The 72,089-nt window shown below is 43.1% G+C and overlaps 2 protein-coding genes and 1 pseudogene across 2 annotated transcripts; all 3 read left to right on the top strand.

Annotated features, from left to right (window-relative positions):
- Positions 1–28,225: 28,225 nt before the first annotated feature.
- Positions 28,226–63,577, top strand: LOC147452513 (ADP-ribosylation factor-like protein 8c). Its single transcript, XM_086518168.1, has 6 exons — positions 28,226–28,485; positions 61,467–61,548; positions 61,630–61,662; positions 61,924–62,045; positions 62,132–62,296; positions 63,285–63,577. The coding sequence occupies exons 1-6, from the start codon at positions 28,226–28,228 to the stop codon at positions 63,400–63,402; spliced, it is 780 nt and encodes a 259-aa protein (XP_086374294.1). The 3' UTR covers positions 63,403–63,577.
- Positions 55,567–55,875, top strand: LOC147452515 (secreted RxLR effector protein 78-like). The gene has a single exon (XM_086518959.1). The coding sequence runs from the start codon at positions 55,567–55,569 to the stop codon at positions 55,873–55,875; it is 309 nt and encodes a 102-aa protein (XP_086375085.1).
- On the top strand, positions 56,116–61,330 carry LOC147452514 (uncharacterized; annotated as a pseudogene).
- Positions 63,578–72,089: the final 8,512 nt, after the last annotated feature.

The following is a 72,089-nucleotide window of genomic DNA, read 5'->3' as shown; positions in this document are numbered from 1 at the left end:
GGATATATGAACATAAGAAACACATTTAATTCAAAATTTGTAGGCTTTTAATGGAATTCATGTGAGAACATCTTAAAATTTTGGTGAAATTTTCATCTTAAAACTTTTAATGGATCTCTTAATATAGTATTCACTTAGTCTTCTTCATGTCATAACCTAACTATTTATGAACTTTCCAATTTTACTTCTAGCTTCACAAAATAAATCTAAATTTTGGTGGAAAAATAGGACACGAGTGTGTTTCATGACACTTGAATGCCCAAATACAAAAGTAATATCCGTGCTTCAAATGCACCAAAGCAAATGCAAATAGTAATGCGAAAAGAAGTGCACATGATGAGGTGTAAATAGAAGGAGAGTCTGAGTTCCTAGTCAATGCTATTGACACCCTGTAAGTAAGCACCTACAAAATACATTACATGGAAGGATGGGTTGTTTAGAGGTGTGTCTTACAAATTTGGATAGAAAGTCACAAGATCAGCTATCACCAAGCTAAGAAGGTAAATGTAGATTGCCAAAGAGGGTCATTGCCATCAAGATGGGTACATTTCTTTCACTAATTGCAAGAAGCTACATAGGTGCTTGAAAAAGACAGTTGTAAAAAGTAGTGCAGCAAAAGAACCAGTAAGCATTCGCCCCTTTCTGGCAAAAGAGGAAATGAATTGGGTGGTAGGTGTTGTCCAACCCCAGCGTAGCTGATACCACAATTTTGGGATTTTCAATGCAAGATCCCTTTTTTAAACCTTGGGTAGACTTTTCAGCAAGAAGAGAATTGACATCACAGAAGGAAGCGTGTCAATTGCAGGGGAAACATGTCATGTTTATTCAGTGTCTGCTATCGTCGGGCCAAGCTAGTCGGCGGATATACAGTGAGCTTTGCAAAAGTCAGTATTCAAGAACACACATATTTAGGCAGCACATTGGTCAATGTGTATGCAAAATGTGGTGCACCAGGAAGTTAAAGTTCTTGATGCGCTCCGAGTTTACATTGTCCATGGAAGCCCGAGATCTATGGTGCTTAATCATCCCACCGTAGATCCCATCTCCTTCCATGCTCGTGTGAGATATAGATGAGGATCGCGATGTCTGTGAGATGATGTCCTCTTAAATGAAAATAGAAACTAGAAGGGCATGATGATGAAGAAAAAGCGAGGGCAAGCTACAGGCGCAAGCACATGTGATTGCATATGAGGCGCCTTGCTTCGTCGCCAAGCCAGTCGCGAAGAGAGAGAGAGAGAGAGAGAGAGAGAGAGAGAGAGAGAGAGAGAAGTGGGGGGGGGGGGGGGAGTTGCACCTTTATATATATATATATATATATATATATATGTATATGCAGTGGATGATGATTTGAGCAACAAATGCTCGTGTTCGGTTGGTTTGAGAAAACGTGAGTGATCTTTTGTTGATTGGAAGTGACTTGAAAACCCATGCCTTAATATACACAAGCTTTACCTTGGGAAAGAATCGTTGGAGATTCCTCCTAATATAATAACAAAGTTACCGGTATATGTCTATTCAATTTTTGATTCATTAATTTTGACGAGAATCTAATGAGATGTTGCTTTGCTGAGGGGGGGAAAAGAGGGAGTCGACACGTGCAGGGATGGAGAGAGATTGCACAAATCATAGAAGGCAGAGAGAAAGAGCGACGCGAGGCACTGGGAGGTGCAAGGTATGGGTGAAGGGAGAGAATATGTATGATGGTTTTCATGGTGGGATTCTAGAGTGTCACACTAGGGAGACAATTTTTTTGCTCAAGATGAATCGTGTGCTTTTGTCCCAAGAACAAATCTTTTTGAGGCTGAACATGCAAGGATGCGTGCTTCAATTGGGTATAAAACAAACATTGGCCTTTATGAAGTCACATGTGCAGATATGTGAGTAGCAGTTCTCCGAAGTGTGCATTACACTGCCTAGTTAAAGGGCATGCAATCCTCAGTGTGATCAATGATGGTAGACATGACAGCCAGATTTATGAGCAATCAATCAGTTTGTGCATCAAGTTGTTGATGCAACTCAAACAACAATTCTAGAAATGTAAATACCGAGTCTAGAGATGAATAGAAATACAATACGGGAAAAGAGTGTGCAAAAATCGCAGCCAGTCTTTATTGATTTTGACAAAATCCTTGAAGATGACTGCCATAGAGTAGAGTTTGTTATTGTCACTACACCAGTTTACAGTGTGCCACATAACAAGCACAATGCTTCCTTCTCTCCAAGTCTTTGGCTAGAGAAGTAGGTGCCTCAAACGGTTTGGGCAATTAGACGCACATAGCCTAGCAAAAAAAAGATGTGTTTTGGTACGTTGTGGTAGGTTCATAAACAGAAACTCAAATAATGTGCAAAATGGTGTTCTTGCACCTTGCCTTTTGGGAAGGAGAAAATATCATGCTGTGGGTGCCAAACCGGGAGGAATTGTGAAAGGGTTCGTATGGTTTTGCAATGATGGTAACAGTCTACCTGGAATATTCATGAGATGATTATTGGATACATGCAAGCCCTAATTCCTCTCAAGGAGTGGTGTCTCACACATGCTAGGGTTTAAGTTAACCATTCCTCATGATTGGATCTTGTTTGAAATTACCTCTAGAATAAGTGAAGTATGACTCACTCTACCTATAGTCTGTAGAATTACTCAAGTGCATTTCCTATGATTTGTAGCATGGGTTCTTGGAGTGTCTCATGCATGAAAGTATAGAGTTTTGATGGCAACCAATTCATTTGTTTACAATTGTGGATGCAAGATGCTAGGGGGTTGGCAATCTTTAACAAGTTTTGCATGGATTAATTGTAATCATGGTTGCAAATTTTTGTTGGAATCAACAATTTGTGCATTTTGGTGGCATGTGATGCCAAAAACCATATCTTTTTCAAGGTATTACTTGTTTGATGCACTTCAGGTGGTAGGGGATGCAAAAAAAAATTTATCTACATAGGTGGTGATTTTCATTTTTCCAAGTAATTTTATGATGCATGCATGTTATCTCATAAATAGAGTACAACTTGTGGTTTCATTTTCAAATTGGTTGAACATCATATGTTCTATTGAATAAACTCATAGTAACCTCTACAAGATGGTATGAAATATAGAGAAAGACCATGAAGTTTTATAACCTTAGCTTCATGTAACTTTCCCCACTAGTGACAAATCTTAAAAGGAGATGGCAATGCATCAAGAACTATCTACACCAGAAGAGAATTCTCAAAAATGATCTAACCAACTACAACTATCTTCTCCTTGAGATCTTTAATCTCCACAAGTAATATATGCATATCATCCTCCCCCATCACAATTCATCTTACTTTTTCACAAGTAAGCAACTTTTGCGTCCTTATGGCTTGCATAAAAAGAAGTTAGAATATCCATGCATGTTTTGCTATCTTTTTGAGGAGATGTTGGAGTCATGGAATGCTTAATAGACATGTGAAATCAATGCATGAGCATGTATCTCTACCATTCGCATGTGCCAATTCACATTCGGCAAAAAAATTCCAGCAATATGAGAACTTCTAGAAGCTACACCATCATCACCAATATAATTGTCCATCGAAGCTAGGCATACATCATGACATTATAAATCATTCCATACACCCATTGTAAGCAGATCATGTGGTACCACATATCTCATAGTGGGTAGTTATCCGTCGTCAATTTTTTTTGTAGTAGAAATCATGGAAAAAACACCATTATTGTTAGCCACGATCAATGGCTCCAAAAAATTCTTGAGATTGTCCCGCATGCACTAAGTTAGATGTGCTCTTTTAGAGTTTCTTTTTTACTTGAGAAAACTGAAACCGTTGAAAGATACAATGATTGATTAGATCTATTGCAAAACTTTTCTCAAAAGGTTTGATAATGGAATAAGGAGGCTTCGATAGTTGATCTAGGCTTTTACAAAGTTTTTCTTGAGCCGAATTCTTGGATCTTGTTGTCAATGAGGATAGACAACTCATTTTTGTTAAGAGAGGTAGATGCAGTTCAAAAGGGCCTCTTGCAATGGAAGCTTCAATTGTTCATTTACAACTTAACCACTTCACTTGACGCATACAAAACGTAGCTCATTTTTTCTTGAAAACTCTATGCAAGATGGTTTCCCACTTGCTTTAGTTTGCTCTTCTAGACTAGGTGTGGCACTTTTTAATCATGATTTTCAAGAATCCTTTCTAAGAGTCTAATCCAATGCCAAATCACACAAGCTAAAACCTTTGCAGAGCTAGGAAAGGAGGTTGGGAGTGGTCACACACTAGAATATGTGACCACTAGGAGTCTTTATAGACACAATGGTAGATTGAGCTTTTCAACATGTTGATGCATTCTCGAGCACAACTATAAATAAAATCACACAAAGTGTATGAATTTGAGAACTTTTTCACTTGGTACCATTTGGTATTTTTAAGCTATTTTATTCGCTTTAAATTTCCAAACGCTATCATTATGCATGAGAAAAGGCCTACATACCATGGGCAAGGAGTTGGCAAGGTTTAAGCTTAAGAATGATAAGGAGGTGACATGGCATGTAAGAATGATAAGGAGGTGACATGGCATGCTATGGGACCATCCACCATGTATACACAAAGGTTATCAAATATCTTTCCTCTAGGCATGTACTACCCCTGGGTACACTATAACCCAAAAGACACTTGAAGCTAAAATTCAAACCAAGCATAGAAATTTATGGTCTTGGAAAGAATAATGTTGAGAACTTATGAATTTTTTTACAAACAAGTGCAACACTTCTAGATTTTTTTACTCTCAACTATGTCTAATGTAAACTACAAATAACAACAAACAGTTGAAAAATACAAAAATACAAAGAGTTTTGGTTTTGGAGCAGGTTTTGGTTTGAATTATCTAAATATTTTGACAATGAATTTGCACTTTCAAAGAAACAAAAACGCTGGCTTTAAATGCACTAAAATACCTATTGGCCCTTGCCAAGTATTCCCAACTTCCTAGCTACCACAAACGCATGTGTTCTCTTGTCCACCTCTTCTACACTAACCTAAGCTCATAGGAATTATCAAGCTTGACTTTACCATGAACATGTGCATACGTAGAGTACCATCATCTATGAGGTGTTACATGGAAATATGATGGCCCAATTTTGATTGAAGCTAACATCTTGTGCACTAAGAGCATATTTAAATGCCCTTTCTTATGGCAATGATAGCACTCAACATTGTGCAAAGAACCTCTAGATTTGCAATGAGAATTTTTGCAATCCTTAATTTTGGCATGGTTATGAGTGCAACCTCTCTAACCTTTGTCAGTGGTAATATGTGCATCACCTTGGTTTGCAAGTTCCGTAGACTTCCTGACTTGAAACTACAACATTGTAAGCCAATTTTCCCTCAGGGGAAGAGTTGTTAATGGTGCAAACTTGCTGTGAAAAATATATCCCATGAAGATTGTAAAGAGCACAATAAAAAGATAGACCATACTTTGTTGTCAAAGTCGAGTCCCTACAATGTCAATTGATGGAAAAGTACATTGAAGGCATTTAAGTGCTCAAAAACTGTGTCACCTTGTAACATTTAATGGCCTAATAACTTGTGTGTAGCGGAAATGAGCATGAACATAGTGGGCATTTCATTAGAATAGATTCCTAATGAGAATTACAAGAGTGCTTGGGTGGAGAGAGAAACAAAAAGCATAACACCTAGTTAGATAGCATCGACAATACTTTCAAAAGAGAGAGAAATTAAGCTAATGACAACAGTTGAGGACCGGATTTGCATGGAGCCTGTCCCCCCTCCAAAAGGCTTTGTATTATGGTTTCTCCCATCAAGAGAGACATTGTACAATACAATTCTTTGTGTTCCTTCAAGACTAGCTAGTGCAATGAAGATGAAAGCTTCATGCACTAAGCAAACACTTAGCAAACACAACTTGAATTATCCCCGTTCTCAGACCCAAGACCTCACACACCTTCGAAGATGGTGAGAGTTAGCAGGGTATGAGAGTAGATTGAGAGGAAGAAGGAGTATCTTACGAGAAAGATGTACATCTCCTCACATAATCACTCATATTAGCATAGCTTAGCTTAGTAATTAGCTTGGTAGAGGAGATGAGCATGCATGGAAGCTTGGCTCTTGGTTGGATTTGCATCCACATGCCAAGAGAGTGTTGATGTAGGCTTCTATCTCACAAGCTTGGAGTAGGTGATGAGTTCTCCATTAAAGCTTGGGAAGAGATAGTCTTCTCTTTCTTCACCATGAGCTTGTGTGAGTGTGTGTGTGTGATAATGCCTTGCAAAAATCAGCCCCCTCTCTCTCTCTTGGGTGAGCCCTCTTGCTATTTGCTCTTGCTGAGCCCTCATTGGCTCTCCCCAAGTCAAGCCAATGACAATTAAGCAGCATAAGTGATAGCCTTCTGACATGTGTCCCCCTTTCCCCTTTTGTGAGAGCTTTAGGTAATTAAATAATTAAACTAAACTCTCATTGGACCCCTTTCCCTCCTGGCCAATAGGAATCAGGCAAGCCATTGGGCTCCTGAATGCTCATTGGACCCCTTGGGAGACTGCCCAATAGTCTTCTAGGAGACTTAATTCTCATTGGTCCACTTCAAGGGTCATCCAATAGAAACTGGGCACACCTTGTGGGCATCTGGCCTAGGGAGCTGACATGTGTCCCTCGTTCCCTTTGTGTAAAGGGAGCCTGTGTGTGTGTGTGTGGCTTTCTCTCTCATCCCCTAGAAGAAGGGATCGCCCCCTCCCATGTAGGGATATGCATTGACTTTGGAGAGCACACAAAGCATCCAATTCCCCCTAAGCTTTAACCCTTTGGACACAACCTTTGAATTTTGGAACCTTAGCATTTTGGAAGTCTTAATGGGCTGAACCTTAGGGTGTTTTTAGCCCATTGTTGCACATGGCTCTTTTGCAGATGGCCCCCCCTTTGGATCCCTATTTTCCCTCCTTTGGATCCCTACTGTGGCCGGTCTGCTAGCTTAACCAATATTCTAGCCTTTTCTCCCCTGGCACTTTCCCACATTAAATGATCAGTTTAATATGAGAAAATCATTTAGGAGAATTAGATATTGATTATTATGACATTACCTCTCTCTTGAAATCATAGTCGTCCTCGACTATGGTGTAGAGAAGATAAAGCATATTCATGAGTCCTTTTCTTAGCGGGTAGAGGATCCCTATGTTACCCTACGACATCATTCCACAATGGATGACTAGTGCATTTGGCGCTTGAGAGCCTCAGGCTGCCACAAGAATGTCTGCACATTAGTCCTATCAGTCTTCCATAATAGAGTGACAAGCTCTACTTGGTGTTTGGGAGACGTCGTCTCCGCAAACTTGATCTAAGCATGCATACTACTTCATTTTTGTGCACAATAAAGAAAAAGAAAGTCTTATAAGAAAAAAACTTTGTTCATTTTTAACATTTTGTACATTTGCTTACTCATTGGGAAGCATTGTAAGCATTGACAAGGTTTAGGTTATCCTTTAATTGTATGCCTTGCATCCATCTAGCATCTTCAAAAGGATAATTCTTAAACTTAATAAGATATCGTCGGATAGTCTTACCGCCTCTTAGTACCTTGTCTTCATGTCGGAGAATGGACTAGGGCTGCAGCACCTCCTCTTGGTCCTCGATCTCCGGTGGGTCTTCAATAGTTGGTTCTTGAGGTGGCTCTCCTTTGTAAAGCTTTAATAGGCTCACATGAAAAGCATTGTGTATGAGACAATGATTGGGCAACTTGAGTTGATAGGCCATCTCATTGATTGGCCTAAGAATCTGAAAGGGACCATAGTACCTTTTTGCTAGTTTAGCATAGTACTTTTGGTGGCCCGTAGGATTCTTGCCCGTCGTGTGCCTTAATCGAGCCTTGGGAAAGTTTAACAAGACCCAATCATTTTCTTTAAAGGCTTGGCTCTTCTGTGCTTGTGAGCAGTAGCCTTTTGCCTTTGCTGTGAGATAGAGATAGCATCCTTCATCTTTTGGAAAGATTCTTGTAGGTCTCGGCTATACTCATCTGTAGTGAAGATCTTCCCATGTACCTTAAGTAGCAAGGGACTTTTTGATCTTCCCTCAATTACCTCGAAAGGTGCTTTTCCCGTGGAAGTATGTACAGTGTTATTGTAAGCATACTCCACTAAGGGTAAGTACTTCTCCCATTGGGATCTTTGATCTACTTCCGTTACATAGGATTTTAGTAGATCGAGAATGGTTAGGTTAGCTATTTCACTTTGGCCATCCGTTTCTGGATGATAGGACGAAGAGAAGTTTAGCCTTGTCCCTAAATTCTCAAAGAGACCCTTCCAGAAATTACTGGTCATTCTAGGATCTCTCTCCGACACTATGGACATTGGCAAGCCATGGTACTTGAAAATTTGTGAAATGAAGAGGGTTGCCATTTGATGGGCTTTGATAGTCTTTTTGACAGGTATAAAATGAGCTTGTTTACTGAACCTGTCTACTATCGTCCATATTCCCGTATTCCCATGGATAGACTTAGGCAATCCAAAGATAAAATCCATGGATATGCTCTCCCATGGTGAATTAGGGATTGGCAAGGGTTGAAGCAATCCAAGTTGCTTCCCTCTATCAAATTTTGTCTTTTGGCATACCACACATTTAGAAACATACTCTTGTATGTTCACTTTCATGGTAGGCCAATAGAAATATATTTCAATTCCCTTTAAGGTAGACTGAATCCCTCTATGCCCCGCATAAGGTGGAGCATGAGATTCATACATTACTTTCTCACGTAGTGAGTTAGTAACGCATAGTCTATTGCCATAGAGAAGATAACCATCTTGTAAGGTAAATGGTTCTTCTTTCTTCCCTAATGCAAGGGCTGAAATCACATCTCTAAAATCGGGATCAATAGCGTACTCATCTATCATTGAAGATAGATCATTGTGAGTTGCTATGGAAACCGCATTCACTCTCGTCCATCTTGAGAGTGCATCAGCTACTTGATTATGCTTGCCAGCAATGTGAGCAATATGAAAATGAAATTGCGAAAGGAAATTTTCCCACCTCATTTGTTTGTCGGAGAGCTTGGTCTACGTCATGAAGTACTTAAGACTTTGATGATCCATTCGCAGAATGAAAGGAGTCCCCAATAAATAGTGCTTCCATGAGTCTAAGGCATGTAGAACTGCAAGGAATTCCTTTTCATATATGCCTAGAGCTTGCTCAACAGGGTCGAGCCTTCGACTCTCATAGCCTATGGCATGCCCTTCTTGGAGCAAAACAGCTCCAAGGCAATCACCACAAGCATCACATTAGACCTCAAATGGTTTTGAGAGATCCGGAAGTGTAAGCACAGGTTGAGAGATAAGATTTTCTTTAAGCTTTTCGAAAGCATTGTTCTCCTTAGCAGACCATGTATACCTAACGCTTTTCTTTGTTAGGTCATGTAATGGTCCCACAATTTGTGAGAACTTTTCTATGAAGCGTCTATAGTATGCACACATACCTATAAAGCTTCTTAGTTCATGAAGATTCCTTGGTTTAGGCCATCCTTTTATTACCTCTAACTTAGATGGATCCATTTGGATGCCATCTTGAGAGATAATATGACCTAAATACTGAATCTCTTGCAAGAAAAATTCACTTTTCTTTCGATTAACATAAAGTTTATTCTCTCTTAAAACTTGAAATATTACCTGGAGGTGTTGCTTGTGTTCCTCCAATGAATTAGAGTAGATGATAATATCATCAAAGAACACTCCAGTGAAGGTTCGATGAGGCCTGAACAGCTTCTCCATCAAGCGGTTGAATGTGGCTGGTGCATTGGTCAAGCCAAAAGGCATGACAATGTATTCCTAAAGACCAAATGTGGTGCGAAATGCGGTCTTTACAATGTCTTGATCAACTATCCTTATTTGATGATAGCCACGTTTTAGCTCAATCCTACTGAAGTAGGTCGATCCTTGTAGCTTATCAAATAGGTCTTCTACCCGTGGAATGGGAAACCTATTCTTGATAATGATCCTATTTAGTGCTCTATAGTCGACACACATACGACATGTGTCGTCTTTCTTTTGCACTAATAGCACAGGTGAGCAAAATGGAGATGAGCTTGGCCTAACCATACCCTTCTCAACTAACTCATGCACTTGCCGCATAATCTCCTCTTGTTGAGCTTGAGAAACTCTATAAGGAGCTTTGTTAGGCGGTGAACTTCCTGGAAGAAGTTCAATTGCATGGTCATCATTACCTCGTTTAGGAGGTAGCTCACAAGGGATGTCGTCAATAAAAACATCTTGAAACCCCTTGAGAAAATTGGATAACTCTAATTCCTTTTGGTTGCTTTGATTTTCTTTTGTTAAAGCATTAGGTTCATTTTGAGAATCTTTAACAAAAATCATGTACACGGAAATAGAGCTCTTTATTGACTTGTTGAAAGCTGGTGTATGTACAATGGGGATGGTGTTACCCATTTCCTTAGCATCTATATACATGTCTTTTTCCCTGAACTTAAAGGAGATTCTCCTTTCAGGAAATTTAACATCGGCAGCCAGGCGGTCAAACCATGGTGCCCCTAGGATTACATCCTCATGTTTGAGAGGAGAGATAAAGAAGTCCTCTTTGTCCACATAGCCTTGGACATGAAGCATCAATTTCCCAATTAAGGGAGTGACTGAAGCTTCTTGCCCCTTGAAGGCACTGTCTGCGGGTAGGACATCTCCCATCTCGTAGGATTGTATGCCTAGCTTGGTGGCTAACTCCATAGATATAAAATTGTGAGTAGAACCAGGGTCAAAGAGAATAAAAGCATCATGTTCTCTTACCTTTCCCCAAGCATGGCATAGAGGAGATCCTTTGTGGTGAGTTTGGTGAGTCTCCTCCTCTTGGATTTCAACCAAAGAAGCTCTAGGAGGATCTTGGCGGTTGTTCTTTTGGGGACAAGCACGGTACACATGCCCTTGTTCGCCGCACTTGAAACACCGGTTATCCTTACGATAACACTCAAGCTCTTCAGGAGAGAGTTTATTCTTACCTTTGTAAACTCCCTTCTCTTTAGCTTTGTTGGAGTTGCCCTTAGGAGACTTTTGGACATTGTCCTTCCCCTTAGGCTCATTGGAACCCTTGTTTTCCGGGGTCTTATTATTTCTTTTAGCCCCCATTTGGAAATTGATTCGAGAGGCCACCATAGTGTGGTGTATTACCGCCGATATGGTACGTGGCCTTTGGGAGTTGACATACTCCGCCATTTCTTCGGTTAAGCCCGCACAAAATTGTTGCTTTTGCTCTCCAAAATCCAACTTTTTGAAGACAATGGCTTTGAGTTGTAGGTCCCAAAACTTGTCTACATATTTGTGGATGGATTCATTGGGAGAGAGCTTTAAGCTTGGCCATTCGGTGAGTACTTTGTCTTTGGCATCGGTGGCCAAAAACTGCTTCATAATGGAAGCTCTTAAAGCTTTCCATGTTCGTGGAGCTTCATCGTTGGCTCGTAGGCTAGACCACCATTGTCTGGCGGACTTTTGAAAGTGCATAGCTACATGGCGTAGCTTAGAGGACTTCGTGAAGCCCTCATATCCAAACGCCGCATCGAATTGCTGGATAAAGGCCAAGACTTTGTCCGTAGCACCAAAGGTGCCATCATAAGTAAGGAAAGAGATGCTCTTCCCTCCCTCTTTGAATTTCTTCAGCTTGGACGACCTCTTCCATGCGGCATAGGATTTCCTATGGCCTCTTCTTTTTGATGGTTCAAAGGTTGCACCATCACTTTCTTCAGAAGGTGAAGAATTTGAAGAAGGTGGAGAAGAGGGTGACCTCTTTCTCGCCTTTTTCTTGTCTTGATCTTTGTCGTCTTCACCATCACTTTCATAAGAGGAAGATGGTGAAGAAGATGGAGAAGAGGGTGTCCTCTTTCTCGCCCTTTTCTTCTCTTGCTTTTTATCATCCCTCTTTGAATTGTGGTGAGGAGAAGAATACGATGGTCTTCTCCGCTTTGGTGGTGATGGAGAGCGTTTAGCCCGCCGTCTTCGTGGAGCCATCTCCACCGAGGTGGCGGGAGACTCACTTCTTTCTCGTTCCTTCGGTGGAGGCTCTTGAGTTCTCCTTTGGGAAGGAGATGCATCATCAAGAAGTAAATTCTTGGGCCCTTCATATGGATTCTCTTCTTCTTCCCGAATCGGAGAGAGACCTCTTTTGGTAGTCTCACAAGGAGGCTTCCTAGGTGTTCTCTCGTCATGGTGATGAGCTTGGAGAATCCTGTGAGCACGGAGCTGCCGTTGAACTTCACTTTGGAGAGATGGATTGCCCATGGCTTGTTGAAGCCTAGAAACAAGATAGTTAACAAGCATTGAAGCATCATTAGTAGCTTGCTCATGAGCAAAATCAAAGTTATCAACATTAATTTCACTCTCTTTACTATTGTCAGCCATTCTAACAACTTTTAGGTGTACTTTGGCACTTCAAGCCCTAGTTGCTACTCCTCTTTACCCCTTTAGAAAAATCACTCAAGCTACTGTACCCGCGGCTCGAATACCATTAATTGCAAGGAATAGAAGAGAGGGTCTTTCGACAACAAAACAGCACCGGCTCCTGTCAAGCTTATAGTAGCTCAATAGTGGTTAAGCCGTAGGCAAGCCCCGTAGGACTCCACTATTAAGACCATAGCTCTCAACGGTGATGCCCCGTTAACTGCACGAAGGTAGGCACACTGCAAGGCTGAAAAATCCCTATTCTACTTACTCACAGGCAATTAATAATACCAACCATTTGTAGCTAGCTTGAGGACCTCCCTTCTTGAGCAAGCTCTGGTACCAATGTAACATTTAATGGCCTAATAACTTGTGTGTAGCGGAAATGAGCATGAACATAGTGGGCATTTCATTAGAATAGATTCCTAATGAGAATTACAAGAGTGCTTGGATGGAGAGAGAAACAAAAAGCATAACACCTAGTTAGATAGCATCGACAATACTTTCAAAAGAGAGAGAAATTAAGCTAATGACAACAGTTGAGGACCGGATTTGCATGGAGCCGGTCCCCCCTCCAAAAGGCTTTGTATTATGGTTTCTCCCATCAAGAGAGACATTGTACAATACAATTCTTTGTGTTCCTTCAAGACTAGCTAGTGCAATGAAGATGAAAGCTTCATGCACTAAGCAAACACTTAGCAAACACAACTTGAATTATCCCCGTTCTCAGACCCAAGACCTCACACACCTTCGAAGATGGTGAGAGCTAGCAGGGTATGAGAGTAGATTGAGAGGAAGAAGGAGTATCTTACGAGAAAGATGTACATCTCCTCACATAATCACTCATATTAGCATAGCTTAGCTTAGTAATTAGCTTGGTAGAGGAGATGAGCATGCATGGAAGCTTGGCTCTTGGTTGGATTTGCATCCACATGCCAAGAGAGTGTTGATGTAGGCTTCTATCTCACAAGCTTGGAGTAGGTGATGAGTTCTCCATTAAAGCTTGGGAAGAGATAGTCTTCTCTTTCTTCACCATGAGCTTATGTGAGTGTGTGTGTGTGATAATGCCTTGCAAAAATCAGCCCCCTCTCTCTCTCTTGGGTGAGCCCTCTTGCTATTTGCTCTTGCTAAGCCCTCATTGGCTCTCCCCAAGTCAAGCCAATGACAATTAAGCAGCATAAGTGATAGCCTTCTGACATGTGTCCCCCTTTCCCCTTTTGTGAGAGCTTTAGGTAATTAAATAATTAAACTAAACTCTCATTGGACCCCTTTCCCTCCTGGCCAATAGGAATCAGGCAAGCCATTGGGCTCCTGAATGCTCATTGGACCCCTTGGGAGACTGCCCAATAGTCTTCTAGGAGACTTAATTCTCATTGGTTTCTTTTATTAAATGTTTTTAAATTAATTAAACTAGATTTAATCTAGCTTAATTCTCATTGGTCCACTTCAAGGGTCATCCAATAGAAACTGGGCACACCTTGTGGGCATCTGGCCTAGGGAGCTGACATGTGTCCCTCGTTCCCTTTGTGTAAAGGGAGCCTGTGTGTGTGTGTGTGTGGCTTTCTCTCTCATCCCCTAGAAGAAGGGCTCGCCCCCTCCCATGTAGGGATATGCATTGACTTTGGAGAGCACACAAAGCATCCAATTCCCCCTAAGCTTTAACCCTTTGGACACAACCTTTGAATTTTGGAACCTTAGCATTTTGGAAGTCTTAATGGGCTGAACCTTAGGGTGTTTTTAGCCCATTGTTGCACATGGCTCTTTTGCAGATGGCCCCCCCTTTGGATCCCTATTTTCCCTCCTTTGGATCCCTACTGTGGCCGGTCTGCTAGCTTAACCAATATTCTAGCCTTTTCTCCCCTGGCACTTCCCCACATTAAATGATCAGTTTAATATGAGAAAATCATTTAGGAGAATTAGATATTGATTATTATGACACACCTTCTTTCATGCAAAGCTCAAAGAGCTTATTCATCAAGTACACCTTGTAACTGGGCTCTTACTCTTATATATATTGCATTGCTTAGTCCATAAGGTAGTAGCTTCATCCACTATGATAAAATACATGGACTCTACAAGATGTAGACATATAGTGGACTTAGCTTTGACTTCAAGCATCTTCCACTATGCATATGTATAGCCATCATCTTTTTGATGCTCAAAGATTGGCTCTTATTGTCCCTTTTGGATTAAAACATCCTAAATTTTCTTTCTCCACATAGTAAAAACATCAAACTTTCTAATATTGTAAATGTCCTTCTCAAAAGAGGTTGCCATATCTAAGATACTTGAGCACTATGGTGAGAATGCCAAAAGTAACAATAGCAAAATATCAAGCCAAAACGGTGCTCAAAGTGTCATAAAACGCAAAGGTAGACTTGCGAGAAAAATTTGGCACAGTCTCCTTTGTATGGGGAGCAAAAACTTGACCCAAATGGCACTCAAAAACACAAAATCAACTCAAGAGAGTAAAATTGGAGATACACTTTCAACTATCACTGACAAAGAATTTCCATATGCAACATCAAGCAAAACATCCAATAAGATACATAACCTATGGCAAGGATGTCAAAATGGGGAATTCCAAAATCCTGTATCACTGAGGTATCTCAAATTGGAGAATACCCGAGCTCAAAAAACTATCATGTAGAGCCCTCCAAAGGATAAGCAGACGCAAGACACTAGCCACAGTCTTAGAAAGGACACTTCTGGTCTGAGTTTCAAAATGAATGTCAAAAAATGGCTCCGCACAAAGTACAATAGGCAATGTTCACAACTCAACACACATGAGTGAAAATGCACACAAACAAGAGGTAGAAATTGATTCAAGCTATAAACAAGATCTCTATAAGGATACTTGCTCTCAAAAGAGCTCAATGGCACGTAAAGTGTGCTCTAGTATGCATACGCCAAGGTTTAAATATCAGGGAAGTTCCTGATAGGGGGAAACCTTCCTCTTCCCCTTGTGTAGCTACGAACTTTTCCCCGGTTAGAGGATGAGCTAGGTGTTAGGAAGGAAGTAAAGGAGTTGGGAGTAATCAAAGAGTTGGATCATTTGAGATTAGGGGAGTCATCTTCATCAATACAAGGTTTAAGCAAATTAGTGATGATCTTAACACCTTTAAAGTTAGCATAGGTAGTTAAGTAAATTCCAGGCTCATCAGATTTCAACTCTTTCAGGATGTCCAACATTAGTCCACAGAAGATGTTGAAGGCAATCTGTGCAATTATAATTTGCTTAGCTTGGCCACCTAACCAAGAGCAAATGAGGGAGAGGTGAAAATCCACAGGTTTTTCTGGGAACAGTAAGTCCAGATGGTTGAGAATAAACCAAACGGTATGATCGAACCACATGATGCTAGATTTACAAGAGGCTTTAGGGTCAAGAAATCTGCAGGCACATTTTACATATGGTCAAAAGACATTCCATATGGATTTAGTGTAAAAATCCGGATTACTCTTGGAAAATTCCATGTTTCCTTTGGTACAGATGTAGAGGCCCGAATTAGAGGGGCATTTGAAGTGATCGATGAGATTGAGATTGAAGGGTGCTTTGATCAGCTCCCCTTTGTCCAAAAATTGCCCTCCTTTTAGAATCTTGAGTCTACAATCTTCCACAGTAGAGGCAAGGAGGTTGGCAAGGTAAACCCATGTTTTGAAGGAGTACGAGTGGAAGTGCGACGCGAGAGAGAGTGCGAGAAGAAGAGCACGACGATATGGTGAACTCGCTCTACTGTAATGTGTAGAGCATAGTGAGTTCTTATTAGGTTTTTACAAAAGAATATGTGTACATACCTGGCGGCCCGCCCACTTACCTGGGCGACCACATTGGGCTTTATACCCCAACAACCTCCCACTTAAAGTCCAATGTGGTGATTTAAGTGTGAGAGAAGCTACTATACAAGCTAATATACAAGAGATGTAGAGAAGTGATGTACTACCCTACACCTAATTGCTTGCGAAAATGCGCAAAGCTCTCTGAGGGAAGTCCTTTTGTAAGTAGATCAGCAGGATTTTCTGTGGTGTGAACTTTGACAAGCTGAAGTTGCTTATCCTCGAGCATTTCCCTGATGAAATGATACTTCACATCCACATGCTTTGTCTTTGAGTGATAAACTGGATTGCGAGCCAATTGTATAGCACTTTGACTATCACAATATAACACAGGCATCTCTTCTTTGATTCCCAAATCTGTTACTCGTCGATTAAGCCAAATTGATTCTTTGCATGCCTCTGATGCTGCAACATATTCAGCCTCTGTAGTAGACTGAGTAACACAATCTTGTGATCTAGAATGCCATGATACTGCTCCACCAGCCAATGTAAAGACATACCCTGACGTAGACCTTCGGTTGTCAAAGTCACCTGCATAATCTGAGTCTGTAAAACCCTTTACACTTAGCTCCTGACTCCCATAGCATATACCCATACTCTTTGTAGCTTTCACGTATCTCAATATTCCTTTCACTGCCTCCCAATGTTTCTTGCCTGGGTTTGACATGTATCGACTTACTACTCCCACTGCAAATGCAATGTCTGGGTGAGTAGCAATCATTGCATACATCAAACTACCCACTGCAGACGCATATGGAATCTTATCCATTTCAGCCTGTTCTTCCTCAGACACAGGACAATCTTGTTTGCTAAGTTTCACATATGGTGGCAATGGAACACTCAGTGCCTTTCCCTTATCCATATTGAAACGTTGCAAAACCTTGTCAATATACTCTGTTTGAGATAACCAAATCAACTTCTTTGATCTGTCTCTCTCAATGCGCAAACCAAGTATATGACTTGCCTCACCCATGTCTTTCATGTCAAACGATTTTGCCATCTTTGACTTCAAAGCTGAAATTTCTTCCAAGTGCTTGCCAGCAATCAACATGTCATCCACATACAAAATAAGGATCAGCCAACTACCATCCTTAGCCTTCTTTGTATATAGACAGTGATCGAACTCACTACGTTTGTAGCCTTGAGAAAGCATAAACTTGTGGAATTTATGGTACCATGCCCTCGGTGATTTTTTAAAGCCATAAAGACTCTTTAAGAACTGGCATACCCAATCTTCCTTGCCTTTCTCAACAAACCCTTCTGGCTGCTGCATGTAAATTTCCACATCTAAATCACCATGCAAGAACGCTGTCTTGACATCCATTTGGTGCAACACCAAATCTAATATGGCAACCAATGCAAGAAAGCATCTCAATGTAGTCATCTTGACCACTGGAGAGAAGACTTCATCAAAGTCAATGCCTTGTTCTTGCTTAAAGCCCTTGGCAACAAGCCTTGCTTTGTACTTTGGCTGACTATCATGAGCGGTGATCTTATACCTGTAAACCCATTTACAAGGTAGAGCCTTTTTGCCCTGTGGTAATTTAACTAGCTTCCATGTCTTGTTTTTATGCAGAGCTGTCATCTCTGACTGCATGGCCAATTGCCAATTCCCGGAGTCCTTCATTTGCACTTCTTCCTTGTAACATGAAGGCTCATTGCAATCAGTCAACATGACATAGTTCATAGATGGAACAAACCTATCAGGAGGTCGCGTGACACGTCCAGATCTACGCACAATAGGTGGCTCAGGCTCAGCCACAACCTGTGGTTCCACTCTATCCTGTCGTTGCTCCTCTTGAGCCCTGACATTTTGTCTTGCACGTGCAGGTCCATCTTCTTGGAAGACAACTCTTCTAATCTCCTCAACCCTCTCTGGTTTAGAATGATATTTGGATTCATTAAAGTGAACATCATTGTTGCGGACAACCTTTCTGGATTCGGGATCCCAAAGTCTGTACCCCATCTCACCAGAATTACCATAGCCTAGAAAGATGCACTTTCTACTCTTTGGCTCAAGTTTGTTCCTAAATTCCTTTGGAACGTGAGTATATGCCTCACAGCCAAAGACTCTGAGATGCTTGTATGAGGGCATTTTGCCTGACCATACCATCTCTGGCACTGAATCCTTCTGCAAAACCTTGCTAGGAGATCTATTTACAAGATGAACAGCTGTTGATACAGCTTCAGCCCAAAACCCATTTGGCAGCTGTGCATTAGACAACATACTTCTGACCTTCTCTTGTATGGTCCTATTCATCCTCTCAGCAACACCATTTTGATGAGGATTGTAAGGAGCAGTAAGTTCACGTTTTATACCTTTTGACTCACAAAAGTCCTGAAAGGCCTTTGAAACATACTCTCCACCATTGTCAGTGCGTAAGCATTTAAGCTTCTTGCCACTCTGATTCTCCACAAGTGTCACAAACGTTTGAAAACACTAAACGCTTCATCCTTGTGCTTGAGAAAGTAAACCCATACTTTCCTCGAGTAATCATCTATAAATGTCATACAGTAAGAAGCTCCCCCTAGAGATAGGTTAGGCATAGGTCCACACAAATCACTATGAACAAGTGCCAACTGTGTATCTCTTCTACTGCTTCTATGCTTATGTGGCTGCTGTGTTTGCTTACCATACAGACAATGTTCACAGAATTCAAAATCATTAAATGAAAAGCCAAGCAAATAACCAGAACGAGACAAGATTTCCATTCCCTTCTTGGACATATGTCCTAACCGGCTATGCCACAAAGAAACGTTCGGCTGCTCGGTTACATTGATTACATTTTTAGAGACATTTGATACATAAATCATGTAAAGTCCTCCAGACTTTACTCCATGTGCTACTGTCATAGAACCCTTGGATATCTTCCACATGTTCTGTCCAAAAGTGGTGACATAGCCAGCATCATCAAGTAAACCTGTGCTGATCAAGCTCTTTGTAATTGCGGGAACATGTCTCACATTCTTCAGCGTGAAAGAAGAGCCATTCTGAAACTTCAATTGAACATCTCCAACACCTAAGATCTCACATGTCTGCCCATTGCCTAGCCGAACATGATCTTTAGTGGTCACATAAGAGGTAAACCACTCCTTGTTTGGAGACACATGAAGTGATGCCCCTGAGTCTATAATCCAGTCACTCAGTGCATTTCCATCAGATGATGTAAGAAGAGTATTCTTCAAGAAGTAGATGTCTCCTGACACTAGACTGTCATCCCCTGCAACAGTGTTTGTCACATTTATTTCTTGAATCTTCATTGAGGACTTGTTCTTCTCACCATGGTCTTCAGCTTTCTCTTTGCCTTTTTCTGCTTTCCATTCTCTGCAGTCTCCTTTCATGTGACCCTTCTTGCCACAATGGTAGCATTCTATGTCACTCTTGCCTTTAGCACTGCGGGACTTGCTACGAGACTGATTCCTCTTTCCACCTTTGTACTTTTCTTTGGTCCTTCCCCTGACAACTAAGGCTGTTCCTTTGCCTTTGTCCATTGTCTTTCTATTGGTTTCTTCAGTAAGCAGACTTCCTTCTACACCTGCTATGTTCAAACCATCTTGAGGTGTAGAATTACTTAAAGCTGTGCGAAAAGTGTCCCAACTTTTCGGCAATGTGATCAACAGGAACATAGCTCTAACAAGTTCATCAAACTTGACACCTTGAGCTGACAACTGACATAGGTGTCCATTCTTTCATCTTCAAGTCAACAAGCTTCTTAAGCCAGCATACATGTGAAGCTACACTCTGCTTCTCATAAAGATCACTCAGCTTTAACCATGCTTGATAAGCCGACATCTCGTCTGCCACATTGAAGTAAACGCTTTCTGCCAAAGTCAGCATAATGGTAGAAAGTGCCAATTCATCCATTTCGCTCCATTCATCTTCGTCCATATCTTCTGGTTTTATCCCCTTGAGCTTTATAGGTTTTATCTGCTTCTTTTGTACCAACACGTGCCAAATCTGCTGCTTCCACAATGGGAAATTGGTTCCATCCAGCTTCTTGATATTGTAAAGAGCAGTGTCCTGTGATCCAGCCATAGCTACGCTTCACAGTAGTTTACTTTCCTGGGAAAAATTCGGCAGAGTTTCCCCTGTAAACTGACCTCTGAACCAATATCAACCTGTCAAATGAACCAAGAAAGCTTCAGATTCTGCATAAATTTCGGCAAAGTCTCCTTTGTAAAATGGCTATGGTGTACTAAAAAACAGACCAAAAAACAGCTCAAAAAACATTGTCTCTCTGACACTGTAAGTTGTGGGTAAACCTGTCGTGCACATGTACTGTCTCTGACTGTCCTGTCACTGTCCTGTAAGCATAGACTGCGACAATGCCTCAACGGCAGTAAAGCAAAGATGCAATCCCAACTGTCTAACTCACGTCAATACATCCTAGCTGCCTATCTAAGGGTGCTCGAGGGATCGCTCCAAGACCTGTATGACCGAAAGGATCTCAACATTCGAGAATCCCCCAGCTCAATAAAACCTCACTCGACCCTCAACAAAGGCTGCAGTAAATCTGACAGTACATAGACTTCCCACAAAGTCATACATCCACAAATTTCCCACTGTATGCTGTAACCGCTGCGGCGGTTGTTTGCTGCGTGACTCACAGCCAGCAAACCCTCAACAGACATGCATCATCTCTGACAATACATCCCATGTGGAAGTACCTGCAATGTCAGGATGAAATCTGGAATATCAAGCAGCAAACACAAGCTACCTGATGAACTAGTGGATGTCGCCTACAGTCTGTGTGTAGATGCGCCCGTGTCGTATGTGACACGCCTCCAAGAACTGTGAGCCGTCCTTCGATGTGTACATAGCCACAAATCAACACTCTGGGAGTGTCGATATCCTCAGTACCTGCAGTCATAGGCCGAAAACCCCAAATTTGCAGAGTCGGATCTGCACCCGCTAAGACAACGTAGTCGAAAATGGCATGCGCAGAACTTTGTCAAAGTCGAACGGTAACCGAGATGACCTCAGAATGAAATTCTGAGCACACCTAGCCCTACGGCCTTACCCACAAGATTTGGGGCCGTGTCTTTGCCTGTCGAATTTCACTCCAATCTGAGCTGGTGACTCTAGCCTCCTGCAGTGCTGCCCCGAGCCTCGATCTGAGCTCTGATACCAGTTGAAGGAGTACGAGCGGAAGTGCGACGCAAGAGAGAGTGCGAGAAGAAGAGCACGACGATATGGTGAACTCATTGTACTGTAATGTGTAGAGCATAGTGAGTTCTTATTAGGTTTTTACAAAAGAATATGTGTACATACCTGGCGGCCCGCCCACTTACGTGGGCGACCACATTAGGCTTTATACCCCAACATGTTTCACACAAAAGGGTGCCAAGAAAGCTTTATTGGGCAAGAACCAAAGATGATGGTCAACCCCAAGGGATTCAATTTCAATTTGTCTAATAGGTAAGACATGAAAAACTTTGGATACTTTAGGCACCATCTCTAGGAGGTTGAGTCATTGAGGGAGCAGAGATTACTTTGAAATTCCTTAACTGCTTCAAGAGCTGCACTATCTCTACAAAAGATTCCACCAGTTTGTGGAATAGTTGGAGTGGCCAGTGTACATACAAAAGAGGGATTGAGACCACATAATTTCCTAAGAAAGTTAGATAGCTCAGCACCAGAGGAGGAAAATAGGGCAAGCTCTTGCTGGTATTGTGAGGAGAGTAGGGGAAGCTTGGATATGTATTGGGTAATTAAATTACCCCCTTCCAAGGAGTCTTTATCCAAAGTAGCCAAAATCTTAACCCAATCATTAAACGATAACATATGTAATACATATAATTTTTTGTCAGAGGTAAGAGCCGAATCATATATTAGTTGAGAAGCATCCAAGCTGTTGATACATGTCAGTACAAGAGATGTGGCCACTGAGAGGGGCTTCGAGGACAATTCCAATCCTTGTGAGAGAGCAAGAGTCTGCAATTTTTCAAAAAAAGTGTGGTGAGGTTCACTTATTCTTACCATAGTAAGTAATACAATCTTTGCCCTTCCTAGAAAGGACGGGTCTAGTTCTAACTGCCAAAGCATTCTTTGGTTTACGGTCCTTAAGGTAAAGCTTAATCTGTTCGAGAATCTTTGCATGATTTTGTGATTAGTGCTCATGCGAGCTGTCTTTCTATAGGGTATGCAATCCTGAAAAAGGAACAATATAAACATAAATAAAAGTAGAAGCAGTAAATGTAGTTATTTGGGCCTGCAAACCTTAAATTGGCAAAGTCAAAGCCTACAGTAGCCGTGAGCAGGGGAATGTCTCTATGTAACTTGTTTGACAGAAGGCAATACCATCATCACACTGCTTAAACTATAGGCCCAAGTAATGATAACAATCCCAAATCTTTCATCTTGAAAGTAGCATTTAAATCAGCCTTAATTTCAGGAATATGTGTCTCATTCGGTCCTGCAATCAATAAATCATAATAAAAAAGAACGCCAATGAGAAGTACATCACCCTCACTCTTTACATACAAAGTGATTTTTGTTAAACTGTTACGAAAGCCCCATTTAACCAAATGAGTGTCAGTTTCAACCCGCACAAAGCTTTCTTACAATTGTACACTTTATCTTCTTGTCCTTTTTATGACAAAACCGTGAGGCTGTGTTACATAAAATTCCTCAAATATATCACCATTCAAGAAAGCATATCAATGTCTGATTGATGTACATCCCATCCAAAATGAGATGCCAATGCACATAGAAAACACATAGTAGTCATACAACAAGTGGGAGCAAAAATCTCTTCATAATCTATGCCTTTCTGCTGTGCATAACCTTTTGCAACAAGTCAAGCCTTATAGCGATCAATCTCACCATCCATCTTACGTTTCAACTTGTAACCGTGTTTTATCCCATGACTAGCCATAAATGCTTTAAATTCATGAGTCATATACTCCCCCCCTCAATCTCAACAGAGGGCGCCCATAGTACATTTAGAGACAATTTCAGCCATAGCCAAATATTGCTTGAAGCACATAAACACTTCACACTTAGCTTTAAGCGGATACACCCATATATGCCTGGAGGAATCATCAATGAAAGTCACAAAGTAAAGATAATTGGCCAAGGAGAGAGTTTGCATAGGCCCACAAACATCATTATGCACAAGTTGCAATCTGCATGTAGCCCTAACTGAACCGTCCTTTGGAAACTTCGAATGCTGTATCGTACCCAAAATATAGTCTTCACAAACATGATTCACAGGTGCTTCAAGAGGTGGCAAAGAAGCCACCATATCATATTTATGCAAACGCAACAAATTGGCAAAATTCAGATGCCCAAAATGTGCATGCCAAAGTTTTGCATCCAAAATAGTCTTTGAATCCACAACTGCATTTTACAAAATTCTACCCACACTTGTCATACAAAGTGAGCTTATACAACCCATGACATATAATGTCAGATGCAACAATTTCATCACTAAAACTAAGATCATGAGTTTTACATCGATCATCCACAAATTTCACAACAAGTCCAAGTCTAGCAAGTGCAGATACAAACAAAATGTTCTTTTTTATCCCAGGTACATAAAGTGCATCAACAAGTGTGAAAGAACTGCCATTCATAGCAGTCAGCACAATCTTGACCAGATAAGAGGCATTGTTGGCACAAGTGGCTGTATTCCCATGAGGAGAGATGACTCGAGAGATGTAAACAAGTCACGATTTGAGGTAATGTGCTTTGTAGCACCACTATCAAAGTACCACACATGTAAATATGTTGCAACTGACATACATGCATCATGGACAAAAGGATCATAAGTGCATTTTGCACGAGATTTTGCACTAAATGCCCACTCTGCATCTATATCAGCATCACAATCTCCTTTCACAAAAGATTCTACAATAGCTGCATTTGTAGTGGAACAAGCTTCTTTCTTCTTGGTCGCTTTTGCCTGCAATTAATCAAGTGATCATTGGCCTTGCAATATGGCAACGCATCTTCTTTTTTTCCTTTTCACCAGAATTCCTAGACGAAGTGCTACGATTAGAAGCATTAGGAACATGTGGTTTTCCACTCGTAGAAGAACCATGAGAAGTGGCTGCATTGCTGCTACCACTTCTTCTTTGAGCAGTAACCAAAACTTGTTCAACCGCATGTTTTTTAGCTGTGTTCTTTCTTGAAAGCGACCCTTGCAAACAACAATGTGCATAATGCATCAAACTTGACAACATCATGATTTCCTCGGGCCATAAGTCTTTAAGTAATAGCAAAAGTCTCTTAAGAATCTAGCAATGCATCAAGAACAATCTGCACAAGGGAACTGTCAGAAATGACCACCTACAGAAATGAGTTGCTCATTAATATCCTTGATACCAGTAAGGAAAGTATCCTTGTCATCTTCCTCATGCATAATCTTTGACTCCAGCTCTTTATGCAGGAATGCAATTTTGGTCTCATTGCAACTTGCATAAAGACTAACTAGAATATCCCAAGCCTGTTTAACTAATTTAGCTGAGTGAATGTGAGGAGTAATAGCGCACTTCACAAATAATGCAATTAATGCATGAGCATGTGCATCTCTAACATCCCAACAAGCCTGCCTAGCCATAGGCAAAATAGCTCTAGCAGCAGCAATCCTACCATCAAAACCTGCAACATCCTCAATAGAGCTTGTATCCACAGAATCTAGACGTACATCAATGCCCTGCACAACATTCCAAAAGCCCTTTGATCCACAAGAACATCTTGCATCATGTAAGCCCGCATTGGGTAATTGTCCCTGTCCAATTTATCCTCAACAACAAACATCTTGAACACATACATGTTGTTATCAGCCATGGCGAGTGCCTCCACCTGATGTGAAAACTGTCCAAAAAGAGGAGAGACAAAGTGGGGCTAGCACATGCTATATAGCACAACCCAAAGAAGACTGTAAGGACCTGCTATGAAAAAAATAGCACTAATAAAAATTCTACCCAAAAGGACAAAATTGCCCATGCAATACTACCTTCAGAGTGGAAACGGAGGCTGGAATGAGTCTGAATGAAAATTTTAAGCAGACCTAGCTCTACGAGCCTTCTTAAAGTATTTTTCGACCCGTTGACTCTCATAAAAGCTCACCCATATCGGAGAAAGTGAGCAGGCGCGTGTTGGCGATCTAGCGACGACTATGCCCGGGAGGACGCAACCTGCTTTGATACCAATTGTTGGAAATAGGGTTGCAAGGAAACACACACAACTTGGAGAAGATGAAGAAGCTCAAGGCACACAATAGAGAGGAGTATTGCTTAGTGCACATTGGAAATGGATGCATATACAATGTACAGGGGAAAAAACCTCCTAATGAGGGAAAAAATGCCCCGACGGTCCTAAGTTTGTTCACACACATCACTACCACATGTGCTAGCGAGAGAAAAGATGCACCTTAGAGAAAATCGTCGGTTGAGAATATATCAGAATCGATCATGACCCACTGCAATCAAAATTAATTAGCCTTGCTAATTTAATCCTGCCAAGTCGTAGAGAATTGTCCATGTCAATGTTGAGACTCTGGAAAGCATCATCCAATTTACGAGCTTTGCTGATTTTTAAACGACAGTAAAAAAAGACCGTGTCTTAATTTGTTGTTCATAAATTGTTGGCTCTTAGCTAGTAACAAGATACTGCTAGCATCGATTCATTGTAGATACCATTATTGCTCGTCAAAGAACGTCGCTGTATCAATAGTTTTGAAAAATATGCGCTTGTAAAAACTATAAAAAATCTATGATTTTTTTTGAATTTGCAAGAGTATGATTGTTGTACTTGATGTCTGCGCCTTAGTCCCCTTGCCTTGAGAGCCTTGCCGAATCAAGAGCCAAGGAAAGAAAAAGGTGGGGGGGATGCCGGTCATGGGCACCTTCCCTTGCTTAGTTTTTTTTTGAAAACATCAACCCTGAGGTTGCTTTTGGGCACTCGAAATGAGAACTCAACAAGTTTTGCAGAGACTTAACGATGGCGGGCAGCATGGGGAGGAAGATGAAGCTATAGCATTTGCCACAGACCGGGAGAGAGAGAGAGAGAGAGAGAGAGAGAGAGAGAGAGAGAGAGAGAGAGAGAGAGAGAGAGAGAGAGAGAGAGAGAGAGAGAGAGAGAGAGAGAGAGAGAGAGAGAGAGAGAGAGAGAGAGAGAGAGAGAGAGAGACGTGATCTTCTACCCTTCCCAATGTGAACTCGCTGAGCCAACCTCCTCATGATTTGGTGCTAGTCTCGACGACGGCTCTCCTCTCTTGCTAAGCGGCTTTGCATGCATTCATTTCCCCCATTGAGAGCCCAAATTAGCGCCACTTCATGCACACTCTTGTAGCCGTGGAGCAAGGTTAGCTCCACGACTAACCTTGCTCTGATACCACTGCGAGACCACATGAAATTTGAATGCCTACTCTCCACCTAGCCTTTTCCCTTTGTAGGCACCCCTTGAGATGCGTTTAGACTATGACTTGTGGCTCTTGGCCTAACATCCCTTCCATAGCAGAGTGATGGTGATTAAGTCCTTCATGATTCCATGTAAATCCTTTCTTGCCTATCTTGAAAATGGCCTAATGCAATTGGAAAGAATTTCTAGTTCCTATGGAAAAACAACACAAAAGACACAACTCCATGGCAGTGGGGGAAATGGGAATGGGTGGCGATACCCAAGGACCAAGGTGGCATTGGGATCCCATGTGTGCAAAGGTTGTAGCATCCTTAACAAATCAAAGGCATGATTGGGTGGCCATGCTTGGGATATGATTGACAAAGTAGAGCTCATTTTGCAAGGAGACCCATGGAAGGAGGCTAAAGTGCATGACAAAATGCTTGTTCCAAGCCATACTTTTTGAATCTTGGAGGTTGCACGGGTCAAATACTAAGAAAATGCAACAAAGTGGCATCATCACTGGAAGAGGGGGAGACCTTCAAATACTTCAGTTACTCCATCATGCATTAGTCCCCTTGTCTCTCCAAGCTAGGAGGAGGCTCATAGAATACCTTTTGGAGGGAAGTTTCTAGAAAGGTGATTAACAAAGGGATCTCCAAGTTGGCATATTTATGGGACAACGACAACTTTTGTTGAAAAGATGTGGACCAAGTGGTGGTGCAACATAATCTAAATCTAAATGAAAGATTATGGATTAGAAGAGTCTCATAAATTTTGTACAATTTTCCAATGCTTGCCACTAGGAAAAAGCTCGATTGAAAATCTTGACATTGTAAAGAGTGAATCGCCCAACACCCCCAAATCCAACTACAAGATATGTCTTAACAACATGTGTTGGCCCATATTTCTTAATAGTGAGACTTGCCTTTATAAGATTTAAATTGATGTCTTGTTGTGAAGGGCCATGACGTTATGCTCTCGGACATGATGCTATACTCTCTACTAGTAGCCCTGTATCATAAGCGACACAGAAGGAATGTAACAGTTGGCCATAACAATAAGGCTCATGCTAGAATGGACAAGTAAAACACGTGCTAGTAGAGGTGGACTAACCAAAAATGTTGATGAGGGTTTTGGTAACATTTGTCTCACATCATTTTATTCAAAATTGTTGACTATGGTTGGAGAGTTATCTCATGGACTCTTATAATAAATATCCTATATTTAAACTAGCTCTTCCACCCTATTTCCTATCATTCAACTTGCTCCTAAAATCAGAGTCTATGTACTTCAACTAGCTCCTCCACCTTGTTTCCTTTCCCTCAACTTGCTCTCCAAAATTTAGTGGAGGCAAACTATTTCACATGCTCATCATCTCACTTAGGACCCATCCATTTGCAGGAGAAAAAGTCTCTCTCTTTTTTTGGGGCCACCACCCTTCTTCAAGGCACCCCTCTCAGGGCAATATCAATTGCCACCCATGACTTGCTATGATTGGTTGTAAGCATGGAGCGATTCTTCCTTTTGTCTTTACCACTTCTGTGGCGCACTCTAGTGTGAACAACTAAGGTGACGTTAAAGGAACAAGCAGACATTTCCGCTCCTCTCGTCTGAATCTTCCCCTACACTAGATCTTCCAATGCTACGAGCTGATCTGTTGTGCCATCGGAACCTGCCCTTGCCACGTGGAATTTGGTGTCTCTCGTGGGCCCTTGTTAATGTTGCCACGTGGCATCCCAAATATGAGGAATTTTGGGAGCTTAAGAAAGGAACACTTTCTCGCGGTATAGTTGTTGGGAAGAGGGAGCGAGACGCAAACCCACATCAGATTTGGCGAAGTGGGTCGTCTCTCTTACCCAACATGGGCCTCTGGGATGCTTTCCTCAATTGGCTGCGCAGGTATTCCTCTCTCTCTCTCTCTCTCTCTCTCTCTCTCTCTCTCTCTTTCTCTTTTTCCCCTGCTTTTCTTATTATCGATCACCCCTGAAGATCTCCTATGTAAGCAAGTTAATCTCTCAGCACAGAGCACGAGTGTGGTTGTATCAATCATCCAAAGCAGGGCCGGTCCTGGGTTTTCCTTGTTACGGGCCCGCTTACAAAATGCACCTTTCTAATTCAGAGATTCTTCCAATTCGGGTCCTTTGGGTTCGTTAATACTCGAGATATACCCGAGAGGCGAATTAAGCTACTCAGCTGGACAGAGAAGTTGGTTGTTTAATTCAATACGAATGGGAGGCGTGATGTTTTGAAACCAGTTGCTTATAACCTCTGAAGCACCTTTGAATCTGAAGCACTCTACAGCACGAGGTGATAGTGTTGCAGGAATATAGCAAGGCCTCCGATAGAATTCTTTTTTCTTGGAAGAGCTGTTCAGCAAAGTTGTGGTTTTGCTTTCCCCCATCTGGATACTTTTTGCGTTATAGATCATGACTGTGAAGAAGAAGTATCTCAAAATCAAGCTACTTTCAATCTTGACTTGAAAGACATGCGTTTTTCCAAGCCACATATGAACTCAAATTCTTCAGTCCTTGAACAACAAGATGGTGCTTGAATTAATTATGGACTTCTGGAGTGTGATTTGTGCGTGTTTTTAAATTGTCTGAATGTTCTAAAGGAGAGACAGGGTAGCAAATATTATAACAATAACAAATATGGTCATGCACAAGCAACATAAACATCAACGAATGCTTATGCTTTATTGAATACTTGCACAGTATGAAAGATTTCCACAAAAAAAAAGGGTTTCATTTGCAGAGAATAATCAATGGACCAATGAGCAAGTCTTTCACATATTGCTAGGAACTGTTCTGCACGTTTTAATGTGAGAATTGGTGTAGAAAGTTTGGGCTAAAATGCAAAGATTACTAAAAGAATATCGATTTTTTACTTTGTCGAGAACTAGGTAGCACAATGGAGATGTAGATTGTGATTGTCTCCCTGTTGAGGGAGAGTTACTATAGGGTCGAGGATTAGGCTAGCTCTGCTCTTGCACAAAGTCCCCTTGATTTTGGCAGATCCTATTGTTACCTATATAGATGGAGACGGGGGATGGGTCCAGCTATCCTGGGTGAGGGTTTAGTTGTTGTTGTTAGATTTTGAGGCCTTCTACTAGAGTCCAAGCTGCATATCACAGAGATTGGTAGAGTGAGGGCAGCACACTGTCCGATGGTGTCCGATGGTGTAAACACTCCTACTGTACGATCGATTTTTCACCCCTCTCTCATGAAGAATGGTCCTCTCTGTTCCCAATGCCCATGCCTTCTTTTGTTTAGGCAAAGTAGATTAATGCATCTTGTCTTGTTGCGTGGTTGAAGATGCTTAAGCAAGGCTTCTCTCTTGGGCTAGCTCAAGATCTTCAGAACAAGCTGCTCGCCATAATGTAGATGGTGGATTTAGCTTTATGCTGTCCCGTGGTTTTTCCAATGGTGGTCGGGAAAGCTTAGCAGATCGTATTCCTCTTCATAGTGCTGCATTGTGTAGTGCTGGAGAGGTTTCCACGTAGATTTATGTGGTTTCGTCTGGATCTTTGGCCCCCCAATTTTCCATCTTAGCTCCATTTACATGCATCTTTTCCCTTGTCTCATTCCTTGGGTTTTCCCCCTCAAGTTTTGTTTCCCTTGAAGACCTTGAGTTGTCACTTGTAATTTGGCTGTGGCCGTGGTCGTAAAAGGGTACAAGCTCATCGTTGGCAGATTTATGTGGTTCTTTATGGATCTCGGCTCTTGGTTTTCCATCTTAGAACCATTTACATACATCTTTACCCTTATCTTGATCCTTGGTTTTTCCCCTCAACTTTGCTTCCTTTGAAGATCTTGAGGGTTTTTTTTTCACCTATCATTGTGTCTTATAATTTTGGCTTCGGCCATATTTGGTAATTGGCATATTGCTTTTATGTAATAGTAAATACAAAGGGTACAAGGGCATCATTTTCGTCTTGGCTTACATCACACTAGCAATAGTGGCCACGAAAGCTCTTGTTGAGACAGGATTTTAATAGGCATGTAGTTGGGGATGTGGATTTCTTTTTGGTACAGGAGCGCAAGCTTTCCTTGGCATATACCAGCCAATGTGACAAACTTGTTCTAGGGCAGTTTTTATGTCTTGGGAGCCTGCAGTTGGTGCTATGCATCATATTGGGGGATGCATTTATGTCTGTGGGTCATAGATGGATGCCTCATGTCCATGATTATGGCTCTTAGATACCTTGCAAAGCTGTAACCGGCCTGGCACTGACAAGGCGAATCTCATAGCTGCCCAAAGTAAAGTGCGAAAACTAGCTTGCTAAAATCTTCCGCCCAAACTCGCTTCCATACTGGAACAACTGCCACGTCATTAGCAGTATGGCCTTAGAGCATGGACTGCCACGTACCCTATGGTTGGCCACATCATCAGTAGTATGGCCATAGAGCGTGGGCTGCCACGTACCATATGGTTGGCCACATCATCACTTGCAATTGCTTTCTCTCTCCTCTTCCACCGGTGATTGCCATGCCATGATTTTGTGACATACCCCCAAGAAGAAGAGTAATCACCCTCGTCAGGCAGCAAAACAAATAGTGGACAATAAAATAGCTTAATAGACACTGACTCTATACTTACATGCATTTGACGACTCAAACCATGCACTAACACAAAGACACAAGTCGATGAACAATCATAATCACATTCACATCATTTTGTCCCTGTCAAGATCTTAGACATGAATCGTGATCATTATGAGTTATTTAGCCATCACATCCAGACCACACTGATGTCTCACGGACGTCTTGGTTCACTAAGTTTAGTCATTCTAAATTCACATCAACAAGACAGAATGGTGCTTGCAGACTGTCACAAATTGCTGATGTGTCAAGCCATTGAAGAATGGAGCCAACTTGCACATCCCGGCCGAGGGGTCTAAACCCTAAGAAGAAGAAGCAGCAGTAGAAGAAGCAACAACAGGAGTTTTCACCAACTTACAGAGTACTGTCACAAGGACGGGCACCATGTGCCAACGGAAAAGAACAAATTGAACAACTTTAAGCACTTCAAATAACAATTGAGTTGAAAGAGATAGAGAGTACAAGACACACAAGACGGGGAGTGGCGGAGTTCCACCCCAAGAGAGCACTAGCCCCTAACCTTGGCGCCCCTTTCGGTATTTCTTTATATTGCTTCAACTCAATACAACGCCGGTACTCCATCCTCTGCACCTTCATGCGGAAGCATGCTAGAGAATGAGGCCCTTGGCCATGAAAAGCAGTCACATGAAAAGCTTCAAGTTCTAAAAGCGTCCTGGCCCAAAAGCGTAGCGCAAATCAGCCAGCGTGTTTCATGGATATCCGTACAGCTGGCACATCAGTAGCGTAAAACGTGAAAATCCGTAAAGGTGCCACGTTAGCATGTTAGTGCAAATTGTCGGATGTCTGTACAGCTGCCATGTTATTAGTTTTTACGCTGGTCCTTTTTGTCGGATCTGCTTCTGGTTCCTTGGGCCCCATCGGACGGGGTCCCATAAGTTGGTACAAACTTCTTTTAAAATTAGGCCTGCTCGGCGAGGACTTGTAAGTTGGTGAAAACTTCTTCTGCGGCTTCTTTTGCTTTTGCTTCTAGGGTTTAGGCCCCTCGGCCGGATCTGCAAGTTGGCTTCGTTCTTCAGTGGCTTGACACGTCAACAATTTGTGACACAGACATTTAATCCTTCACACATACCATACTCGGACAAAACAACAATTGTAAGAATACATGAATCATTCAATTTTCAAGGAATTAATTCCTAACAACAATCCCAAAAATTATTGTCAACTTTTATGTAATATCATAAAGTCACTCGGCGGAGTACTATTAGCCTGATAGCCCCCCAAAATCTCAAAGAGAAATTGGTTGACTCTAGTCTCTTCTAGGCAATTTGTGATAAAGAAGTGGAGTGCCTCCCCTCTTGTGCAGCACGCACGCACCGCGCACGAGATTCAACCCGCTGATTTGGCGTGCAAGTCGGCAATAGCCGGAGCTAAACCCAAAGCTTCAAGTTAAGTTCTAATATCTAAGGAGTATCTGACAATTCCTCCTTGAACTGTAAGGTGCAGCGGAATGAATGTTTGAACTTTGCTCAAGATGAGTGCTCCATAGTGTGCTCAAGGTTCCTTTTTGGTTCTTATGGAAGGGAGAGCCTTCCGTTCTTAATGAGAGAGTGCAATGATAACAAACAAAGTGAATGGACACTGTGCGTGCAAGTATATGAGATTGAGAGATAGAGAAGAGAATACAACACCAGAGACGTTGTAAAACCCTCCTCCGAAGTCCCCACTCTCTATGGCGAGAGCGGTCTACTTATGAATGCACAAATCTCTACAATGCTTGGACTTGCCGATGATGTCGACGACGATGAGGATGACGACGAGACGGGCTTAAAACTGAAATCGCTAAGGGCTGAAATCTGCAAATCTTTATCTGCTGAACTCTGTGTCGATGACAATGTGGACGGCGACGATGCGACGACGACGCGCTGAAAACGCAGATGCTGAAATCTGCGTTTTCCGGGCTGAAACTGTAAACCTTGCGGAAACTGATCGTGCGGCGAGGAACTGCTGCGGGAGGGTGAGATCTGCGAGGTTCAGGACTTGATCTGCGGTGTCTTAAGGCCTGAAAACTGAAAACGCTGATGTTCCTTGATGTTCCGTCGTGCTAAATCTGCAAAACGCCGGGGCTGATCTGCAAACCAAAAACGCTAGGGCTCAAAACTGATTTACTGTCGCCGGATGTCCTGCAAATGCAAAACCCTAGGCTGATCTGTGGTTCTGTCGCCGGGAATCTGCAAATGCAAAAACGCTGGTTGATCTGGGGTCTTGATGCAAAACGCTAGCCTCTCTGTTGTGTAGCAAAAACGCTAGGCCTTGTTGGGGGTTCCTGCTGAGAAGGTGCCTGTTGAGCGGTGCTCCTGCTGCCTCTTCTGCCATTTAGTGCTAGCTTTGGTTTGCTTATATACAAACTTACTCAATTTGCCCTACCTACTTTCCAACAAAAGTCACTTAAACATAATAAGTGAAAAATGTCAAAAATAGGTAAAATAGGCTAAATGCACTGGAAAATTCCCGTGAAGGATTCTGATGGATTCTGATGGGAATGCTTATGATCATGCTGTGTGCAACCAAAGGATATGCATCTACACTAAGTGTCTGGACATGCACGGTCTACGAACACACAAAAGTGCTAGATCACTTCCTATTCTAGACTGACTTGATTGAACTGACTTGATTGAACTGACTTGATTGAACTGAACCCTGGTTATGCTGTAGCTTGTCCACCGACACATAGGGCTGGATGTGTCACGTGACATCCCCTCCTTTTCAAAGTGAGGTACTGGTACCGAACTGTATGGCGTCGAGGGAGATCGCCAATTGCATTCGGAATCCTGGAAGGGACTCTTCGCCGGCCCATTCTGATGTGTGGGTCGTGCGGTACTTGAACTTCGTAAAGGTCTGCAACGCTTGCTTCTTTGGGCCGCGCCGAAAGCGACACAAAGTCTTCTGAGTCTCCTTCAATGCTTCAAATTTGTCTATGGACGTAGGTCCATCTTCTTTAAGAATCTCTGAGGCTGAAAATTTCTGAAACCAATTCCAACACAAAAACATGAACATACCTATTCCATGTAAAGTGACTGGAAAAAATATCGTCTTCTTAAAAAAGACTGTGCATGCAATGTGGATGAACAAAGAGACGGAGTGCCAAACCGTTCACCACACCCACGCAAACAATTTGATTGAATCTTTCTCTTATGATCTAAAGCAATCAACTGTGGCAATTCACAGCGGAAATGCCCATGCTTGGTGCTCATACTTTCATGTGCTCTTTCTACAACTGTGTCGTGCCAAGGAAGAGACATGAAATGTGACTTCCTTGAATGCATACTTTTCAACTTTTCATGAACAATCCGCATACATTCGTGCTCATTCATGATTGAAACGTGCTCAACGGACAATATGTCATGCCTAGGAAAAGGGATCACATAAAGACGCTGACTAAAATACAGGAAACGATCACGAATGAAACACTCGTACAATGTGTGCTGACGAATCATGCGAACACATAATACTTCCTGTAAGGATTCTTTGGACCTAGGCTTGAGAGCCAAGATTGCTTCTTCTTGAGGGGGTTCTTGGGACCTAGGCTCGAGAGCCAAGATCGATCCTTTGTGATTGATCGAATCTGCAACGAGGTTAGCTTCGCTAGAAAAAGCATCAACTAACTCATCATCCTTGTGAACGATCATGTCATCTTCATGCAAATCATCATGTTTGTGAGAAATCACATCTTGATCATGCAAATCATCATGCTTGTCATTGTCATCCAAAGCATCATGCTTATCATTATCATCCAAAACATCATGCTCATCATTATCATTCAAATCATCATGCAAGTCCTGTGTATCATGCTTTGGAGAAGAAGAGACTGAGAGAGTCTCCTTTTCCCTAATCTCTTGTATTTGTGCCTGCACTTGAGAAAAGAGTCGCAAGAACTCTTTCATGTGTTGGTCGCTCTTTTCTTTGACGGCAGCTGCCATTCTTTCTTGGTGTTCGTGCTCCATTTCTGCTTTTCTTTTTGCTCGTCTTGCTTCGTGTTCTAACTTCCTGTCCATAATCTGCTCCAACTCCTCCATAGGAGTTGGTGCAATCCTTGGCGTAGATGGGGAAGGGGGAGGGTCGGAAAAACCTCCTGGTGGGGAAAATTCTTCTTCGCCTCTCTCACGCTCATCATCTCCAAGCAAAATATCCATTCCGCTTTGAGTGATGACCATCCACTGAAGTCGTTGGGTTCTTGTGGTCTTGGGTTCTTAAGTTCACGAGGAACTTGGGTTCTTGAGGGTCTTGGGGTTCTTGAGGGTCTTGAGGTTCTTCTTTCGCTTGCAATCTGTGTTCGAGAAGGATCTTCTCTTCACCCGAGTTCTGCTCTTTTCCGCGGGCGTACCCCTTGACGGCCTTGCACTCACACCAAGGTTGCTTTTTCCCACCTCACGTCGATTGGCGGCCGCTAAGTGCACGGTCCGCTCTCAATGAGTGAAAAGAGGCACAAGGGGAGGGTGGACAAGCCCTTCTTTCTTGGGTTTCCTGTCACTCTTCAAAAACACGATTAGGAATCGACACGCCCAAGTGAACTTGGGTTCGTGCGACCTCAACAAGCAAAAAAAATTCCGTGGTTCTTGTGGTTCTTTCCTTGAGTGATACAGAACACTGTCAAAGCTCAATATACCAATGTAAGGTGCAGCGGAATGAATGTTTGAACTTTGCTCAAGATGAGTGCTCCATAATGTGCTCAAGGTTCCTTTTTGGTCCTTATGGAAGGGAGAGCCTTCCGTTCTTAATGAGAGAGTGCAATGATTACAAACAAAGTGAATGGACACTGTGCGTGCAAGTATATGGGACTGAGAGATAGAGAAGAGAATACGACACCAGAGACGTTGTAAAACCCTCCTCCGAAGGCCCCACTCTCTATGGCGAGAGCGGTCTACTTATGATTGCACAAATCTCTACAATGCTTGGACTTGCTGACGACGATGAGGACGACGACGAGACGGGCTGAAAACTGAAATCGCTAAGGGCTGAAATCTGCAAATCTTTATCTGCTGAATTCTGACTCTATGTCGATGACGATGTCGATGGTGACGATGCGTCGACGACGCTCTGAAACCGTAGATGCTGAAATCTGTGTTTTCCCGGCTGAAACTGTAAACCTTGCGGAAACTAACCGTGCGGCGAGGAACTGCTGCGGGAAGGTGAGATCTGCGAGGTTCGGGACTTGATCTGCGGTGTCTAGGGCTTGAAAACTGCAAACGCTGATGTTCCTTGATGTTCCGTCGCGGTAAATCTGCAAAACGCCGGGGCTGATCTGCAAACCAAAAACGCTAGGGCTGAAAACTGATTTGCTGTCGTTGGATGTCCTGCAAATGCAAAACGCTAGGCTGATCTGTGGTTCTGTTGTCGTCGGGAATCTGCAATGCAAAAACGATGGCTAATTTGGGGTCTTGATGCAAAACGCTAGCCTCTCTGCTGTGTAGCAAAAACGCTAGGCCTTGCTGGGGGTTCCTGCTGAGAAGGTGCCTGTTGAGCGGTGCTCCTGCTTCCTCTTCTGCCATTTAGTGCTAGCTTTGGTTTGCTTATATACAAACTTACTCAATTTGCCCTACCTACTTTCCAACAAAAGTCACTTAAAAATAATAAGTGAAAAATGTCAAAAATAGGCTAAATGCACTTGAAAATTCCCCTGAAGGATTCTAATGGGAATGCTTATGATCATGCTGTGTGCAACCAGAGGATATGCATCTACACTAAGTGTCTGGACATGCACGGTCTGCGAACAGACTCACAAAAGTGCTAGATCACTTCCTATTCTAGGCTCACTTGATTGAATTGAACCATGGTTATGCTGAAGCTTGTCCACGGACACATAGGGTTGGATGTGTCATGTGACATGAACTTTACCAAATATCTTTGGACGGGCTTACCCTTCACTTTCCTTTCCTTGTGTGTTAGGACTTGCTCAGGTATAAGAATCTCCTTGGTTTCTTCTACCTTTGGCTGCTCCTCAAGCTCCCTGCCCTCTCGCACTTCACCTTTGATAGGTCTGAATAGACACATTAAAAGCATCTTGAATTATTTGGAAAAAGCCTCTCCTTACCCTATGTCACAAGTTGGTACCGAGACATGCCCAATTGGAAGGATTGGCCGAGAGGACAAGGGGTTAGAGCTAAAAACTCTAACCCAGAAGAATTGCAGAATTTGTGGTTGAGGGGCCTAGAAAGGGGGTTAGGATTGAAAAAACCTAACCCACCAACTTAAAGAACTTGTAGGACACCGGTTGAGGGGCCAAAAAGTTAAAACCCTAAAAATATAAAAGCATAAAGGCTGGGCTGATTTTTGAAAAATTCGCTAACTACCACGTGGCATTGTTGTACAGATTTTTGCGTTTTGCGCTAGCTGTAGAATAGGGATTTTCGTAAGCTTTTGAGAGCACGTACCTTTGGGTTCAGTGCTTTTGGGGCTTTGCTTTTTGGCACCCCTTGTACGTTTATAGGTGCCCAAAGTGTATGGATTTCCTCTCTCAAATTGTCCCTTGAGTGTATGGATCAACTGCAGCCAGATGTCACGTACAGCTTGAGCGAGATGTCACGTACAGTCTCCAGCTAGATGTCCCCGTCAATGGGACGGGTCGAGCCTCGAAGATGTGGAAGCATTGGGCCCACGAGATGAACCCAAGTGCCAGGTTGTAGATGAGCTCCTTCTATGTGACAAGTTAATGACGTGGCAGTTGGACAGATGCCGAGCTGATGACTGATGATGTGGTAGTAACTACGAAAATTCCGCGATTTGCGTCGCTGGTGATGACGTGGCAACTGTACGGATTTTCAAAATTCGTCCTGGCCGATTTGGGCAAGTTTTAGCACAAGCTTTTTGGAGTGGTTTTTTTTGGGATAAGATGCTTTTAGGCCAGTAGCTTTTGGGGCTTTGCTTTTAGCATCCCTTAGGGCAATTCTTTCAGGCATCTGGATGCAAAGCTGGAAGGTTTGGACCCAATGGGAGTTGTACTCTTGTAGATCAATAATAAAGAAATACCAAAAGGGACGCCAGTTTTTGGGGCCAATGCGTCTTGGCTCTGTCGTGCTGTGTCGCCTCTCTTTCTCTCTCTCTTTTTCAAGTTGTTTTGAAGTACTAAAGTGTTGTCAAGTGAGTATATTGCGATTATCTCTGTGTTTCCGTTTGATCACTCGCCGAAGGCAATTACAGTAGTATCAAAGCTTTATGCGTGTGCTTCTCTGAAAGCATACTGGTCCTACCAAAGAGGAGACAAAGCAAGATGGCGCTTCCAGATTTTACATAATTTTTTTTCAGTAAAGAATCTTCGTGTCCCTGCCCTGGACTTGTTAGTAAAGAATATTTTCCCTACCCCGGACTTAATAGCCAATCCACCCTTAGTCTATCGCGCATTGGGAGCGCTCCAATCTTCATGGGTTTGTCTTAAGGGGCATAAGCCATAAAGAACTCACAGAGCACAGCTTGCTCTTTTGCCCTTCGCAAACTCGACCCCGATCCTGTTGACATGAACAGAGAACCAATAGATTCTACAAGAGTTATCTATCCTCCCCCCCCCCCCCCCCCCCCCCCTTTTTTTTTTGTGTGGAGAAAACGGATCCTACTTCAACCTACATATGGGAGCTATGGAGCGGGTTGAAGAAGCAGCGACGAGATGGAGGAGGAGAAAAAGGACAGTTCAAAAAAACATGCTTTTTGACGCTTTTTGTGTTGCAAAGACCATTAAAAGTCTCTTCAACGGTTAAGAATTTGGATATGCGACAGAAGGCAAAATTGATCCTCTCGACAAGCTCTATGCATTGACGCGAACGAATTTTGATTCCGACAACTTTCAAAGATTAGTGTTTTCAACCGAAACATGTTATTTGCGTACAAATAACAGGTAATAGGAGCAAGGAATACGCATCTGCAAGCATTTGGAAGCATGGAGCTGGACATCCACTCTTTTGCAATGAGGCCCTCTTGCTTGAAATTTTACCTTTTTTGCAGGTGAAATCGAGGATCAGATGCCAATCAATTTGCATATGAAAGCAATTGGGAGCATCGACGGATGAATCTGATGATTTTTCAATTGACGATAAGAATTTTATGAAATTTGAATGAATATATGATAATGATGAATGATGAATAAAGATTTTGATTATGATTATGATTAACATTATGATCTTGGGTGTGTGCAGGCACCACAAGCAAAATCCAATGAATATATGATAATGATGAATGATAAATAAAGATTATGATTAACATTATGATCTTGGGTGTGTGTACACACCACAAGTAGGATTCAATGACCTTTTATAGGCATTGTCTAAGTTCTTGGGTGTGTGATTGACATCCAAGCAAGATCTAATGACCTTTTACAGGCATTGGCTAAGATACTGGTCTAAGACAGATTTTCAAACGCACCCAAGGTGTTTGCAGCTAGCTTTTCTTTGTGCACTGCCATCATGACACAAGAATGCATGACTAAATGATAGATTTCAAGTTGCATAAATGCTAGAAGTGTGAGCATTTTCTTGCACCCTGCAATCGAGGATGATCGCTTTGATTTTAGAAGGCGGTATGTGACAGGTTCTAGGGTTAGGGTTTTATCGTCGAGGTCATAAACGCATGTGATTAATGCATTCGTTTGGCGAGTCACAGGTGCACTCTCCCTAGGAAGGTGGTACATGCCAATCTCTTGATCAAAGCCCGAATCCCCCGTTTCGTGAACAGTTCTTTCTATGTTCTATGTGGTATTTGCATCTGTGATCATCTGCGTAGCACTAGGACACCTGAGTGACCTTCGGGTTGTGGGCTAACTTGATTGTGTTTTGCAGATTCCGATCGAGGGGACTAAACCCTAGAGAAAAGATAAGCTGTTTTGCAGGTGTATTTGAGGACAATTACACTTCTTTAAGAGAGGGGAATGTGACAAGTCAGTGACATGGTAGTTGGATGGAAGCCTAGGAATTGCGTTGAGTGATGATGTGGCAACAACTGTTCGGAATTTTTGCGATTTGCGTTGCTGGTGATGACGTGGCAAGTGTATGGATTTCCGAAATTCGCGCTGGTTGATTTGGGCAATTTTTAGCTCTAGCTTTTTGGAGCAGTTGCTTTTGGGATAAGATGATTTTAGGCCAGTAGCTTTTGGGGCTCTGCATTTAGCATCCCATGTACTCTTTATAAGTGCCCTTAGGGCCGTTCTTTCAGGCATTTGGACACAGAGCTTGAAAATATGGACCCAACGTGAGTTGTACTTTTGCAGATTAATAGTAAAGAAATACCGAAAGGGGCACCAGTCTTTGGGGCCGACGTGTTTTGGCTCGGAACTCCACCGCAACATGTCGTCTCTCTCTCTCTCTCTCTCTCTCTCTTTTCTCTTTTTCAAATTGTTTTGAAGTAATGAAGTGTTGTCAAGTGTGTAGATTGCGATCTCTCTGTGTTTCCGTCCAATCAGTCTCCGGAAGTGATTACATTCTCTCCGTGTTTCACTCTTAAGGTACAAGCTTTGTGGCGGGCTGAAGTATAGGCCGGCCCTCCTTTATCACAATCATCCTATTGACTAAAGCCATCTCAAAACGAAGTGCTGAGCCTGTGAGGGTGGACTAGGCTGCAACACCCCAAGTGTATTGGTTAGCCGCCACTGCGTGTCGCGTGTTGTCTCTCTCTCTCTCTCTCTCTCTCTCTCAGTTCAGTTGTTATTGAAGTGCTAAAAGTCTGTTCTTGTCTGTTCTTGTCTATTGGCACGTGGTGCCCGTCTTGTGACAGTGGTATCAGAGCATCAGGCGTGTGCTTTTCTGAAAGCATACCGGTCCTACAAAGAGCAGACAGAGCAAACAAGAGACTTCTGGAATTTATTTGAAGCATCTTCGCCCTCCAACCCGGACCTATCAACTTCTCCCACCCTTACTTCATCGTGCACCGGGCACACTCCCGTCCTCACTGCTCATGTCTTACAGGGCATAAGCCATTAAGATTACTTGCAAGAGAAGGATCCAAGATTTGTTTCGAGCTACTGTTTTTCTTAGAGAGAGTACCATGCAGATGTTGATGTGTATAGCTACCAAGCCGTACACTTCCAAGGACTTGGCAAGCTTTCAAGAAAATTTTTGCCCGAAGTTGGTTTCTGACATCTTCCTTCAGAGTGCAACTTCTGGTAGAGTGGGGTATCCTAAAATGCTTGCCATGGAAACCCTAGCAGATTATAACTTGAAATTTCTTGACATCTCTTAGTAGATGTCTCTTCTCGAGTTGATAACCTTGGAGGTTCGGTGCGATTGCTATCTTGGGACTACTATCGCCGCCAAAGAAACACTGTCTGTCCAAGAGCTGATGGATCACGCTGTGCTCGGCTATGACCTCATGGAAGGAACCTAACCCTAATTTTTGGTGCAGGTTTCAGGATGGAAAGTCAGTCGACTTTTCGAGCTCGTCTAATGTCAAGATTGCTTTTTAAGTTTGAATTTTGTATGAGAATCTGTTTGAGAACTTGTTTGGTGATCTTGTTTGGAATTTGTTTGAAATGGATGCTATCTGTTTTAAACCTGTCTTGGTCCCGATTTGAATTGTTTGACTCTGGTTTTAAATACTGGTTCCAATGATTGGTGATTTTACTCCCCGGTGGAGAAGTGAGAAATACTGTTTTGGTATTGTTTGAACCTCGGAATGACGCAGGCCGATGCCTGGGGAGCGTTTCGTTGTATGCTAGAAAACTTCCGAACGACGCAGGCCAATGCTTGGGGAGCGTTTGGTTGTATGCTTTTGAACCTCCAAGCGACGCAGACTGCGGTCTGGGGAGCGTTTGGTTGTACAATCCTCTGAGCTCATGGCCCGGACCTTTTTAGGTTATTTGCGGGCGGAGTGACGAGGTAGTTGTTGAGTAGCTTCATACCGCAGACCGTTTGTCTCGGGGGAGTGCTCAGCGGCGCTGTTTGTTGTGTCTTGTAACATGCATATGTAAGCATTTGTGTTGCATTGTGATGTGCCAATTATTGAACATTCCTAATTGGATGAGATTGCCTGGGTATGTAATTTTAGTGCATCAAGACACCCATGGAAGATCAGTACGGTCTGGGTGTGATGGCTAATTTTACTACGCCGGAATATCAAGAGTTCCGATCTGGACGAAAGGAGAAGCTAACTCCTTGATCAAAAGAGCCGAAAGGAGAAGCTAACTCAACAAAAAGAGCAAATTGATTGTCCCTCCGAATGTCCCTCGGAATGACTCTCGGAAATTTTTGAGCTAACTTGAGTTGTTTTGCAAATATGCTGTAATCGCGGACGATTACTCTCTTTCAAGAAGGGGAGATGTCACAAACTGTTGACGTGTCAAAGCCTAAAGAATGGAGCCAACTTACAGATGTCGGCCAAGGGGCCTAAACCCTAAGAAGAATAAGTAATAGAAGAAGAAGTCCTCCCAACTTATGGGGACCCCGTCCGATGGGGCCCCAAGTGACATAAAGAATTAAAATAAAGCAGGACACACATTGCGAAGCTGGCTGATGACGTGGCAGAGTTCTGGAATTTACGTTGGTTGATGACGTGGCAAGTTGTACGGATTTGTGCGTTTTGCGTTGACTGATGACGTGGCAGGCTATACTGATTTCCGTAAATTACGCTGGCAGCTTTTGGCATTGCTTTTGGGACCAGAAGCTTTTGAGTTATGAAGGCTTTTCACTGTAATTGCGTTTCAGGCCAAGGGCCTTTAAATATGAGGTTAGGGCTCATTCTCTGGCATGCTTCCTGGAGAAGGTGCAGAGTCTGGAGTCTCGGCTTGTACTGTGTTGATGCAATATAAAGAAATATCGAAAGGGGCGCCAAGGTTTGAAGCCAATACTCTCTTGGGTGGAATTCCGTCACTCCGTGTCGCGTGTCGTCTCTCTCTCTCTCTCTCTCTCAGTTTAGTTGTTATTGAAGTGCTAAAAGTCTGTTCAGTCTGTTCTTTTCTATTGGCACGTGGTGCTTGTCTTGTGACAGTGGTATCAGAGTATCAAGCGTGTGCTTTTCTGAAAGCATACCGTTCCCACAAAGAGCAGACAGAGCAAACCAGAGACTTCTAGAATTTATTCGAAGTATCTTCGCCCTCCAACCCGGATCTATCAGCCACTCCCATCCTTACTTCATCGCGCATTGGGCGCGCTCCTGTTCTCACCGCTCATGTCTTACAGGGCATAAGCCATTAAGATCACTTGCAAGAGAAGGATCCAAGATTTGTTTCGAGCTCGTGTTTTTCAGACACTACCATGCAGATGTTGATGTCTATAGCTACCAAGCCGCACACTTCCAAGGACTTGACAAGCTTTCAAGAAAATTTTTGTCGGAAGTTACATGGTTTCTGACATCTTCCTTCGGAGTGCAACTTCTGGCAGAGTGGGGTATCCTAAAATGCCTGCCATGGAAACCCTAGCAGATTATAACTTGAAATTTCTCGACATCTCTCAGTAGATGTCTCTTCTCGAGTTGATAACCTTGGAGGTTCGGTGCGATTGCTATCTTGGGACTACCATCGCTGCCAAAGAAACACTCTCTGTCCAAGAGCTGATGGACCATGCTGTGCTCGGCTATGACCTCATGGAAGAAACCTAACCCTAATTTTTGGTGCAGGTTTTATGATGGAAAGTCAGTCAACTTTTCGAGCTCGGCTACTGTCGAGATTGCTTTTTAAGTTTGAATTTTGTCTGAGAATCTGTTTGAGAACTTGTTTGGTGATCCTGTTTGGAATTTGTTTGAAATGGATGCTATCTGTTTTAAGCCTGTCTTGGTGCCGATTTGAATTGTTTTGACTCTGGTTTTGAATACTGGTTTCAATGATTGGTGATTTTACTCTCGGGTGGAGAAGTGAGAAATATTGTTTTGATATTGTTTGAACCTCGGAATGACGCAGGCCGATGCCTGGGGAGTGTTTGGTTGTATGCTTGAACCTCCAAGCGACGCAGACCATGGTCTGGGGAGCGTTTGGTTGTACAATCCTCTGAGCTCATGGCCCGGACCTTTTTAGGTTATTTCGGGGGGGAGTGACGAGGTAGTCGTTGAGTAGCTTCATACCGCAGACCGTTTGTCTCGGGGGAGTGCTCAGCAACGCTGTTTGTTGTGTCTTGTAACATGCATATGTAAGCATTTGTGTTGCATTTGATGTGCCAATTACTGAATATTCCTTACTGGATGAGATTGCTTGGGTATGTAATTTTAGTGCATCAAGACACCCGTGGAAGATCAGTACGGTCTAGGTGTGATGGCTAATTTTATTACGTCGGAATATCAAGAGTTCCGATCTGGACGAAAGGAGAAGCTAACTCCTTGATCAAAAGAGCTGAAAGGAGAAGCTAACTCCTTGATCAAAAGAGCCGAAAGGAGAAGCTAGCTCCTTAACAAAGGAGCAAACTGATTATCCGTCGGAATGTCCCTCGGAATGACCCTCGGAATGACCCTCGGAAATTTTTGAGCTAACTTGTGTTGTTTTGCAGATATGCTGTAATCGCGGACGATTACTCTCTTTCAAGAAGGAGAGATGTCACAAACTGCTGACGTGTCAAAGCCTAAAGAATGGAGCCAACTTATAGATGCTGGCCGAGGGGCTTAAACCCTAAGAAGAACAAGTAATAGAAGAAGAAGTCCTACCAACTTATGGGGACACCGTTCGATGGGGCCCCAAGTGACATAAAGAATTAAAATAAAGCAGGACTCACACATTGTGAAGCTGGCTGATGACGTGGCAAGCTGTACGGATTTCTGCGTTTTGGGTTGGCTGATGACGTGGTAAGCTGTACGGATTTCCGTAAATTACTTTGGCAGCTTTTGGCATTGCTTTTGGGACCAAAAGCTTTCGAGTTTTGAAGGCTTTTCACTGTAATTGCTTTTCGGGCCAAGGGCCTTTAGATATGAGGTTAGGGCTCATTCTCTGGCATGCGTCCTGGAGAAGGTGCAAAGTCTGGAGTACCGGCTTGTACTGTGTTGATGCAATTTAAAGAAATACCGAAAGGGGCGCCAAGGTTTGGGGCCAATAGTCTCTGGGGGTGGAATTCCGCCTCTTCTGTGTTGCGTGTCGTCTCTCTCTCTCAGAGCTCAGTTGTTATTGAAGTGTTAAAAGTCTGTTGAGTCTGTTCTTTTCTATTGGCACGTGGTGCCAAAAATCACTGAACTTCAATAGAGAGATAGAAGGAGAGAGTCGACACGGCACGACGTAGTTCTGTGCCCAGTGGTATTGGCCCCAAAGTCTGGCGCCCCTTTCGGTATTTCTTTATCATGAATCATTGCCAAGTACAACTTCTGAAGGACTTTTGCTCTCAGACTCTACGTCTAGATGCCTTGCAGAATGAGGCCCCAAGGGCTCTTTTATCTTACAAGGGATGTCCCAAAAGCGGAGCCCAAAAAGCAATTAGTTCAAAAAGCAGTACATGAAAAGTTTGAAACTCAAAAGCTTCTAGGTCCAAAAGTTGGCGCTAATGGCTGCCTGCACAAATCACGGAATTCTGTTCGTCTGCCACGTCATCAGCCAGTGCAAAACACAGAGCATTCGTACAATTGCCACGTCAGAGGGTTCCACGCTCTCTCTCTCTCTCTCTCTCTCTCTCTCTCTCTCTCTCTCTCTCGTGTCCTCATGGCCCCATTAAATGGGACCTCATAAGCTGGAACAACTTATAACTTTAGGGTTTCGTGAGGACATGCCACCTCATCAATTTATGGCATACCCCCCTCTTGAAAGAATTGTAATCGCCCTCGATTACGCCTGCAAAAACAGGTAGAGGCCATAAACTAGTTTAGTAGACACCGAATCTTAAGTACCGACGCACAAGAAGACACAAATCCAGCACTTGCACAATAAAAATCCATCCAGATCTAGGACCATGATTCCTGGCAAAGTGTTCAGTAATCGCATCTAGATCCACACCGGACCTTACTGATGTCAGATTAACTATTTCTTATTGGATCATGTCCATAGAATCTCAAGACCGAAATGCTGCAGTCATTTCGTCTTTCAAACCTGCACTCAAACACAATCACATGAGTGAGCACAAAAATCCGATTCATTTTCGAGAATTCCTATGTCGAAGTACTTCTTTCATAAAGTCATCCTATCAGATGACTATGCAAGAGATGTCATTACAGCTTGGCATCCCTTGTAAATGACTAAGAGATATTCATTGGACAACTATTTCCAGAGGTTTTGGGATACTTATTTACCAGAGAGACCATATGCAACGGTTTTGCTGTGGTTTGCTAAAAGAGAGTCGAGACTATTGTCTAAGCCAGAAGTCTGACTCTACTCAGAGACTTATGCAACATGCTAAAGAACGATTTGGAACGCATGCCGACTCATTGACTTATCTTACGGAGAGGATAGTTGTCACAGGTTTGGACACCCCGAGTCTAGATTCTGTCTCGACACAAGAGAGAATGACTTAAAATTCTTCACAATTTTAAAATCACAGTTCAATTTGGTCGACACGGCCCGACGTAGTTCCGTGCCCAGAGGTATTGGCCCCAAAGATTGGCGTCCCTTTCGGTATTTCTTTTATATTAATCTTTGAGAAAAGTATAATACCCGAAGGGTCCTCTGGTCTCAGACTCTGCGTCTAGATGCCCTACAGAGTGAGGCCCTTGGGTTTCTTTTATTTTTTACAAAGGGTTGTTAAAAGCTGAGCCCCAAAAGAAGTTAAACTCGCAACTAGTTCTCAAAAACTGGCAAAAAGCAGCCAACGCAAATTACGGAATTTTGTACAGTTGCCATGTCAACATGTCAGCGCGAATTGCGAGCGTTCGTACAACTGCCACGTCATCAACCAAACAACGCAATTTTCGAAGATTCCGTACATTCTGCCACGTCATCAATCCGTTGTGTGTGTGTGTGTGTGTGTGTGTGTCCGGGCAATACTACCACGTCATCATTTTGTGACATACCCCCCTCTTGGAAGAATGTAATCGCCCTCGATTGCGCCTGCAAAATCAGACATAAGCCATAAACCAATTCAATAGACATTGACTCTAAGTACTGACACACTAGACGACACACATCCAGCACTTTTACAAAGACGACAGTCACATCACATCTCATTCAGATCGTAGTCTGATCACATCACATAGAAATTCATTCCAAATCTCAGACCATGACTAGTCGCCAACAACGTATTTAGTAACCGCATCTAGATCCATCCCGGACCTCACTGATGTTGTAATCCTATATTGCGATCATGTCTATAGAGATTTTCAACTCAAGCACTGTCGTGTGCAAGTAGCCATTCACCTCAAGCACTGCCTGTGCGAGAATCATTCGCCTCAAGCACTGTCGTGTGCCTAGCATACAATGAAACGCTCCCGGGACATCCCGTCTGCGTTGTTCCGAGGTTCAAACAATACCAAAACAACATTTTTCACTACTCCACCCGGGAGTAAAAATCACCAATTAATGAAACCAGTATTAAAAACCAGAGTCAAAACATTTCAAATCGGCACCAAAACAGGTTCAAAACAGATACCATCCATTTCAAACAAATTTCAAACAAGATCACCAAACAAGTCCTCAAACAGATTCTCAGACAAAATTCAAACTTAAAAAGCAATCTCGACATCAGTCATGCTCGAAAAGTCGACTGACTTTCCATCCTAAAACTTGCATAAAAAATTAGGGTTAGGTTCTCGTAGCCGACTGCAACTTGATCCACAAACTCTTGAATAGTCGAAACAAGCCTCGACAAGCAATGCTTTGTGGCGGTGATGGTAGTCTCAAGACCTGGCAAGCACATTGGACCTTCAAGATTATAAGAGACACCTGTTGAGAGATGTCGAGAAATTTCAAGTTATAATTTGCTAGGGTCTTCATGGCAAGCATTTCAGGATACCCCACTGTGCCAGAAGTTGCACTCTGAAGGAAGATGTCAGAAACCATACAACTTCGGGCAAATTTTTTCTTGAAAGCTTGCCAAGTCCTTGCAGTGTGCGGCTTGGTAGATATAGACATCCATTATTGCATGGCACTGCATTTGAGAAAAACAGCAGCTTGAAACAAATCTTGGATCCTTCTCTTGCAAGTGATCTTTATGGCTTATGCCTTGTAAGTCACGAGCGGCGAAGACGAGAGCGCACCTGATGCGCGATGAAGTAAGGGTGGGAGTGCCTAATAGGTCCAGGACCGGAGCACGCCGAAGCTAAAATTTCCAATGAACTTTGGAAGTGCGATGTTGCTCTATCTCCTCTTTGGTAGGACCGGTATGCTTTTAGAAAAGCACACGACTGATGCTCTGATACCACTGTCACAAGACGAGCACCACGTGCCAAAAGAAAAGAACAGACTGAGCAGACTTTTGACACTTCAATAACAATTGAACTGAGAGAGAGAGAGAGAGAGAGAGAGAGAGAGAGAGAGAGAGAGAGAGAGAGAGAGACGACACGTGACACGGAGTGGCGGAATTCCACCCTAGAGAGGCCCCAAACCTTGGCGCCCCTTTCGGTATTTCTTAAAGTTGCATCAACACAGTACAAGCCGATACTCCACGCTGTGCACCTTCTCCCAAAAGTGTGCCAGAGAATGAGCCCATGGCCTTTATATAAGCTTGAAACAAATCTTGGATCCTTCTCTTGCAAGTGATCTTTATGGCTTATGCCTTGTAAGTCACGAGCGGCGAAGACGAGAGCGCACCTGATGCGCGATGAAGTAAGGGTGGGAGTGCCTAATAGGTCCAGGACCGGAGCACGCCAAAGCTAAAATTTCCAATGAACTTTGGAAGTGCGATGTTGCTCTATCTCCTCTTTGGTAGGACCGGTATGCTTTTAGAAAAGCACACGACTGATGCTCTGATACCACTGTCACAAGACGAGCACCACGTGCCAAAAGAAAAGAACAGACTGAGCAGACTTTTGACACTTCAATAACAATTGAACTGAGAGAGAGAGAGAGAGAGAGAGAGAGAGAGAGAGAGAGAGAGAGACGACACGTGACACGGAGTGGCGGAATTCCACCCTAGAGAGGCCCCAAACCTTGGCGCCCCTTTCGGTATTTCTTTAAGTTGCATCAACACAGTACAAGCCGATACTCCACGCTATGCACCTTCTCCCAAAAGTGTGCCAGAGAATGAGCCCATGGCCTCATATATAAAGGCCCTAGGCCCCAAAAGCAGTTTACATGAAAAGCCTTTAAACTCAAAAGCATCTGGTCAAAAAGCAATGCCCAAAAGCTGCCAGTGTGATTTACGGAAATCTGTACAACTGCCACGTCAACAACGCAAATCGCAGAAATCCGTATAGGCGGCTGGGTCAACATGTTAGTGCAATTTTAGGGCTGTCCGTACAGCTGCCACGTCATTAGTCCACGCGCGTGTGTGTGTGGGTCCTGCTTTATTTTTATGCCTTTATGTCACTTGGGCCCCATGGGACGGGATCCCATAAGTTGGTAGGACTTTCTTCTGCTATTGCTTGTTCTTCTTAGGGTTTAGGCCCCTCGACCGGTGATTAGCACAGTGGCTCCGTTCTTCAGTGGCTTGACACGTCACCAATTTGTGACATGTTCCCCTCTTCCCCCCTACCAGCAACACCTAACTGTGCGCACACTTGTAGAGAGTTGACGTCGCTCTAATTGATGCATCTGAAAAACCCATTTGGTGCATAGTGCCCTCAAGGAAACTGTAACAAACTTGGACACCCCAAGTCTGGAATCTGTCGCGACACGAGAGAGAGAATCACTTCAAACACTTCACAATTTAAATCACAATTCAATTCGAGTTGATACGGCCCGGCGTAGTTCCGTGCCAAGAGAGATTGGCCCCAAAGACTGGCGCCCCTTTTGGTATTTCTTTTTATATTAATAATTTAGCAAGTACAGTTGCCCGTGGGTCTCCTTTGCTCACCAGCTCGTTAGCACTGAATGAGCTAGAGAGAACCCAGGGGTCTTATTTAAAGGCCCTTTGGCCATGGAAAAGTAGTTACACAAAAGCTTCAAACTCAAAAGCACATGGCTTCCCAAAAGCTGGCTGCCAACGCAAATTACAGAAAACCGTACGGACTGCCACGTTAGCAACCCAACGCGTTTTACGGAAATCCGCACAGTCGGTCACGTCAGCAGTACGAATCTCCGGAATCCGTACAGCAATCCGTCAGCTTCTTTCTTTGGGGCCCCGTCTGCAAGGTGCCTATAGGTTGGAACAACTTCATCAATAGCACTTTGTCCGTTTAGGCATGCCACGTCATCAGTTTGTGACTCACCCCCCTCTTGAAAGAATGGTAATCGCCCTCGATTACGCCTGCAAAACAGACAGAGGCCATAAACCAGTTTAGTAGATACTGACTCTTAAGTAGCGACGTACTAGACCAACACAAATTTAGCACTTGCACAAAGACAACCCAGTCAGTGCACATTCATATCAAATCAATCACATAAAAATGGATTCGAGATCTAAGACCATGATTCCTGGCAACGTATTTAGCAATTGCATCTAGATCCATCCCGGACCTCACTGATGTCGGATTAGCTAATTCTTATTGCGATCATGTCTATAGATTCTCAAGACCGAAATGATGCAGTCAATTCGTCTTTCATTCCTACACTCAAAACAAATCACATTAGAGAGTACACATCAATCAGGTTCAAGTTCGGGAATTCCCATTTCAATATTCATGATGTCATACAGCAGAATACTATTAGCACAACAGTATCCCTGAAATCCAAAGGGAAATCAGTGCCTCTATTCCATCCAAGTAATCTGTGACAAAGGAGCGGAGTGACTCTCCTCTTGTGCAGTCCCGTCTGCACCAGACTCAATCCTTCTGATCCGCGGGATCTTTTGGACTAGACGCAGCTAATCCAAAAGCCTCAAGGTAAAGTTCCAAAATCTGAGGAGTATCTGCTATGTCCTCCTCCATCCACTTCGCATCCAATGCCTGATAGTTCTTAAATTTCACTAAGAACCGCCAAATCACTTTACCTTTCACTTTTTTTCCTTATGTGCTAGAATCTGTTTGGGAACGAGTATCTCCTTGCTCTCTTCCACTTCGGGTTGCTCATCAAGCTCCCCATCAGCTGGCAGCTCACCCTTAAAGGGTTTCAATAGACTCACATGAAATTCATTGTGAATCTTCCAAGTATCTGGCAACTTGAGTTTGAAGGATACATTATTTATTGGAAAGGGCCATAATACCTCATGCTAAGCTTTGGAAAAATCTGCTCCTTTCCCTTTCGTTTCCTTAGGCATGCCTTCTCAAAATGTAAGAGCACCCAATTAACTTCCTTCAACTTCAAGTCGCGTTGATGTCGATTTGCTACCTTCTTGTGCCGTGCTTGAGACTTCTCTAGAGTCTAGAGCCTCGCGAACCTTGGCAAAAGTAGTGTCTAAGTCCCTTGTATACTGATTGGCTTCCAAAATCTTGTCTTTGGTGCTTAAAAAGGGAGGGACCTTCTTAACACCTTCGATTACCTGCTGCTGAACGCCATCATGTCCCCCCCCCTTCCCCCCCTTCGCCAGGTGCTGCCCCTACTGCTGCTGTGACGAGCAGGTACACAACCCCTGCCTACTGCGCGCACACACACAGAGAGAGAGAGAGAGAGAGAGAGAGAGAGAGAGAGAGAGAGAGAGAGAGGGAGGTGAGTTTTGTTAGAGAGTGAGTTTGTGAGAGTGTTCCTTAAGGTAGAGAGAGAGAGTGTTAGAGAATCAGCAGCAGCGTGACTTCGACAACCCCTTTCCTCTTCATCGACGTCTTTCCGCCTTCATTCTGGCTTCAGACTCTGATGGAGGCTCCTCCCGCTGCCTCAGAGGGACTCACATGCAGCCCCCTCGACCGCCCCCGAGGACACCCCCATCAGGCTCTCTTTTGCCAGAAGAGGAAGCGAGCTTAGTAGCAGAGGTAGAGAGGCTCTAGGCCACCTCTACGATCTGCCGCATTGTTGGCACCCGTCCCAGTCGTGGTGAGCTTCGAGACTTACTACAGGCCCGCTTGCTTGCAGATGTGGGTAAGATTCAGGATATCCAGCTACTGGGACGCGGACACTATCAGATCGAGTTTGAGACAGCACAGAGTGTCTCACAGGTCATTGGGATGAGCCGCTTGGATATACGGAGCTCGAGCCTTCTTTCGTCAGTGGCATCACGGGTTTGATCCAGCAGTGGCGGCAGAGAGGTCTGAGCGTCTTTTCCCAGTGACAGTGTGCTTCCCGAGCCTCGGGAGTACTTGCCCCTAGTTTCCCAGATTGGCTCTCTAGTGGGGTCGGTCCTGGAGACAGCATGTACATTAGCGTCAGTTGTTGCCAGAGCATCTGGTATGCCTTCAGTCAGAGTTCTAGTACCAGATGTCTCTTTTGCTTGCCAAAGGTAGTTCAGCTACCTAAGGTTGGCGGGGGATGGTTTGATCAGCGAGTAGAGTATTCGGGGCTCCCGAAGCAGTGCTTTATCTGTTGACAGGTTGGCCACTTGGCCAAGGCCTCTCCTCGTCGGAGACCCCGAGCTCCACCACCGACACAGACACAGACACAGCCTCCGGCGGCTGGAGCTTCGACGACACAGCCAGCGACTGGAGCCACATCTCAGTCGGCTGCAGAGAGACCTCCCCCACCTGTTGCTACATCAGAGTGGCAGCAGGTGCAGGGACGGCATCGAGGGTGCCAGCCTGAGCAGCCAATCCAGCGGCAGGGTCAGCAGCAGCAGTGGGTGCCGGTGCAGAACCGGTTTGAGGTTTTACAGACAGACAGCTCAGGAGAGCAGCCTATTGACCAGGAGATGGCAGCACCTCTCCCCACCCCTCCACCCCCTCCTCCACCGCCCTCTGCCCCGCCCATCATGCCCACAGTGCATGAGCAGCCTGTTTTATCTCCCCCTCGTGGAGATAGCGGCCCGCCTTTGCAGTCCTCGCCTTCGCCTCCTCCCGCCTCTCCACCTCCCATTGCAGCACCAGCTGCTTTCTCTCCGCACCTCGCCCCCGCTGCCATTTCCTCGCCTTCGTCTTTGCTTTCTACAGAGGAGCCACCACTTACTTGGCACTCTCCAGCAGTGCGACTCTCATTGAGTAGCGATTTTGCTCGTGGGCCAGTGGAGAGAGCTACGATGCCGATTAGAGCTTCACGCATGTCAGCGATACGGAGTCGGCTAATCAGCTTTGATTCGCGCCACAGGACTGCATCGTTTGAGTACTTTTTCACGCGCTTGTTTGGTAGTGAGGAGACACATGAGCCGGCACCTGTGCGGGTCACGTGGTTATCCTCCCAGCGCGGGGAGAGGAGGCACTGGATTCCTCAGTAGCCTTCTCCTTCCCGTTGTGTGGAGCGAGTGACAGAGAGTGGTCCATGGACTTGGCATCAGAGTGCTTGCACATACAGGCTATAGAGTTCTCTCATCACTTGGGAGACCTGGATGTGACAGATATGCTTGCGCGTTTTTGGGAGCTCGCCCATTACACAGTTACAGGCAGGACTGATGCTCACGGGGTCAGACATTTGGGGATTCGCTTTGTAGCGAACCTCGCGAGGCCTCCACTCTATGTATGCATTCATGAGGATGAGATCGTGGAGGCAGGCTCGGATGGAGATTATTCTCCCTCCAAGCCGATTGCGAAGGCTCGCTGAATGCAGCTACTTCATATATGGCAGACCATGAGGATCAATTCGTGGAATGTGCAGGGTCTTGGAGGCTCCCAGTATCATAGGCTTCGTCAGGAGATTCAGCGATGCTTGGTAGGGGGTTCCATTGATGTCTTGATGCTACAGGAGCACCATCTGAGTGAGAGCCGGATTCGCAGATTTGGCTCAGTTTTGCCATGCCGGTGTGAGCCATTTTAGTCAGCAGGTTTTGGACCCATGAGTGGGCAGGGAGGGGTATGTATGTTTATTGCGGATGCTTGGCGGCAGGCCATTGTGGACAGGGGTGATTGTGCCGGGCAGAGCCCAGTTTATGACATTGAGGATACATGGGGAGCTCGTGGGATTTCTCAATGTATATGCACCTAATCAGGCGAGTGCTAGAGCAGATTTCTGGGCACAGATTATGGATGCAGTACCTGAGGTGGACTATTGGTGTGTTGGAGGGGACTTCAACATGCTAGAGGATCCGGCAGATAGGATTGGGGGCAGTCATGTGACAGTGCATGGGCATGAGCTAGCAGCATGGGAGAGATTGTGTTTGACTTTGCGGATCTCGGATGTATGGCAGCATGAGGCTTTTGTACGATCTCCAGACAGTCTGAGTTTCTCTCGGTCGGACCGTCGAGACAGGGAGAAACTAACCTGGCTAGGATTGATTGATTCTATGTAGGCGACTTTGTTGGGGAGATGGGTGGGACCATAGGGATCCTGGTTGGCACTGCATTTTCGGATCATGCCCCGGTGATTCTCACTTTTGAGGAGCAGCGACGAGCACCTAGCATGCAACTACGGATTCCAGAGAGAGTGCTCATGGACCCGAGCCTTGTTGATGAGATAGAGCGTATCTAGCAGTCTAGCCAAAACTCAGATGTGGATGCAGCAGAGCAGTGTGCCTAGGGGATTGCGGTCCTCAGCACTTTTTTACATGAGACAGCTTTGACTAGATTTCGAGAGGCTGGCGAGAGAGAGAGGAGACTCAGGCGCAGCCTAGCAGCCATTCAGAGACTACAGGAGCAGCAGCCTGAGTGCACATGTCTAGAGGATCAGTTGCGGCAGGCCAGACATGAGGTTAGCGAGATCGAGGAGTAGAGACATGAGTTCTATTACCACCGCCAGGCCTCACAGTGCACACAGCTTGGGGACTGAGTCTCTGGAGAGTTTTTTGAGATTACTGGACCCCGCCATGCACGGACAGGGGTTAGACAGCTGAGACGTCAGGATGGATCCCTAGCGACTGAGCCTGAGGAGCTGAGAGGGATTGCTACCCATTTCTACAGAGATTTACTCAGTTCTACACCTCCATCTGAGGAGAGAGATAGGTGTAGATAGCTTGTTTGGGCTCATATCTAGAGGAGAGTCACAGATCGCATGCGGCATGCATTGGCACAGCCATTGTCTGAGGATGAGCTTATTGAGGCTTTGAGGATACTCCCACGTAGAAGCTGCCCAGGAGAGGATGGTTTGACACCTGCATTTTATAGGCGGCACTGGGGTATCTTGGGACCAGGCCTACGCAGAGGCTTTCAGCATATTTTAGACACGGGGGTGATGCCGCAGCGTTTCTCGGAGGGGCTGATTTTTCTTTTCCCCAAAGGGGAGGGAGTATCTGATGACATTCGGCAGTGGAGGCCTATCACGATCCTCTAACACTATATATAAAGTCTCAACGAAGACTTTGAGTTTGAGGATCCAGCCCCTCCTAGGCGAGTTGATCCCTGATACCCTGACTGGCTTTGTCAAGGGGAACGTAGTATCCTTGACAACATTTTTATATTTTGGGAGGCTACTGCACTAGCTCGCTTGCTTAGTGAGGATTTGGTTCTTCTTCTTCTGGACTTTGAGAAGGCCTATGACAGAGTGGACTGGAGCTTTCTAGAGGGCACTATGTTGCGTATGGGTTTTGAGCCTGGCTGGATTCGAGGGATTGCAGCTCTATACTCCACTGCTCAGAGTCAGGTGCTGATGGCAGGCGGCCGAGGGCCAAGTTTTGAGCTGACTCGCTCAGTTAGGCAGGGCTGCCCCCTTGCCCCCTTCCTCTTCTTGTTTTTCGCTGAGTCCATGAGTATGTATTTGACTGCAGAGGAGGTTGGATTACATGGGCTGCAGTTACCTATTTGGGATGAGGATTTGCTGGACTCAGAGTTTGCTGATGATACAGGACTTTATTTGCATGGCCAGGAGGCCAATCTGTAGAGAGCGGAGCAGGACTTGGATGTCTTTTGTGTGGCTTCGGGTGCCCTCATTAATTGGCGCAAGACAGTTGCTTTTTGGGTCAGTGAGTCTCCCACTCCCGAGTGGAGCCCGGACCCCGGATTTCGTTGGATACCCCCTGGCACTGCAGTACGGTACCTGGGTTGTCAAGTTGGATTGGACTTATCTCCCGAGCAGTAGATTGCTCCACTTCTTCTGTGCATACGGAAGAAGATTCTATATTGGAGCTCAACGAGATTATCTCTAGCAGGGAGGGTGGTGGTGACCAACCACGTTTTGCTGGCTACGATGTGGTACATCACTTCATGTTGGATATTCTCTAGTTCTTGTATCAAACAGATTCAAAGGCTAATCAGGAACTTCCCTTGGTCAGGGCGAGACGGTCAGTCTGCCCGGGCCAAAGTAGCTTGGTCGGTCATCACTTTACCCCTGGCAAAGGGGGGTCTTGGCATCATTGATCCCACAGATCAGAGCAGAGCACTGCTAGGGAAGCTCATTGTGCGAGGGCTTCTTCCTGGTGCCAAGCCGTGGAAGGAGTTCTTACTTAGGCGGATTCAGGCCCAAGCTCCCCTAGCAGGAGGTATTTGGGCACTAGAGACCAGATGGATCTTCACTGAGATGAGGAGGACAGGCCTGAGCAGAGGCTGGGAGGATCGTTTTGCTTTGAGCATATTACTGGCTTGGGAGTTGCTTTGCCTTGGCCTACAGCAGCGACAACACTCTTGTTTAGAGGGGAGAGGGCGGCAGCCTTTGATATGGAGTCCCTCTGTGCGCACAGAACAGGGACATATGTTGGGATCTAGGACGAGACTAGCATGGGGACCCATGGCTGATGGCCCTGCATACAGCTTTGGGGATTGGCAGGCTTTCTGCAGACTTCCAAAGGAGATACAGATGGAGAGGCTGAGCCACTTTCGGGGCGGACAGACTATGAGAGAGGAGATTCAGACAGCCCTTAGAGCACAGTGGGAGGAGCCATTTGAGCCGATGGCCCCTCGATGGATGGGGGCTTTTATGCAGCTAGAGATTTTGATTGCAGTCAGAGCATCTACCGAGGAGGGGATTTGTCTCTTCTTTGAGGTAGGGGATGAGGGGAGGCTGCAGAGAGTGGAGGAGGAGTCTCCATTGATTGAGGGATGTACGTTTCAGAGGATCAGAGTTGTGGGTGCTGCTTCACGGAAGTGGCACATAGACCCGGATCCAGGAGAGCTTGACACGACTTGGCGATTATGGGTCTATGGCTCTCGACCGCTGGCACGACTTCAGTGGGACCCAGGCGAGTGGATGTGGGAGGACTCTTTCGCTTCACCAGGTGCTCCTGACATCTCCTTCTTTCAGTACACAGTACGACTGGGGAGATACATTTTGACGTCACGGCGGGCAGCCATCCCAGCTGCAGCAGAGCATTGGAGACAACAGGGCCTCTCACAGGCCTTCCTAGAGGATTTCTGGGCGAGACTTTAGGCATCACGTCAGGCCCGTCGGATGGATCTCCACGTTTCAGTGTCTGGCTGCCCATCCAGGGGTAGCAGTGGGCACTTGGCTGGTTTATAGTGGCTTCCCCCATACTTGCAGCAGATGTGGGCATCAGCTAGAGACACAGAGACACTGCTTATGGGATTGCCCTCATGCGCAGTAGATTTGGCTTCGGATTCTTCATCTCCTGGCCTTGCTTACGCCGGAGGGTGTTTACACATGGGGAGCCACAGCCTGGTCAACATCCTCTGGGCCGGCCCTTGGGATATGAGGCGTCTCCCAACATTGTGGCTATTCATTTTGTTTGAGGGCAGCCCAGGCAGTTTACTGCACCGGACTTCACAGATTCACCTTGGATGGAGGCCAGAGAGCCTCGTTGGGAGCTTCTCAGCAGCCTCACTATCTGGTTCGTACGGCGAGCCAGGTGCAGTAGAGCTATAGATGGACGGACGGAGCCTCCGGCGGAGACATTTCGAGCGATATGGATAGAGCTGATTCACACCCTCCTCGGATTGCGCGGAGCAGCGGCGCCTAGCCTTCCATGCGACTTGGGGGGGTGGCCTCTTTTACTCCCGTAGAGCAGGCACTCCTCAGTGGCATTATCGCCCCATTTTTTGTTGTACATTCCGATAGTTAGGGGAGAGTCTCCTCTTCTATCTAGCCTCTTGTACTGTATCATGGAGTGTTTGTAGCCGGGGGCAGTTTTCTTTTTATAACTAATGGAAGGATCTCTTTGGGGAAAACAAAAAAACACCTTCGATTACCTCAAATGACGCCTGCCCCGTCGAGGAGTGAACCGTGTTATTATAGGCAAATTCCACCAAAGGCAAGTATTTTTCCCATTGAGTCTTCTAATCTGAGATATAAGACTTCAATAAATCCAAAACCACTAAATTGGCTATCTTAGATTGCCCATTTGTCTACGGGTGGAATGATGACGAGAACTGCAATTGCATGCCAGCCCTCCAAAACAAACTCGTGAATTGGGGATCTCTGTCGGAGACTATGATCTCATGCATGCCATATAACCGAAATATCTGAGCAATGAACAATCTCGCTAGATGATCAGGCTCGAATGCTTTCTTTACTGGAATGAAGTGAGCTTGCTTGCTAAGTCTGTCAATGACAGTCCAAATGCCATCGTGCCCACTTTGAGTTTACTGATGGTGTGATTCTCTTTGAATCTAGAGTTCCATGAGATTTAGGTCTTGCTATTCAGTCCTTCACATACCCACAAAGATACTTTGCTACATCTTTACCATCAAATTGATCCATTTTCTTCACCAGAGGAAGCAGTTTTACTCCAAGTTGTCTCAGATTTCTTTTTGCTGGTACTTATTTTCTTTTCCTAGGATTGGGGAGGGGGACTTCCTATCTTTGGGGGAGTTCTTAGCTTTAGCTTTGGAGCTTTAAGTGACAATGTTTGCTGTGTTCCGATGTAGGTTGAGTCAGTTGTTAACTCAGAGCATACTTTCTCTTTCAGAGGGGGCTTCCAGGTTAACATCTTCAGTTGACTTCCGGTGCTTCATTCGCGAAGTACCATGCACGATGTCGTTCAGTCCTTTGTTTCCTTACCCATTTCTTGCGGCTTTGGATGGTGTGCTTGAGCCCACGGTGTAGTTAGTATCTTGGAGGATGTTCTTATTTAGCCATTTCGATGGTTGCCTCGTCGTCGGATTTGTGGTGTGACAGTTGCTCTTCCCAGTGCATCCGAGCAGTATTTCCTATGCCGTCTCTTTTAGATTGATCCTTGGAGAGAGTACCATTTAGGACACACCTACTTCCCTTATCCTTAGACCGGCATGTTCTTCCATATAGGTGGATAGTGGTCCTTTCCGGACTAGGAACCGGTTGCAGTTAGCTCGAGCATTTCTTCACAGAGGGGAGCTAGTCTTCTTGGTTCTCCCAGATTTGGTTCCAGGTTCCACTGGTATATCATTTTCCTCTCGGATTCACCTACCCCAGGTGATCTAATTACATTGGCAGAGACTGTTGGAGAGTTATGATAGTTATCCATGGTTTGGGTCTTCTCCCTTCAGAGGGGGATGTGGAGCCAGCTTGGGAGTCAGTGTGTGCACACTACTTACATATAGTTCTTGTGGTTCCTTGTGCAGTGGACATGATTGACAGTCTATTTGGTGGCTTTCTATAGCACCTTGTTCTTCTCTTGCAGAGCTTGGGTGCAAGGTCTCACGATCTTGCCGTGTTAGCTGCAGTCCCAGTATTGATGTGTGTTTCTTACCGCTGGATGTTTATTCCCAATTTACTTTGAGAGGGGTGATATTCTATCGGGTGGTGTTCGAGACGGTTGAAGATTAGTTGCAATTTCACTCTCAGTTCCAATGAAGTTTCTTCAAATACAGTTGCAGTTCATCATTGTATATGATGGTTGGTGCAGTTTATGGGTTCTTTGTCATTAGACCTATAGTTCCTTAGTAGCCTCGGTTGTCCCCTTCCTGTCATTAGACCTATAGTTCCTTAGTAGCCTCGGTTGTCCCTTTCCTTGGACTTCCGTAGCAGCTTGGAGTTTCTGGCATGTGGTATATTGTCGGAGGTACAGATTTCCGACTCTTTCCTCGAGGGTGGAGCACTTTCGAGTTGGGAAATGATCCGGATACCCGTTGTTCATGCCCTTGCCCTCAGTTTTGATGCATACTCTTGGAGCGGTTAGTACCAGATGCTGGTTGTGCGACTTGTGAGTCGGTTGGCTTGAGGAGATGCTTGATGGAGTTGGATTTACTTTCAGCGGGGCAACATTATACTTCCTGAACGTCTTTGGGGGTAGTGGTTGGATGGTATGATGGGCTCATATTATTCAATCTCGGAGTTCAGTAGCAAATATCCTTGTCCACGAAACCCTCTCTTTACAGTTGCATATTGCTCCCTCTAGCTTCTTGGTCGGACTTCCTTTTCAGGATCTGAGAGGGGGTATTAAAGTTCAAGCATCTCTCCGGATTCGTCCGGTCGGTCCCAATTTCTTCCAGGGATAGGTGCTAGGGGGTGAGGGCTGTTTTGTGGCTGTGCCCAGCTAGTGTGAGGTAGGTTTCTCATGTCGGGTTGTGTCTAGCCATGTTTAGCCTTGGGTTTTGGCTCAGTTCCATGGCCATTAGGCTCTTGCAAGGTGGGAGTATTTTCCCATCCTTACCGGTATTTTTCCCTGGGCATCTGTTGCCTTTCCGCCCTATTTTTCCTATTTTCCCCATCTATTACTTGGTCGTGAGGGTTGGTTGGCTGGCCGACCTGGTCCTTGTGAGTATATAGGTGAGGGCAGGAGTGCTTGGGAGAGCAGTGTGTGCAGGCTTTGGGGTTACCAGCATGGAGAGCCTTTCCCATCTCTCTCTCTCTCTCTCTCTCTCTCTCTCTCTCTCTCTCTCTCTCTCTCAGATGTCCTGTCTCTTTCTACCTCAGTGATCTTTTTTCTCCACAAGTGTGCCTTGTTCATGTGTTTGGCATTGTAGGTGTTCTAGATCGGAGTTGAGGTACCCACCGGATCGCGAGCCAGTTCTCGTCTTCATTGCATCTGTCATTGCCACCTTTGACAGTTTCCACATTGCTTCCATTTTTCTTATTGCCCACTCTCCAAGCTCTCGTATGCGTCGGCCCATCATAGTCATGAGTTCTTTTACCTCTTCATCCACATTATCTTTGTCTTTGAGGCCACAAATTCTCACATGTAAGCACACACTCGTCTCTTTTGCTCCTCTTCTAGTGTCAAGTTAATAATGGTGGGTGTGGGGGTTGTTTCCTTGCCTTTTCCTTTCTTGGCAACTTCGATCCACTTCTCGGCCTCATCCGCTTTCTATTGAGTCTTTGTAATAATATCCACCCAAGAAGTCGTCATTTCTTTGTGTTGCTCCTCCCCCTCTTTGATGGCATGCACTTGCTCTTTAATCGTGTTCAGTTCTTCAATTACTGAGGGTTGGAGTTCTCCCTCTTCGAGTGTGTTTCGTGACGGCACCTTTGCAAGCTCCTTGAGTAACGCAATCTCCTCATCTTGGGCCGTCACACGATCTGAGAGAGAGAGAGAGAGAGAGAGAGAGAGAGAGAGAGAGAGAGAGAGAGAGAGAGAGAGAGAGAGAGATTTAACTGTTTTGCAGTCTGTTCTTCAAGCAAGAAATGGAACTTTCATTAATTGGTTTGCAAAGTGCTGGAAAGACTTCTCTTGTAAATGTGATTGCGGTAAAGATATTCTTGATCTCTTATCATGTCAACTGTTTATATTGTACTGGTCTATAAGTTTCTTCTACTTTTGGCTTGCAGACTGGCGGCTACAGCGAAGATATGATACCAACTGTAAGATGCATTTCAAACCTTTAACATATAGCTTCTGCCTAATGATAGTGAGCATTTAGGCTCGAGTATTGAGTAGGAGCACTAAATTATAATTTCAAGCTAAAGGCCCTCTTAGTATGTGGTGTTTTCTTTTGGTGAAATAAGCTCCAGCAGCTGAAATGTGGGGTCCGATTGAGACAATTTGCCTAATCCAATCCTCACTTTGGATAAAGCTTTGCCCCCATTGATTAAGCACCATGCTTAAACAATTGTGCCGTGCAGGTTGGTTTTAACATGCGCAAAGTCACTAGAGGGAATGTAACCATCAAGTTATGGGACCTTGGAGGGCAGCCACGCTTCCGTAGCATGTGGGAGCGCTACTGTCGGGGTGTTTCAGCAATTGTGTAAGTACAGCGTTTGCTCTCATACCTGCGTGGTTCTTGTAGAATGTTAACCTGGTTCTCAAAATAGCTGGTTGTCTGTGCTACAGATATGTTGTTGATGCAGCAGATAGGGAAAGCATACCAATCTCAAAAAGTGAACTTCATGATTTGTTGAGCAAGCCCTCTTTGAATGGTATTCCCCTTCTTGTATTGGGAAACAAGATCGATAAACAGCCAGAAGCATTATCGAAGCAGGCCCTAATTGACCAAATGTAAGACTCTCGGCTTATTTGTTGTGCTTAGTCCAACTGTCTTGAATTTTTTTATTTGTTGTGCTTAGTCCAACTGTCTTGAATTTTTTGGGGCTATGATATGTATAGTGTGTGTATGTGTTTGTGTGTGTGTGTTGTACATTTATTTCTACACGCACTGTTGAGCACTGATGTTATGAGTGGAAATGTTGTAGTATTTAGTCTTTATTATGGATTTTAACCATTGGCTATATTGATTTTAGTAAAAATTACCGAAATGCCCTTGAAATTTGTGGAAATTACCGATATACCCCGTTAGTCTCAGAAATTTCCAAAATTTCCCTCACATTGGCAAATATTGTCAAAAATTCGGCAAAACGTACCAATGTTCCCAAAATAGCCATTGGAAACATCTTTAGAGCCATCATGTTTGGCAAATTTTAATAGGAGGGTTGGCTCTCCTTCAATAGAAGTGTACAGAACTAGGATCTCCTATGGAACTAGGATCTCTTATGGTCTTGTGGGTTCATCAGATGAAATCCTTTACTCGCAGACAATAATTACGCTAATTGTGAGCTGGTTGGTAGAAGTTTTAATGTAAGGCAATTAAAGATAGATTTGTCATATAAAAACGAGTAGATATGTGAAAAGTGGATCAATCCATGGAAACTGGATTGATCAGATGAAATCATTTCGAATTGTGAGCTGGTTGGTAGAAGTTTTTATGTAAGGCATTTAAAGATAGATTTTTCATATAAAAAAGAGCAGATATGTGAGAACTGGATCAATCCATGGAAACTTGGTACAAGGGTATTTTGGAAGTTCCTAAAATTCAATGGGTATTTTTGGAATGCCCATAAAATACAGTAGTATGGCGGTAATTTTCCCTTGATTTTAAAGGCCCATGAGCATGATAGAGACTCATGAGTTTGTAAGTTGCACTTTCATTTGTGTGTGAAGTTGAGCTTCCATTGGGTTTATTAATAGATTTCGCATTTTCTTGTGGCAGGAGTCTGTCCTCTCTTACTGACAGAGAGGTATGCTGCTACATGATCTCTTGCAAAAATTCAACAAACATTGATGCGGTCATTGATTGGCTCGTGAAACATTCGAAGACCAAAAGCTAGCGGACATATGTATGTACTGGCACTCTTCTGGGTTCGGTCTTTTTTTTTGTGGCAGCTCAGCAAGGTCCCTTTACTGGTGTTGTGGTTTGGTGTATTTTTGATTCATGAAGCATTCTATGGTTGTGCCCATGCGTTTGTGATCTACTAATAAAGAGGTCAAAAGTCATTTTTGCAAGAGATGTATAATATCGTTGTGATCACATTACATCGTGCCGCTTGCACTAGTTGATATGGTCTTTTGTAATTTGTATGCTTTCTTGAAATAGTGGAAATAGCAAATTGGTATGAATGGATAAGTGGGGAGTTGGATTGAATGTTAAGGAATTGCTCGTAAATGCTATCAGGATGGAAGAAAAACACAAGAAATTTAATGTCAAAAACCTTGTCAAGCATTTGAGTGCTTGCATTAGTCTTATCAAGGTTTTGGGAAGATTTAGAAAGTATTTGCTTGCATTTTTAAAGGCAATAATTCAGGGCTAGCTACATAAATATGTTCAATTTCTTACTCATGGTTCATGGTATGTCTCCATATTTCATGGTATTTTTCCATCTGCCTCCTTTCAGTTTCTCTCTCTTTTCCACAATCGCTCGTCAGCTTTGGCAAGATCAAAGCCTTTCTGGGTCCCTCTATCTGCCAGTAGTTGTGTTGGTCAGGTGACAAATGCAAAATTGCATGTCATTTGCTGCTTTTACTGTTGTTTTTTGAAAAGGGCATATGATGGAAGCTGACGTTGCTCAGGCTATAATTAGTTTCTGCAGACACGAGGCAAGATGCTAAAAGTTCCATTTGCCTTGCCCAAAACCAATGCGTGCACGTGCACATGCTCTCTCTCTCTCTCTCTCTCTCTCTCTCTCTCTCTCTCTCTCTCTCTTCAGAGTCTTGAGTTCACAGCTTGTTGGCTCTCTTGGGACTGTTCCCCTCTCTCTCTCTCTCTCTCTCTCTCTCTCTCTCTCTCTCTCTCTCTCTCTCTCTCTCGCGCTATGCAAAGGGGGAAAGCATCAAATCGTGAAGTTGGTAGAAGAGGAAGAAGAAACCGACAACAATGGAGGCTACCGAGGATGGTGGAACTCCAAAGTTGCTAAAGTAGGTGCACTCTTCTCCAAGTTCCCTAAGAAGTTTGTCTATGAGAATTGCAACATGAAGCCAATCATTAAGAGATGCAACATCTAAATTGTTGCACACATGATCTTGGCTTGAAAACTCTTAACAAAACTATTATGCGAAGGCTGTTCAAGCTTATGGCTCTCTATGGGGCAGCTCAAGATTTTTTTCCTTCCAATGTATGCTCCCAACGAAAATAATCTGTTTTGTGAGTCCTAAGGAAAGTAACTTGTGTTGTGAGTTCTTTGAGGATTTTACTTGATTGGTAGCTAGTTTCATTTTTACATAATTCATATACATTGAACTTCTTCATGTACACATGCCAATGCATAATCTTATGTGACCATTCATTTGCATGGTTTGCATGAATAGGGATTGTGTATGTGCCTATGTGTACATTATGCAGTGTGTCATATCACAAGAAGTTTTGGACAAATTCTCACAATGATTCTCACATTGTGACTTACGTGAACATCATGAGCTTCTGTGAGGGAGGCACCGCATACCTAGATAGGTATGCGGTGCCTCCCTCACAGAAGCTCATGATGTTATGCATTCTACGAAAAACACTGAAAAAGACTTAGTTTTCCTACATGGGAAAATTTCTAAATCTTCTTGTGCATGCATTGAGCATGTTATGCTTGTATGTTTCAATGGCGCTTTTCTTAAAATTGTTGGGGGGCATCTATGTCCCATGTGTTTTGGGAGCATATGTCGTGTATATGTTTTGTGCATCTCTCTCTTAGGATGTGACTCGATTTGGGCACAAAAGGGGATGTCGTAATGTTTGCGTATGCAGTGCCTACTTTGACACAGACATTAGTATGATTTTGTAACAAGCACCTCATGTATAAGAAGCCCATGAGCCATACCTTGATTGTAAATGAAAGGGGGGCCAATGAGAATACGGCTCCACCAAGAAAGGGCATGTAGACATGGACCTATCATGTAGTAAGAAGATCTATGCTTCAAGGGATGAGCAAAGCTTAATTGTAATGCATTCTCTCTGTTACTTCACTCCATTAAAGCCTATAGAGCTTCAAGCTCTCTAGATTGAATCTTAACCTATCATTACCATATTTCATGAAATTGCATTTTATTATTTTTAACACAAACATCTAGTTGGAGCTTTTGGTTACACACAGTCTTTGGCCTCAAGTCTATTGAAAAAACCATCAGCATGGCTTTTGTTGGCTATGGATTTTCAATATCCTTTTACCTTAAATAGCATTTCCACAGGTGGCCTGAGTGTAAGTCTTCTAATGAAATTCTATAGACTACTGATTGGTACTGTGCTTTATGAGTGCACCCATTCTTGGGCGAGGGGGGAAGGCCTACACATTCGTGACTTGGCTACCATGTCCACACCAACATGCAATTGAGCTTCATGTGTGACATAGCTCCGGACGCCCATTCTAGTGTGGCAAAATCTTATTGGTTGCTTCTTTTGTCCTCCAAGGATGTCCAGATGTTTGTGAATCCGGCCTAAGAAAACATTCAAGTCTTCTTAGTAAAGAGATGTACAGACTGAGAGTGAGATGTATTGATTGTTTCGCCTTTTGAGTCAATGCTCACTTTTTCCTATGCAATCAAATTACCACTCTCTCTCAAAGATTGGTTGGTTCAGATCAGTTTGAATTGGTTCATAAAGACCCCAAATCAAATGTCAATTTAGAGCACATTCACATGATCAAGGTTTGATGCAAATAAAGCTTTCGTAGAATTTAACACCCCCCCCCCCCCCCCCCCCCCCCCCCCCCCCCCCCCCAAAAAAAACAAAAAAACAAAAAAAAAAGGAAATAAAGGACTCAACTGTCAAGAATGCAAGTAGGAAGGAAACACCATCAACATAAAGGATAGCATTGTTGAACTCTGTAGAGCATTGTATTCTTCTTAAGCAACTCATTATCACAAAAGCCATTATTATGTATCTTACTTCATTGCCTACACATTTGACTTGTCCAATTGGTAATGCTTTGTTCATAATGTTGGTAGACCTCTCAGTAGAATAAGAATATGTTTAAATAACTGACAAAAGTTAGCATGATTCTTTGAGATTTAAGTGATAATGGAAACCCTTGAGCTCAAACCGGGGAAGATAATTAATTGAATAATGGCCGCTCTACAAATATCTTCTTTAAGCACTTCTTTCTACAATTGCCTTTTTCAAGCACCTATGTAGCTTCTTGCAATTAGTGAAAGCAATGTACCCATCTTGCAGTAGTGACCCTCTTTGGCAATCTACATTTACCTTCTTAGCTTGGTGAGAGCTGATCTTGTGACTTTCTATCCAAATTTGTAAGGCACACCTCTGACAATCCATCCTTCTATGTAATGTGTTTTGTAGGTGCTTAGTTACAGGGTGTCAATAGCATTGACTAGGAACTCAAACTCTCCTTCTATTTACACCTCATCATGTGCACTTCTTTTCACATTACTATTTGCATTTGCTTTGGTGCATTTGAAGCACGGATATTACTTTTGTGTTTGGGTATTCAAGTGTCATGGAACACACTAGTGTCCTATTTTTCCGCCAAAATTTAGATTTATTTTGTGAAGCTAGAAGCAAAATTGGGAAGTTCATAAGTAGTTAGGTTATGACATGAAGAATGCTTGGTGACATGAAGAAGGCTCGGTATCTTCTTGCATCAAAGTGAATACTATATTAAGAGATCCATCAAAAGTTTTAAGATGAAAATTTCACCAAAATTTTAAGATGTTTTCACATGAGTTTCATTAAAAGCCTACAAATTTTGAATTAAATGTGTCTCTCATGTTCATATATCCTTTTTTATAGACAACGACATGTCAAAACAAAAAGGTCATCCTTAAAAGCCTAGTTTTCATGCCTGGTATAAGTAATAAGGAAAAATGAAATTATAAAGATGTTAATTGGGTGGCAATTTTTGTTCTTTCCAAGTTCATAAAAGAATTGATGTTGTTTTTGTGCAAATATATGATTCAAAGTGGTTCTATAGATTGAAATCTAGAGATCAGGACTCCTTTTGGGATCCAATCTAGCACAATTCTTATAAATCAAGCAGCATTTTGAAATTATGGCATGTATAATATGTCAAAAATATAATCGTCACTAAACAAGCATGTAAATGAGAGAGAAGATAATTCATTTGTGTTCTTGTTGAGGAATTGACTATGATTCATTAACAAAATTTTTTATGTTGTTTTGCACCATAAGAAAACTCTTTCTTGTCATTTGAATATTATCTTAAGTATACTTAGATAGCATACATGTCTATAGAAACCGAAGCACCTTAAGATTGTATAAATGAAATGTTCTACATTGCGTATGAGAAGATGCACAAAACTTTTCGGACGCACACAAATTTACGTAATTTAATACATACTTAAAGCTATATTATCAAGTAAAACTCATAGAGATATGTGATAATAGCATAATTAAGTAGTTTACATTTCTTCTCCTAGTCTTTATGGCTAAAGCTTAGGGTTGCAATTCTTCAAAAAAACACCTGTAGTTTTGTGAGAGCATTCCTTATGGGCCCAGATCTTTTTCCTAGTAGCAACAAGATCAAAAGTCTGATGAAATTATTTTACAAAAAATGGTGTCTAAATATTTTTTTGAGATTTGTTTATAGATGCACATTGCACTGCATTAAAATCCAAGAAAAAGGGACACGGATGTCTTAATTTGGTACATGATTGGTTCTAACAATAATACAATCAAGTCAAGCGAGAGAGCATTCATGGATGTTCTTAGTCAAGCTGCCAAAATCTTTGGCTAGCCATACCCCATTCAAATTTGATAATAAAAAACTATGCGTGCTATCATAGGGTGAGTTGTGCAAGAGTAGGAGGACAAATTGATTGACTCTTTCTTGTCTGTCTAAGTTTGAAACCTCCATTGATATGTTGGCCACTACACCAGGATTTGTGATTATACTCTCGCAATATTTTGGATTTGTGACATTGTGACTAGGCACAACAAAACCTGCAATCATAAAAATAAAACTTACTTTCTTTTTTACAAATCATCAAACTCACACAAAACCTCCACGGTGATGCCTGTCAAGTAGAGAATATAGCGATAGCATTGATGAACTTCTCAAAGGACTGGGCCTCATGGATGCAATGATAGGCATCATCCTTAATAACATTGATTACTATTCGCCCAAGTGTCCCTTTCTACTCTGCATCCAGCCCGTAGCTTGAGCGTTCTAATGCTTGTCATCATAGCTTGCAAGCGTACTGCAATTGTATTGTAGCACAAACAACTTTGACAACTAGGACTCTTGACACAACTTCGACAACTAGGACTCTTTTCTTTTAGTACTTGTGTTGCTTGCACCTAACTTTAGCTAGAGTGCTTTAATAAGTTGGTGTGGATGCTTCATGTGGATGGCCAAGATTCTCAAATTGATAGTGCAACAGCCTTGAGATGCAAATTGTTAATTTAGGTTGTCTCTACAAAGTCTTTATTGTAAAAGGGGCTCTTGATATAACCTAGTGGGCTAAATTGGCTCTCAAGCATCTTGTTGTTGAAGTCGCACAGCAAGAGTTACGTAACAAAAGACTTTGAACTTCTAACTTATGTAAGAAGGTATGCAACCTATTTGGATGCTTCAATTTTTTACTTTTTATTTTAATGCTCTAACTAGAGGTTAGAGAAGAGAAATAGGCCCATTGAATTATAGGGTGTGAAAATTCTAATCCAAAAACCTCAAAAAAAGTATGCAATGCCACCTTAAAGACTGTTAGATCTTTTTGGCTATGTGGTTTCTTCATTTGTGCTCTAAGTTGAACTTGGATCAAAATTTTGATTTCCTTTAATTTTTTATGACGGATCATAGTGATTATTTAAAGAAGGTTTTTAAATTTGTCTAGTACCTTATAAAATGACTGCTAAGCTATCATGATCAAGGCACATTAAGAATTGAAAACTTTTTTGGGGGCTTGCAAATATTGTAGATGGTTCATTTACCTACATGCCATTGTTGCCATGCCATCATATGGTTTGACTATAAACTTTGCATGGACTGATGAATGCAAACGGTTTAATCAAATTCTCAAGGCATCGCTCATTTTACACTAATATTGAAAGTTTTTGATTGGAACAAGATCTTCCATGTGCATGTGGATGCTTCCAAATTTTCTATCGGATGTGGTCTAGCATTACTAAGGGATGGCCACATGAATTTTGCAATATGTTGTTCTAGTAGATACTTAAAACACTGCATAAAATAGTTCATTACCATTGAAAGGAAAGGGTTAGGGATGATTTACAAAGTGAAAAATTTTAGGTATTACCTGTTGGCTAAGAAGTTTACTTTCTTTAGGGATCATCAATCCTTATTGTACTTGATTAACAGACTACACACATATCGGGGAGGATAGCTAAATGATTCATCATTTTGTTTGAATTTGACTTCAAATTACGGTAAAGAAGGGTACAACTCATCAAAGAGTTGACCAACTATCCAAAATTCCTACTAGGGAAGAATGGGGAGAGGATGATGACCTACCAAATGCTTATCTACTCTTAGCCAAAAAGATTGTAAAGTGGTCTCGAGAAGTTGTCACTTGCGATAAATACTACTCAATTCAACATGAAGGTTTCATCGACTTAGAGCTAGAGGCTTCTTGAATAAGTTGTCACCTTGATGAATGCAATTCAATTCAACAATTGAAGTTGGCACGATTGACTTATTTAAAAAAAGGCTATACCCATTTGTTAATAAGATCATGAAGAAGATCACTTGATGGAATCGGACTACTAGCATGGAACCTCGTGAGAAAGAATCTTCTCGTAGAGAGATGCAACTATTACACGGATGCACTTTGCAGCAGACAAGACAATCAATAAATTAAAACATATGGATGTTTACGTCATCAAAATTGTGGTTGGACAAGAGACCCATTAAAATTTAATTGTTGAAGTCCATTTTACAACCTCCTATGATGTTTCCAAAAAGTTTGAGGCTTAAATATGAACATCTCTCTCTAAGCTAGAGAAAGAAAATACTTCATAATGATTAATGAAAATAGTTATGCCACTCTCTAGCTAAGCTAGATATTTTGGAGAATTCAAAAGCCGTTAAGAATATATCTATGTGATTCAAAGCTAAGTTGAATTTATATTCTCTCTTTATTTTAGGGAGACAATATCTATTGAAGGTTTCTTCCAAGCTATAAAATCGGTGAGAGGATCATGCTAAAGCGTGAAAACTTTGGAACATTCATGAGGCACGAAAACTTTGGAACATTCACGAGGCACCCAAATATCTCTAAGAATTTAGTTATTCATAGTCGAGGAAGACTATGATGTCAAGGCAGAGATACTATTACCAATTATGGTTTCAATAGTATGATTTTATGTTTATGAATGCTTTTTATAAGGATTATTATTAGAATATATATTTTAAATGTCATTTTATTTATAAAAAGAAAAAGTGATTTGCTAAAAGAAAAAAGTCTTTCCAAAAAGCATTTAACCTCCATAAATTTCACAATGATGATAGATTTTTTATTGTGAAGTTGTCCTCTTTGAGAAAACGTCAAAGAGGGATTATTTTGTATTCTTGTACAAGGTTTTGGGTCGCATGAATGATAAGAGAGAATATTGTGCTTAAAGTCCATGTCTCTATTGCTAAAGGATACTATTGCTAAAGGATACTGGGAATTTTAGTTATGTTATGATGACTAGGTTTTAACTTACAATACTCAAGAATAAGACAAATCCTTAAATATGTTTCTCAAAATTTGAAGCTTCACAAAGTGTACAAACTTTTCTACAAACAAGTGTGGTGTGAACTTTGAACTAATTTAGTAAGATAAATGAAACCATCTCAATATAGCAGCAAAAGAGTAAGTAACAAGTTGAACTCTTCAAATTTTAAGATGATGATTGGCTACTACTTTTTGTACATGACTATGTGTGTAGTCTTCAAAATGATTTCTCGACATAAATGTTAGCATATAAAAATTGCAGTAAAAGAGCTAGCTCTCAACTAAAGCATTGTAACTCTCTTGTTCAAAATCATGATTCTTTGCAACAGAGTATGTGTGTGATCTAGATGATGCCATTCTAAAGATAAAAGCACACCATACTACATGGTATTAAGGAAAAAATATTTGGTTAGTATTTTAAGTGGCATTCAACAAATGGCTGTTATGCCACATACAATAAGCCTTGTAAATGATTAAATATGAGAAATGCATACATCACCACCCTCATGCAAAGGTACCCAAGTGATCACAAAGAAAGTACAAGGGTAAATGATTAGTTTATAGTCTCAACATTTTCTAATTTTATGCCTCTCAAGTAAGCTTATGACCTCCTCTTATGGAAATAATTAATATTCATAGTATGATTTTGATAACCTTGAGGACATTTCTTATTATCAACCTCCTTAAGTATGCGGATATCCTGTCGCCCCCCGCCTAAAGCGAGATGATCCAATGACTAACACAAATGAATTGAAATATTAGTATGAGTTTGGCACTAGACAAGACACCGATGTAAAATTGGTATTAATGAAGCAACGATCTATCTTGATCTAGGAAGCTTTAAAGCTATTTGAAAGGAGAATCATGCCATGTGGCACTATTT

This window comes from Adiantum capillus-veneris, chromosome 8 (assembly GCF_014529385.1).
Source record: "Adiantum capillus-veneris isolate H3 chromosome 8, ASM1452938v2, whole genome shotgun sequence".
In the NCBI taxonomy this organism is placed as follows: domain Eukaryota; kingdom Viridiplantae; phylum Streptophyta; class Polypodiopsida; order Polypodiales; family Pteridaceae; genus Adiantum; species Adiantum capillus-veneris.
Note: the sequence above shows the minus strand (reverse complement) of the source record. Positions and strands in the feature narration are given on the sequence as shown.

What these genes read in the sequence shown, in the direction of transcription:
- LOC147452513 (XM_086518168.1), top strand. Translation starts at nt 28,226, where the DNA reads ATGCTACGAGCTGATCTGTTGTGCCATCGGAACCTGCCCTTGCCACGT. An exon ending in TTCCTCAATTGGCTGCGCAG is followed by an intron (nt 28,486 to 61,466) that starts GTATTCCTCTCT and finishes ACTGTTTTGCAG; the next exon opens with TCTGTTCTTCAAGCAAGAAA. An exon ending in CGGGGTGTTTCAGCAATTGT is followed by an intron (nt 62,046 to 62,131) that starts GTAAGTACAGCG and finishes TCTGTGCTACAG; the next exon opens with ATATGTTGTTGATGCAGCAG.
- LOC147452515 (XM_086518959.1), top strand. Translation starts at nt 55,567, where the DNA reads ATGTTGCGTATGGGTTTTGAGCCTGGCTGGATTCGAGGGATTGCAGCT.